This window comes from Mustela nivalis (genome assembly GCF_964662115.1).
Source record: "Mustela nivalis genome assembly, chromosome: 9".
NCBI lineage: Eukaryota > Metazoa > Chordata > Mammalia > Carnivora > Mustelidae > Mustela > Mustela nivalis.
In genome coordinates this window covers 110,326,436-110,394,076 of record NC_139028.1, presented here as the reverse complement: position 1 = coordinate 110,394,076, position 67,641 = coordinate 110,326,436, and the positions used below count along the sequence as shown (strand labels likewise).

The window sequence follows — 67,641 nt, the reverse complement described above, 5'->3', positions numbered from 1 at the left end:
AAGGTCAGCCAGCAAGTGTAGCTGGGAGTGGAACTTAAGGCTCAGAGCTCCCAGTGTGGGGGCCAGCTGGTAGGGTAGGGTAGTTGCTCTGGAGGTGGGGGGGCTCGGGACTGAGGGAGGGTGGGCGGCGCTGACCAATGAGGGTCTGACTTGTGTATGTCCTCCCCAGGGGCACCCACCCGCGATGTCCTGCTGGTCTCTGCCATCATCACCGTCAGCCTTAGCGTCACTGTCGTCCTCTGCGGCCTCTGCCACTGGTGTCAGCGCAAACTGGTGAGGCTCCTGAGGGCCCTGGGGGGCGGGGCGGGGCCCTACATCCCGCCCCCCACAGTCCCTGGCTCCTGAACTCTCTCATGGGCTCTTGACCTACCTGCTCACGTAGTCGGGCCCATTTCCGCAGGAATTGACACACATGCACGCAGTGCATTTGCCTGGGTTCTGGGCCCATGTGTCGTGTGTACACCAAGAACCACACACCTAGGGACACAGCTGAGGACAGACGTCTCTCAGGCATTCGCACACTCTCCATAGGCACACACGCTCCGCCCCCTCCCCCAAAAAAGAACAGTAAGCGCGGCCTGAGAACCGCCTGAGAACCGGGGCCCCCTCCCACCCCAGTGCCTGGCTCCCCCCTGCCCGCCCCGCGCTGTTCTCCCCAGCCCAGGGCTGGGCGTGGCCGAGCGGGGTCTCCTGACCAATGAGGAGGCGCCGCCCGCCCCGCCCCACCCCCAGCGCCGGTACATCCATCCTGGTTCTTGGGGTTTGTACAAGCACAAACGGCTTCTTTTCATTTTTAACGAGGGCTGGGGAATTAACGAGCAGGATTAGGCCATCAATAAGTAACGAGACCATCAGGAGGGATATTCATCACCGGAAGGCCCGGGAGGAGAAGCCTGGCTGAGCCTCTACCCCACCCGCATGCAGCCCACAGCTCCCCAAAGGGGCCCTGGGCGGGCTACAAGGCTAGACCACCACCCTGCTTCCTCCCCAACCCCCCACCCTCAGTCCTGCTGCCCCAGCCCAGAAGTGCAGTGGGGGACTTTGGGGACTGCAGTGGGGCACCCCCAAAGGTGGTATATGTGCTGCCAAAGCAAGCACGGGGCACCCCCCAAAGGTGGACCCAGAGGTGTCCCAGATGTCGGGCCTTCCCTGGGATTAGGTGCAAAAGCGTTTCTGACAGACACCTCTAGCCCCTAGATTGAGAACTGAGGGAGTGGGGGCCAGGCGCCCCGTCTGAGACCTGCATTCTCTACCTGCCTGAGACAGACGGGCCTTAAGGATGAGCAGGGAGGGTCATGGCCCTGGGGACCATGTAGCCAGGGGCTTCAAGCCCCAATCCTACAGAAGATAAGGGTCAGAGAGCTCTGAGAAGGACCCTAGAGGCCCAGAGCCCAGCATGTCTCCTTCAGGAAAGGCAGACTCAGGAATGGGGAACACGGCTTCCATCCTGGGACGCTCGGTTTCCAGGGCTTCTTCCCCTGGGGAGAAACCATGAAGAAGGCCAGCTCGGTCCCCTGTGTCCCGAGTGTGAGTGTACTGGTAGCCAGGCCCTAGCCCACTCTGGGCATGCTGTGCAGGTGCCCCAGGCTGGCCATCCCGCATTGTTCCTGGATCCCTGGTGTCTGCATCGTCTCGGGAATTTCAGGGACGGTGGAGGAGGGGACTTGGCCATGTGCTCCAAGGCCAGGGGAGGGGCTGAGCGCGCAGGCGCAGGTGTCCGCCCCCCCCCTCCCCCACGCTGGCGCGCGCTTCCACTCCGTGTAGGGTCTGTTCCGCTGTCTGTGTGCAAGTCCGCATTTGAAGGGTGAGGAAGGTGTGTGAGCAGGCAGTGCCGGTGACCTTGAGTGGGGGTCTGTGTGCTGAGTGGGCCACTCTGAGGGGCCTGGTGCAGTGCGTGTGTGAGTTCATCCCTGCCTGGTGGGGCGTGCTGCATCCCATCAGATCTCCACCTGAGTGAGCTGATAGCGACCGTCCTGATCTCTCCTGGTGAGCGCTGCAGTGTGTGTGTGCAGCGTGTGTGTGTGTGCACGTGCGTGTTTGTGTGTTGTGGTGAAGGCCTCTCCCCTACTCCACTCACTTGGGGACCAGTGTTCAAAGATGACAGCTTTCATAGCTGGTGGGGGACCTGCCAGTATGGGAGGCACCTCCCCTGACCCAGCCTGTTCTCCCAGCCTCCAGCCAGGGAAGTCCCCTGGGGGTCCCAGCCACAGATGGTCTATGTGACTTTCTCCCCACCCCACCCCCCAGCTGCCCAGTGCCCCAACCCTGCCTCAATTCCTCCCCCACCGCCCCCCATGGGGGGAGCTGGGAGCTTTCTGTCTGGGCTGCCTCTGTGCTTTCCAGGAGGGGATTTCATATGCCCCTTGCACAGTTCCTGGGCCTTCCTTGCCCGCCTGTCCCCTCAGCAGCAGTGATAGTGATGTGACACCCCGACAGCCCAGATCCCATTTCCAAACATTAATAACTTCCTTAATCTCCAGCTGGCTTTTTCCAGATCAGCCTGGCCAACCCCCTCCCTGAGAAGCAGGCTGATGGGATTGGCTTCCCTTAGAGCCGCCCAGGGTCTCCTGGACCCTGCCTGGGTTTCCTGTCACTGCCCGCCCCCCCATCCTGACCCAAGTCCTGCCCTGGCTCCTGTCCCCCACAGTCCCTCAGCTCCCTGGACCTGCAGACTGATCATGGCAGCCGGAAGGGAAGTTTCTCTGTGCTGTGGAAGGAACAGAGGCAGGCCCTGCTTGAACTGGGGACAGCCCACCCAGCCAGGCCCCCAGCCATGCCCCGCCTCCAGGAAGGGGCAGCTGACTCCGCCTTAGAAGAAAGTGCTCCCCGGGCACTTGGGTGGCTCAGTAGGTTAAGTCTGTGCCTTCTGCTCAGGTCATGATCTCAGCGTCCTGGGATCTCTCTCTGCTCAGCTTCCCCCCTTCTCTCTGACTGCCTCTCTGCCTACTTGTGATCTCTCTCTCTCTGTCAAATAAATAAAATTTTTAAAAAATAATAAAAAAGAAGAAGAAAGTGCTGCCTAGGATGAGTTCTCCTGCCAAGAGAGAAAGAGGAGAGGGAGTAAGTGGAGGGGTTGGGGGGCCTCAACCCGGTCGTCCCTGCCAGACACCGCCTGAAGTGAGAGAGATTTGGTGGGGGTGGGGTTCTGTCTGGAGAAGGGCCCTTGGCCAGCATGGGCAGCTCCAGGCCCGGATCGTCCCAGTCTGGACTAGACATTCCTGGGGATTTGAACTTCTGGGTAATGATGGGAAAGAACGAAGACAGGTTTTGAGGACTCAGAGGAACCAACAGCTCTGTTTTTTTCACTCTCAAAATTTTGTCTCAGAGGCAACAGCCTGGGGCTGAGACCCCAGGGGACCGGGGCACTCCCAGGGGACCCATTCTGAGCACTGCTGGATACTATCTTCCACACTGAGTCCTAGAGACCAGACAGTCCCTAATGTTTCGGGCTGTGTTCCCCGGGGGGGGGGGGGTGGCTGCTGAAGTGAGTCAGGAGAGACCTGTCCTATCTATGAGGAGGATCAGGGACCTGGGGCTCATCCAGTGACAACACCCCTTTTCAGAAGGGAGGGAAAGTAGGTCAGAGAGGACAAGGGACTTGACCAGGGTGACCCGGGGAGGGTACAGCATTGCTGGGACCAGGACCCTGGCACCCCTGAGACCTGGGGGCGCTGGGGGTAGAGTGAGGAGTCTGCCCCTCTGCCCACAGCATTCTGGGGAACCCCGCCAGCTCTGCCAGGCTCGCTCCGTGGGCCTGGAAGGGGCTGCAGCCAGCAGGAGTGTTGGGGACACGGCTGTGCGGCTCTTCGTTTGTTTCAGGGAGGGTAGACTGTCGTGGCCGCGGTGTTGAGCACAGGACAGGATGGTGGGGAGATGTGTGTGCACACGTCGGGTGTGTGTGTGGGTGTGTGTGGGTGTCTGGGCTGTCACCACCCCACTGCACGCATCGGCCCGGGGCCCAGGCCCGTGGCCCGTGGGTGCGCGTGAGGACGCTCGGTGGCAGCCAGGAATGTTAATGGTGCCCGGCTCTGCAGGAGCTAAATTTAGAAACCCAAACCGAGAAGGTGAATGGGGCTCACCTTCCCAGCAGCAGGCCTGGTCCCCACTGCAGCCACGGCCCTTCTTCTCACCAGGAGACCTAGAGACACCTGCCCCCCAACCCCCTGCCTGGCCTGCCCAGCCTTCCCCCGACCCCAAGCTGGTGGGAGGAACTCTGGGGTGCGGGCCAAGTTGCCCCGGCCTCAGAGCCAGTGGGCAGCCTCTCTTCCTGAGGCTGCCTTCCTATAAAGGAGAGTGTTTGGGCCCTGTCCTGCCTCACTGCCCAAGGCAGGAGGACCCCAGGGAGCCCCCAGACAGTGCTGGACCCGGTCCTGGGCCGGACTGGGCACGGGGCCCTCTCCCTGCCCCCACCATTCACGTCACTGGCCACTGCCAACCTTGCCCCTGCAGGATGCCACCCCCACCATCTGGGGGTGGTGACGTGGCCCATATGACGTGGCCAGGCGCCTGAGAGCCGTCTGTCCGTGGCAGAGGGAGGTGTGTTTCTGGGAGTCAGCCCAGAGCCCCAGGAGATAGGCAGAAAGGAGGGGCCCCATCCTTGGGGGTCGGGGTTGGGGTGCCCTTCGAGGGGCAGAGTCGGTCCTCAGGCCTCATGGGGCCAAGGGGCTACCAGAGGGGAAACAGACAGCAGTGGAACTGGCCCCCCACGGTGGTGACAGCTTCACACAGGGCCCCCGGATGCTCGTGGCCAAGGCTGGGCCCCAGCCTACTCCCCCTGCCCCCCACCCAGGCCCGTGCTGGGGAGGCAGGGAGGGCGCAGTGCTGTCTCCCCGGAGTGACCCTCGTGCTGTCTCCACAGGGCAAACGCTACAAGAACTCCTTGGAGACCGCGGGCACGCCAGACTCAGGGCGTGGGCGCAGTGAGAAGAAGGCCATCAAGTAGGTGCCAGGCTTCGAGTTTGGGGAGGGAACACGCAGGCAGCCCCACGTGGGAGGAGCCTCCCGTTGGCCACACACCCATTCAGTTTCCCCCTCGCACTGGGAGGGCGCCATTCTCTCTCCCTGCCCCCTGCCCCTGCCCGCACACTCCTACTGCCTCAGGGTGGCTCCGTGCTCTAGCTTTTCTGCCTGTGCCCCCACCCCCCACCCCAGACCCTCCCAATGTTCCAAGGACCCCGGCTCCATTTTCTTGCCGCTGTCACTTCCGCTCTGTCTGCCTCCTCCCTCAACCGTCACATTGCAGCCATTCCAACACGCTCCTAGCTCCCCCGCGAATCTGAGCCCCCCGCCCCCCGCCGGGATCCCCTCTCCTGGGGGGCTCAGGCTCTTCTCTAAGGCCTCACCGGGGTCCTGAGGGTGACCTGGAAGGTGGGCAGACCTCAGTGCTGGGCCACTTGGGAAGCGGAGAGTGAGGACTCTTTCCTTCCCTGGCACTCCCGGTCCCCACGGCCTGTCTTGTTGCCTCAGACTCCCCCAGGCTCCCTGCTTTTGCTCTGAGATCCCTCTTCAAGGAGGTGGGTTTGCCTTCTGCAGACCACCTCAGCCAGCCCATGGCAGAGGGTCACTGGGACACAAGCAGGGCGGCCCCCACCACCAACCACCCCTCCTGGCTGGAGGCTCTGGACAGGAGGGTTCTCTCTGGAAGGTTCCTCTCTGATGAACCCAGGCCTTCCCCTCCACCTTAGCCTAGCAAGGGCCGAGCCTGCCAGCAAGGGGCTTTACCTGAAGGGGAGCCACCCCAACCTTCCCTGACCCCCACTTCCTTCCTATAACTCAAGGCCCGCACCGTCCCCGCCCCACACCCTGCCTTCCACCCCCTTCCCACAGCCTTGTCCCTCCTTCTTGTCCGTGTTCTCCCTTCCCCTTCTCCCCTGCCCCTGAGGGCTTCCTTGCTGTTCCTCCTCTGTTTTCATCTCTTGCTCTGACCCTGTTTGGGGCCTTCACAGAATCTTCCTGGCGCGTGCCTTGCGGTGCAGGGGGGGGGGGGTGCGGGCAAGTGGGGGGGGTGGGCCTGCTGAGGTCGGGGGCGGAAGGAGGCTCGGGAGGAGGCCTCGGGAAGCCTTTGAAGTGGTTTGGTTGCACACTCTCCAGTCTTCAAAGCAGAGAGCGGGCGGGTCTCAGGGGCTGATGCCCAGTGCAGCCCCCCCCCCCAGCTTTCTGAAGGCGGGGAAGGACCACGTGGAGCCTGGCCCAGCCCCTGTGCCGCTTCCTTATGGGGCCCCTAACCCAGTTTGCAGCTGGGCCAGGGCGCCTGTCTGCCGAGTGACCATAACCTTGGGATGGATATGTTCTAGAGATGTTCTAGAGAGTCGTGGAAAGGGCCCGCGAGAGGAGATGGGATGACCAGCAAGGGGGAAGACCGACAGCACAGCACAGCCGGCAGCGGGCTCTGCAGGCTGGGGCAGGGCGCACCCTCGAATGTTCTTGAAAACAGAGGGAGGGCCACGGTGGCTGCTTCTATAGCTGCCGCCTCTGCCCACCTGCTGAGCTACAGAGCCTTTGCCTCAGGGGAGGGAAGCCACCATTCAGCATGCCCCTAGGTTCCTCAGCCTTTACCTCTTGCCAGAGCCCAAAGCCAATCAAGTGGCAGGAAGCAGGGCTTACCCGTTGCACTTAGGACCTCCTCTGAAGGGATCTTTTGTCAAGGATTCTGGGAAGTTGCATTCTTTAGCAGTGGTTCCCAAACTGTGTTCCTCAAAGCACTCCATAAATGATTACTGGTTGTTCCATGAATTACTGAGGTTTCATGGGTTCCGTGACCAACTAAGTTTGGGAAGCACTGCACACTCTATCCCCCTCTTGGAGATTAGGGTATTCGTTGATACATTAAAGCCTCTGAGAAGTCCTGCAGTCAAGGAACCTGTGCGTCCCAGACTTTTAAAATTAAAGATGGTCTTCTCCAGTACCGCAGCGGACTACATGAGGCACCCTGGAGCTCCTTGGAACAGAGGGTGGGAAACCAGCCTGGCAGTGATGACCCCGGTGGCTCTTTCTCTGCAGGACCTAGGATTGGAGGACACTTGATTTTGGAGATCTGGGGGGGACATGGGGAGGGAGGCCTTCCAACTTGTTCCATCTCTCTGTAACACTGGGGGAGGTGGACCAAAGGATGTCTCTGGCAGGAATAGGGTCTTCTGTCGAGGGAGCCTCTCCAGGAAGGGGCCTCCCAGTGCTGAGGGCCTGTCCTGCCTCTCCCCCGTCAGCCTCCACTGTGCCTCTCACAGACTGACTCAGGACTTTGGCTTCGAACCCTGTGTACAGAGTCCCTGTGAGACGTTTCTAAGGTGCGCTCTGGACAGACAGATGCTGCCCACACCTCCCTTGGGCCAGGACCACCATCTCTTCTGGGCCTGTGGTGGCCACTCAGCTTCTCTCCTTTGTTCCCAGGTCTGAGACAGAGAACCAAGGTCAAGGTCAAGCTCTGGTGTGGGGTGTGGGGGAGAGAAGCAGGTCCCCCAAGAACACATGTGCCCCATCTTCAGAGGGTGTGCCTCCCCCACAACATGGCCCTTGCCTTGGCCTTGAGCAGCGGCAGGGCCTCACCCCAACACTTCCTAGGGCCCTTTTCCCTAGATGTGTTTCTGAGGGCTCTGGCATGACTCCCTTCTAGAATGTTCCTTTGGCCTGTTTCTTCTGCCTTTCCTCTCCCTGTGCTCCCAGGCCTGCTCCTCAGGGCCCCAGGAGCCTGACAAGCTGATGGAGCCTCTTGTCTTTGGCTCCTAGGATTTCCAGGCTGTGCCTCCTGCTGGCCGAGGCTTCTGCGGCCAGCCCCCAGCGGAAGTCCCCACATTCTCTCTTTTTCCAGCCTATCTGCCTCATTGGTGTGACTTGTCTCAGAGCAGGAGGGGGTGGGAAGAGTGGGTCAGAGGGTCCCTTCCAGACCTGACAGCTCCACCTTGAAAAGGATCAGGGGCACAGAAAGAGGCTACCCCGGCTGGCAGGTCAGGTAGTGTCAAGGGCCTGGGGCTGAGTCTGCCCATCAACCCCCAGAGAGAAAGGCAGTCTCCCTCCACACAGGCCCCAAAACATTGGACCTGAAGGGCTCCAGATGACTCTGGTCACACCCTCAGCAAGGTCAGAGGCCTGGAGACCCTTCTCTTCTCTGGGAGGCCACCCAACCACCATATCTGCAACGAGGAGCCTATCCTCAGCTCGGCTGAGATCCACCATGCTCCCGCAGAAGCTGTGTCCTGGGAAGGGGAGAGAGCAGAGGAGGCTGGGGGACCTTGGGCCGATGGGAAGAGGAGAAAGATGGGCCAGGAGCACGGCCTGCCCCAGGAGTGGCTCAGTGGAAGTGGATAGGAGAGTAGAGAACTTCGGGTCTCCACTGCGGGGAAAACCGACAGCCCAGCGGCTATGGCCAACCTTCTGGTTTGGCAGGTGGGGAGACTGAGGCCAGGAGCAATGGGCCCCCCACACCCCCGCCCCCGAGACGTCGGCAGCAGGGTCTGATCTACCTTTCAGCTCTTTCCAGCCAGAAACCAGCACCCTCTCCTCCTCCCACTGCCCACGCCATCCTCCCCCAGGCCCGCCCCCAGCCCCCTCCCTCTCCTCCCCTCCCCTCTCACCATCTTTCTCTCTCCCACCAGCTTCCCGGGGCGCGAGGCTCCAGCCCGCCCACCAGCCGCTGGCCTCCTTTCTGCGTGGCTTCTCCCGGCCCTCGGCCCTCGAGCGTGTGAGCGTGTGCGGGCGCGTGTGTGCACATCCACATGGGGCGCAGCTGCCCCCTCTCTTCCTCCCGCAGGAGCAGACCCTGGCCCTCTCCGCTCTGTGTGTGCGCGGCCCCGGGGCCCCTGTCCCCTCTGCCCCCGCAGGACTTGCGGTTCTTGTTTCTTCTTGTATCTCCCTGTTTTCTCCCCTCTCTCTCTGCCCCTCCAGCGATCTAGACAGAGACTTTTGGAATAACAATGAGAGCACAGTGCAGCAGAAATGGAGCTCCTATCCTCCCAAGGAGTTTATTCTAAACATTTCACCCTACGCCCCTTATGGCGACCCACGACTGTCCCTCAAGTGAGTGACTTTACCTGGTTTGATCCTATGTACCGAGTATCTGCGCACGCCCTCACTTCCCCTCCCGCTCCTGTCCCCGACTTCCCCCAACCGGTGCACCCATGGGCAGGCCGACCATGGAGACGAGCAACCCCTCCTGCCTCCCCTCTCCCTCCCGTTCCCACCCTCCCCCCTCTCCCCTGCCCCCTCCCCCGTCTCCCAGGGCCAGCCGAGCAGGAGAGCCTCCCTAACCCCCACAGTGGGTCCCCCCTCCGCGGCCCCCACGCCCCCTCTCTGTGCAGTCAGGATGGGGTTGCCCGTTTGGTCCCTCCCTCTCGGTGTGGCTCGCTTTCTCCTCCCTGCTGTGTGCCGCTGCCCAGGCTGCTCGGTGGTGGTGGTCGGTGGTCGCGGTGTGGTCGGTGGTCGCGGTGGCGGTGGTCGGTGATGGCGGTGACGGTGGTGGGGGTGATGAATTCTGACTAACACGGCTTTCTCTTTCTCCCTGCCTTGGGGCCTCCTGGCCTGGACAGCCCGCTCTTCCTCCGTCGTTAACCCTTCGTTGTCCTGTGGGATAGAGTTGGAGGTGGCTGCCCTCCCCCCCACCCCCGCCGCCCCTGCCCCAGGCGGTGGGGAGGGGCCGCCCCTCCATTGTCGTGGTGCGTTGTTCTCCGACCCCAGCCCGCCCGGCCCCCTCTCTCCTCTCTGCAGGCTCTGCTGTTCACCTACTTCGCAGTGCTGATGTGTCTCTCTCTCTCTCTGTCTGTCTCTTGTCCGTCTGTCTCTCTCCTCCTCTCTCACTGTCTCTTTCTTCCTTTTATCTGTCATTGTTTTCCTCCCTCTCCCACCCCCACCCCCGCGTGTGGCCCGCCCTCTCCCCCCCACCGCCACCCCCGGCGCCCCTCTGGCCCGCGCGCCTCCAGTGGCACCCTCCTGTCGGGCGCCAAGGTGGCCGCCGCGGCGGGGCTGGCGGTGGAGCGGGAAGGCCGGCCGGGGGAGAAGCCAGCACCGGTGCCGCCACCCGGAGAGGACGCCTTGAGAAGCGGCGGGGCTGCCCCCAGCGAGCCGGGCAGCGGTGGCAAGGCGGGGAGAGGCCGCTGGCGGACGGTGCAGAGCCACCTGGCCGCAGGGAAGCTCAACTTGTCCAAGTGAGTCATGGCCCTGTGGCCACCGGAGCCGGAGCCGTGAGCTCGGGCCGGCCCTCCCGCCAGCGGGGACAGCGGGACCCCCCCGGCACGCCCGCTGCTGCCCCCAGAGGTGCCGTCCTCGGCCTCTGGCTCATTCCATTCCTTCACAAGACACACATCATCCTTGCCATCGGGCGCAATAGCCATACTGTGTCGCATCCCAGCCTCCGGCTGCTGCCCCGCATCAGTCTCTTTGCTTGCCAGTGACCAAGCCATTCCATTTTCTGCCCCTGAGGTGGCTTCATTTCAATCCTCAGGTCATCCCATCCTCTTTGACTGGCCGCCCCATCCCAGCCGTCAGGTCATCCCTCTGTGGGCCACCCGTGGTCGTTCAGCCATCGGACCATCCCATCCCTGGGGAGCTGGCCCGCTCTCAACCTGTGTTCGATGCCACTCACCAGCCTTTCCCCTTACAGCCAGCAGGTGGCTCTAGACCCAGAGACTGAGCCATTCCATTTCTGACCATCAGGCGCCTCCATCGGCTTGTCCCACTCTTGCTCGCACCATTCCCCCATCTGTCCTGCGGGCCCACCCTGAGCGGCTGGGCTGTCCCCATGGGGCCATCCTCATCTCAGCCATCCCCACTGGCTGTCCCGGTCTTGGGCAGTGAGCTGTCCCACTGTCAGCTGGTGGGTGGTGTGTTCTTGGCGGTTGGGTTGTTGAGCGCCCCAGCTAGCTTCTCTTTTCTGACGAGGGTGGTCTGGATGTCAGACAGAAGAGCCGTTTCCTTTTTAAAAGCTCGCTGAGCTTTCCAGACAAGACCGTCCCTCTCTTGGGCCGTGGACATAGGGCTGGCCCCTGTTCACAGCAGAAAGTATGTTCTCTCCTCCCCCACCATGGGGCTGCCTTATTCTCATCTTGGCTTCTAGAAACTTCCATTTCCCCACAGCTGAGCCTTTCCAGGCTCTAAATCCTTTGAACTATGACCATTCTCACCCATTGGGACGTATGTTCCATTTTCAGCTGTTAGAACTGCCTCACTCCCAGCTAAGGGAGCAGACAGCCTCTCACTTAGAAGACTGGCAGCCCTGACCCTTCTTAGCTGGAGGCTGTCCTCTTGCCTCCATTCAGCACCGCACACACACCCTGCCCCGATTCAGCACCGCACACACACCCCGCCCCGGTTCTCTTCAGAAGGCCTATGATTCCCGCTTTGGGACCACAGAGGGCCACTGTGCCGAGACCTTATTGCTTGTTGGCCTGAAGGCACACAGGCCGATTTCTCCCTTGAGCCTCAGGAAGGTCTCGGAGGGAAGCCCCACACTCCCCGGAGAGCCAGGCCCAGCACCCCACCCTCCCCAGCCTACTCTGGCCACAGACTCCAGGCTGGCTGAAGCCTCCATGCCATCCCCTGGCTCCAGGCCTGGAGGCACCAATTTTAGTTTCCTGTGACTGAGAGGTTGTAAATTGGACTAATTTTGGATGTGATAGGAAACCAAAATGAGGTCAGCAAGGAGGAGGAGGAGGCCGTCCAAGTGTCGTCCTCCCCTGCCTAACCTCCCCCCCCACCCCCCCGACAGAGGGCTGTGGGCCTACCTGGCCTGACCCTGGTGGTAACCCGGGCTGCAGGCCCGAGCTGAGCAAGACTGCTGCCCCCTCCAGGACCCCAGCTCCCAGCCAAAGCCATGTTTTGCCTCTCTCTCTCTCTCTCTCTCTTTCTCTCTCTCTCTCGTTCTCTCTCATTCTCTCTTTTCTATTCTCTGACTTTCTCTCCCTCTTTTGCTCTCCCTCTTTCTCTCTCTTTCTCTCTCTCTAGCCCATAGGGGCAGCCTAACTGTTGTCCTTTGCTTCCCAGGGTAGGCTCGTGGGGAGCAAAGCTGGGGTCTGGTTGCAGTGGTGAAAGCGGTTCCAAGGGCCCTGGAGCCCCTCCCGCAGACAGCCTGGGCGGGGAGGCGGGGAGGGGGGACATGGCTGTCCAGTGGCCCTAGACCAACAGTTGGCAAGCTTTCTTTGTAAAGGGCCAGAAAGAAAATCTTTAGGCTCCACAAGTCACATAGTATCTTTCATGCCGTCTCAAGCCTGTCACAGCCATAGACAGGATGTAAGTTAGTGTGTTCCAGTAAAACTTTATTTACAAAGACAAGTGGTGGACCACATTTGGCCCACAGGCCACAGTTGGTCAACCCCTGCCCTTGACCACTAGATTGGGAGACAGAGGGAGGGGACAGAGGAGGAGGCTAGGACCTCTGAGGTTCTGGCTCTGCCTGTGGGACGTGCTCATGTCTCTGGCCGGGGGAATGAAGCAGGCAGGTTGCCTGGGGAAGCCCGGGGTCTCTGACTCTTCCTACCTCCGTCTCCTGAGACATTTGTAGGTACCCCTGACATGGGGAACGGTTAACTAATACATGTCCCCGGGCCTGCCCTCACTGGGTCCCCATGGCAACCTTGGGACAGAGGCAGCTCAGGGATGATTTTCGCCCGGGCTTTATGAAGACACTCAGATGAAGAAACTGAGGGCTGGGCTCACTCTTCCAAAGTCCCATGGTTCGGAAGCAGCAGAGCTGGAGCTGGAGCCCAGGTTCCTCTGACCTCATCCTGCCTCTGATCAGCCGTGTCCTGCTTCCCGTCTGTCCCTGCCCCCTTACCAGCACTTACCAGCATTTTCCAGGGATGCCGGTGGGCCTGCTAGGAGGGCGCCCTCTTGCGAATGCATAGTCACCCTGTCCTCTATCAGAATTGGGGCAAAGTGACCAGACAGGTGGTTCCTGGGGCTCCTGCCTCATCTGATCCTTTCCCAGGCTCCCTCCTCTGACTGGGAGTCACTCCCAAGAAATCAGGAAGGGACCCTGCACCTCAGAAACAAGGAACCCTGGAAGGAAAGCAAAGGTCTGCAGCCCTGAGGCAGCCAGGGCAACCAGGCAGAGGCCCAAGGACAGAGGGTGTCCGGGGACAGTCCCCAGCCTCTGTGGCCCAAGCATAAGAAAGGCCGGCTTTCCCTGTCTCGTCACACGTTACTAGGCCAGCTCTGCATTGGCCTGGATTTCCTCTTGTCTCCAAAGGCCATCCGTACTTAGATCACAGAGGCAGACTTTCCTGGGGTCCCCCAGCGAGACGGCGGGAGGGAGCGGCGGCTGCTCCCTGCCGTTCCAGCACGCCAGGTCCGGGGCCCTGGGGCCGCCTTCACCACGCAGCCTGCACAGCTCCCACGGTCTGAGAGGCGTTTTTCCGCCAGCCAAGCTAAGGCCAGAGGGTGGGGTGGGCTGGGCAGGGCCAGCCCAGGGGTGGTGGTGGGGGCGGGCTCTGGGCGGGCGCGGGGCTCGGTGGCCTCCCGGGTGAGGTGGTGGCAGCTACGGCGCGGCGGCGACAACCGGGATGGAGGCCCCGCGAGGTCCGGCAGAGCGCGCCCTGCACTGGGGCCTCCTAGGCCTGACCCTCGGCTTCTTTCTCCTCCACTGTGATCCCTTCACCTGCTTCTCCTTTCTCTCCTCTCCTCCACCGGCCCCAAGTTTCGAGGACTCCACCCTGTCCACGGCCACTACCCTTGAGTCTATCCCCAGCTCCACGGGAGAGCCGAAATGCCAGCGACCCCGCACCCTGATGCGGCAGCAGAGCCTGCAGCAGCCGCTGAGCCAGCACCAGCGGGGCCGGCAGCCCAGCCAGCCCACCACCAGCCAGAGCCTGGGCCAGCTGCAGGCCCACGCGGCCTCGGCGCCGGGCTCCAACCCCCGGGCCTATGGCCGGGGCCAGGCTCGGCAGGGCACCTCCGCCGGCTCCAAGTACCGGGCGGCCGGCGGCCGCAGCCGCTCCAACCCGGGCAGCTGGGACCACGTGGTGGGGCAGATTCGAAACCGAGGCTTGGACATGAAATCCTTCCTGTAAGTCCCCCCCTTGAGCGGGCCGGCCCCCACCTCCCAACCCAGCCTCTCTCCCCTCATCTCCTTGGGGAGCGGCTGGCCCTCCGGGGCCCCTCTGCCTCTGAGGCAAGCAGACTCTGCCCACCCCTCCCCAGCCTCCTGCGGCTCGAGGCTTGTGCCTGAAGCCCCCCATGGAAGGATTCTTATCTGAGCCGCCCCTGTGAGGACCCCAACTCCCCCACTTTCATTCCTCCCGGGGCTCGGAGAAGGTCCCCCCCACCCCCCCGCTAAAAGTCATCAGGGACACTGGACAATGCCGGAGAGGCCGCCAGGTCTGCCTCCCCTTCCGGCTAGTCCCAGGCTGCTCCCGGCCTCCCTGCCAGCCTCCTCCCCTCCTCCCAAACCTGGGCCCTGCCTCCAAGCCTCCAGATCACCCCTTCCCTGTAACCCGACTCTGCTCACCTTCCTGCGCCCGCACTTCCTCCCTCCCTCTCGCTTCCCCTGTTCCTGCCATCAGCCCTGTCCTCTGCCTCTCTGACCTTCTGCAGCCACCTGTCCTCCGGCTCCCAGAATGACCCATCCCCTGAGGACAAACCTCAGATGTTCCCCCCAAAGCTTTAGGAAACGTTCTTTCTAAATCAGAAGCTTCTTTCAAGTGCACAGGCCTGAGAAGTAACCACCACCTTGGGTATCTAACTGCAGCCATTCCTCATTCCGCCCAACTCAGTCCCATGCTGCCCCCCCACCCCCGCCCTGACACAGGTAGGAGCCCTGCCCACCGCACTCCCTCTCTCTGGCATCGCTCTAGGCATCTGCACTCACTCTCGGAGCCCAGGCAGACCTGGGCTTTGGTCCCTGATATCACTCGCCTCCTCCGGCCTAACATGACCTTCCTTCCAGGCTCTGGGGATTATTTCCATCGCCCAGGTCTTCCCCGGGAGCACTTTTCATGGAGCAAGAGACCAGCACTAAGCCTGGGAGAGGAGAAAGGGAGGAGGAAGGGGAAGGCCAAGATCAAGGTCCAGCTCATTGGCAAGATGGTGGGGATTCTGAAGGCAAGCAGGTCCCTCCAAGCTTCCTACCTCTCCAGCTGAGTGAGACCCCAGTCCAAGCTTTCAGCGCAGACAGGAGTGCTGCCCCTGGCAGAGGCACCCCAACAGAAGAGGCCTTGTCATGCCAGCTTCCCACACCCGTGCAAATGGCCCGTTGCCCTGGCCTGGCCATCCATGCTGCCCATGCCCTACTTGGCCCATCCAGGCAGCACATCTGCCGGGGCTTTCCCCCACCCAAGGACCCTTGGGAATCCAGCTGGTGCCTGCATGAGACAAGATGCCCAGCAGAGCCTCCTGGCTTCCAGGCCGCGGTTTGTTTGCGGACGGATACGATGGCACTGGTGCAGATTAGGAGAGTCAAGGGAATAGGTTCTTCTGTGGCTTGAACAGAACTGAGAACCGGCAAGCCCCTGCACCCCTCCGCTCCTCCTGCCCTCCGGCTGCTCTTTACCCAGCTGTCACCCTGCTCTCTGTTCTAGCAGCCATCAGAACTGGGGTAGGAGCCATCCCCAGGCCCTGGGAAGAAGGGAGCCGGCTGCAGGAAAGACTCCACGTACCGACTCTTCCCTGCCCGTTGCGCCCTTGCTCAGCTGGGATTTGATGAGTGGCACTGCTGGACCAGCATCCACGGGCCACACTGCCTTGCCCACCGTTGCTTCATGGGCCCCTCGCCTGCTGGTCACCACTAGAGATCACCCAGCTCCCCCCTCCTCCACTTGTCATTCTTCCCAGCAGGGGTCGGCAAATTTTTTTTCTGTAAAGGACCAGATTATAAATATTTTAGGCTTTGTGGGGCACGTGGTCTCAATCACATTTTTTAAAGCAATGCTTTAAACACGCATAAGCCATTCTTAGCTTGCAGGCTGTAGAAAGCCAGGCCACCAGCTGTACTTTGCCCACCTCTGACCCCCGCCTTACAGTTTAGCTGGTGTGCTTCTGAGGCCCTTCTCTTGCCCCAGATGCTGCTGGTTTACGGAGATAGCCAGGGCGGGAGGGCTAGCCAGACCTCCCAGCACCCCACCCCCTCTTGCAGGAAGGATGGTGTTCCTCCTGCTTAATGGCTGTGACCCCCCCCAATACCACCAGCTTCTCCCCAGACTCTCCTCCTGCCCCTCGTTCTCACCCTTGCAACCTGTGTTGCCGGAGAGAATGACAAATTGGGAATTTATGCAGAAGAACCGTTTTGTTTTCAAGACGAGCAAAAGGAGTATCTGGAAAATGCATTAACCAGGGAAAAACATGTTGTTTTCGTTGGGTTCTCCTTCCCCCGGCTCCACCAGCTCCCAAGCAGCCAAATGGAATTTTACCAACTCTGAAACAGTACCGGTGGGCAGAGAACAAAGAAAACGAGGATTTGTCCTGAGGGAAGGGGGAGTTGTTACCCAAAAGTTAGATGCCAGCGGGAGTGTCAACCTGGAGTAATGTGCCCAGGACAAAGATACATGACCTCGTAGGCAGTGCAACCACTTGGCTTCCTCCCCTCCCCGGGGCCCCCACTGCCATCTCCCATTTTCCCCGAGCCCAGCCCCCCCAGGTGCCGCGTGTTACCTGCTTGAGTTCCCTTCTGACAACCTCTCTAGGAAATAACCAAAGCCACCTCTCCCTGAACGGGATAACGGTGGTTGAAGGGCAGATCTCCCAACCCAAGATCCCCCTCTCCAGAATATTTCATCAGGCTTACCATCCTTCCCTTGGCCCTTCCTGAGACACGCTTTCCTCCTCTTCCTTTGGATGAGAGACCCAGAGCTGGATAAGCTCCACAAAATACCCAGAAAATGCCCATGAACTCTGATGATTTTATGGGGCAGCAGGTCACTTTCCGTCCCTGGAAAATGCAGGGTGACTCCGAAGTGGCCACGGAGCTCTCTGAGAATGCCGCCTATGAAAAACGTCACACCTTGACCTCTGGCCCCACGCTGCTACCCACATGCCAGCTCCTGGTCTGCCTGGACTGAGCCTCCCTCAAAGCAGAATGACTCCAGCCTCTTCCAGATCTTCCTCATTGCAGAAACAGGCTCCCTCCAGACCTGGCCAGGTCCCTGCTCTTTCTCTCTCTCCACCTTTGCTTTTTGGTGACTTCTGGACTGTTTCTCCAAGGAAAGGCCCCTGAACTGGACTCAAAAGCCTTGGTGGTTTTTCCCTGGATTTCCAGGAAGGGGGACTCAAAAGAAGGCCCAGGATGGCCAGCACACCACAAACCGAAGGGACTTCCATTCTCCTCTGACGGGCTGTGTGTTCAGGGACCCCTCCTGATGTCAAGGACATCTGGCTGACCATGACCTAGAGATGTCTTTATGAGGGTGCAGCGCCCACTGGATTTCCAGACTTCCTAAGAACCTTCCACCTGGGAGCCCAAACCTGCCCACCCTTCCCAAACCAAGATGGCAATGGAGGCCCTCCCTCTTCTCCCAGGGGCGCAGTGTGTAGCCTCTGGCCTTTGTTCAACTGGAGATGAGTTCTTGAAAGTCCGAGTGCCCCAGGGCATATGCTCCCCGATCCCCTGGCCTCCCCCACTCCACCCCTGCCAGCCTTCCTTAACAGTTTCCTCAGCAGTGTCCTGGGCACATGCCCCTTCATCGGGCTTTTCTGCCCAGCCCCTTCCCCAAGTCTTTCCAGAGCACCTTGCTCCCTGGCCCCGAGGCAGGCAGGGTCTCAGGCCGTGGACACCCCCCCTCATTCCCTTCCTCCCCACGTCCACCCGACTCTGCTCTACAACTGTTGACAGTGCTAAAGTGTGTGGTTTCTCTCCTGCAGGGCCAGTTTCTTACGCTTTTTTCTTCTCTCTCTTTGTCTCTGTCTCTGTCTCTGTCTCTCTCTTTCCCCTCCCTGCCCCAACCCGTGGGGCCTCCTCGTTTCCTCCCGGCCGGTGGGCTGCCCACCTCGGGCAGGGAAGGCAGGATGGTGGTGCTATCCTTGGTCTTAGGGCTTTCGGAACAGGATGACTTTGCCAATATCCCTGACCTGCAAAACCCAGGAACCCAGCAGAACCAGAACGCTCAGGGGGACAAGAGGTACGAGCACAGGCAAGGGCCTGCAGCGGCAGCGGCAGAGATGGAGGCGTGGAGAGGCTGCCGGCCTCCACCAGCCCTGGCCCGGCTGCTGGATGAGGCGGCGGTGCCCTCAGCGATCCTGGAGCGGGAGAACAGCCCCCTCCCCAGCTGGTGCCCTCACACACGCCACACCCGGGTGTCCCTTGGGTCCGAGGCCAGTGTGGCCATCCTGGGACCATTCTGGATCAAGCCTGCTCCCCGGGCATGCTTGCCCTCGCCCGGAGCAAGCCCACCTTTCTGCCCCATCTCCCTGCTTGGCTCCCTCCTCCCTTGCTGCCCCTCATCTTCCATCTCTGCCCCACCCCCGACCTCGAAATCCCAGTTTCTCTGGTGGTTGGTGGGCAGGGGGGATGTAGGGAAGGGGCACCAGCCTCTTCTCCCTCATCCCCACCACCTCAACCTCCCTCTTGCCTGGAGGCCCCGCTGGGGTGAAGGTAGCACCCCATCACCGCAGGGGTACTGCACAGGTGTGGCTGAGCTGCTTGGCTGATTGAAGAAGAACCCCTGGTGGGAGGGTGTGGGGCGTGGGAGAGGCCTGGCGACCAGAAAGAACTGAGAGGCAGCCCTGAACCTGAGGTACCAGAAGGAGGGACTAGGGGGAGGGTCCGAGAGCAGGCCGCGGGTGCCGGCTAGGCTCCCTGTTTACACAGGCCAAGAAGAGGGCTGGGCTGAGCCATAGTCTTGACTATCAGGAACTCAGGGAAGCACCTACTGGTGCCTCCTGTCTCAGGGAGGGCGTGGAGCCCTCGTGGGAAAGGAGACCGGGAAAGGTTGGAGGCTCGGCAGCGCCACGAAGGTGGAGGGAGCCTGCCCTTGGTGTGGCTGCCGCCGGTCTCCTGGCCTTGGGCTGGGCCAGATGCACAGCTGTAGTCGCAGAGGGAGGGCTCCTCACCTCAGTCGGGTCTGCTTCTCGACATGACCAAAAGCCTCCCGCAGAGCATGTGGGCTGATGGCCAGGATGCCGGCCTTCTAGTTCTGGTTGTGGCAGAGACACGCTCTACAGACGTGGGCCGGTCACTGCCCCTCTCTGAGCCTCTGCTTCCTTGTCTGTCGAATGGAGGACTGGAAAGGGTGACCCCTCCCAGCTTGGGCATGCGAAGCTTCTCATAGACCCTCAGGCGGGGGCGCCTGTCAGAGCCTGTGAACTGGGCAGGGATCCTGACACTCCCTGGGCCCCTTAAGGCAGGAGGGGACTGTCCCAGGCCACCACCAGGGGCCTGTGGGTTGTGGAAGGGTAGGTCAAGAGTTAGCGACCTGCCTGCCCCTCCAGCAGCTTCTCGCATTTTCTTCCTATTCCAAGTTCACTGTTGAATGTCTATGGTGGACACAGTCAGAAGTTCCCAGAGAGTGGGAGGGAAAAGCGGGACAGGTTCTTTCACTCAGTGGCACAGATGGTATCACACCCGAGCCCATGTCCTGGGGGGGTGGGAGAAACAGAGCCTACCACCTCCAGCCCACCTGGCACCCCAGGAGTCCTGGACTGGGTCCTGGGGGGGCTAGAGTGCTGCGGGGAAGGGGTCAGGGGCCATGGGGGAGAGGCGGCAGGAGGGGGCTGGAGACCTCTGGAAGCCTGCTGAGAACCCGAGCTCCTTGTCGGGGTGGGGGAAGGTGTGAAGTGTGCAGGAGGCGACGCAGGCTGGAAACGAGATTTCACATCACCCCTGTGTTCATTAGCTGGCTCCATTTCCACGCACAGCCTCTTTTTACCTCTGCCATGTAGGTCTCCCGCCCGTGTTCTAACACGCCCATCCCTTCTGACCATTCCATCAGCTGTCCCTGCCTTCCTGGGAAGGGTGGGTGCGGAGGTGGAGGCCGTGGGCCCTCACCCCCGACCCTGCCTAACTCTCCGGGTGGACACATGCCATTCCCACCCTGTCACACCCACCCCGTCCATCTCAGGGCCTCTGGGGTGTTTCCCAGGCGACTGGGGGCTGAGAAGGTGTCTGGCACTGAGGGCTTCCTTCCCAGAACTCTCCCCGGCCCCAGGCTTGGCAGCACCCCACCAGGCTCCCGGCACCTTAGGGCTCCACCCCTCTAGACTCCTGGCTCTTTGGAACTTGGCCTGGTGGGCTTGGGTCATCTGTCCCTTTCTCTTCAGCTTCTGCCTCCAGACCCAGAGTCTGCCTTTCTGCCCCGAACCCCCCCCCCCACTTTCCCATCCAGCTGACCCCTTGGCTGTCCTTGGGGAGGACTTTCAGCGCCCCAGGTCTGTCAGCAGCAGGTCCCTGGGCGACAGGAGGGCCCCGGGAAGAGGAGCAGCCATTCCAATTCCCAATCAAGGTAGGGGTGCGTCTAGCGAGCAACATGGAGATGGGAAGGTTGGTCACTACCTCCCTCCCAGGATCCTTGGTGGCCCGGAAGTCCTCCATCCAGGATCTCCCAGTCCCTTAGCCTCAGTCCTGCGGGCCCCAGGAACAGGATGCTGTTGGACCCGGGAGGGAGGAAGGAAGGAGGCCAGGACTAGCCCTGGCCCCCGTTCCCCGCTGCCTTCACCCATCCCGCCCTGCGTCCATGCCCATGTCATGCTCCCTGCCATCCCTTCCATCGCTCCTTGGGATCCGAATGGTGTCCACCGTGGCCCCACCCCCACCTGAGTGGGGCGCGGGGCAGGGCGAGGACCTGGCCACCCCCATCGCGCTCCTCGCCCCAAAACCACCATGTCTCCTCTGTCCCGGTGTGTGTCCCCCGCCTCCTCTCTGCCTCTCCTCTCGGCCGCCTCGCTCGTCCCCTTGTGCACCCTGCAGCCTTCTTCACCAGTCTTCAACTAACCTTTCTCGGCCTCTCTCTCTCTCCCCCTCTCCTTCCTCCCATCTGCTCCTCACAGGGATGTCCCTGGGCCAGTGACGGGGCCCCTCCGCCTCTCCCTCTGCCTCTCTGTGCACTTGTCTCTCTGTCTCTCTCTGTCCCGTGACCTCCGGTAGCTTCAGTGGCGCTGACCATCTTCCCAGGCTGCTTTGCAGCTGTGCTGATGCTGTGGTGTGGCCAAAATAACTCCGACTTTCTCATACCTTCAGCAGTCAATCTGGCGCTCTCCTCCTGTCCCACTCTATTTTTAACCTGACTTTACCTCTCCAGCTATTTCAGTGTCCTCTTCCTCCCCGTGCCTGTCTGCGTGCGCACGTGTCCGCGAGTGTGTGTCCCTGTGTGTGCGCGCGTGCGTGCGTGCGTGCATCGCTGTGGCCGCACTTCTGGGAGGGACCCTGGGGTGGCCCCAGGCAGGGCGGGGTGTCTCGTGCTATCTAGGCAGGGCCGGGTTCTCGCAGCAGGTGTGTGTGCGTCTGATTCGCAGGGTGTCTGTCCCTGACACGGCTCCCTGCTCTTGTCCGTTTCAGTCGGTCCCGAGTCGCACGCACACCTCAGCATGCCTGGGTCTCCCTGGATGTTTCCTCTCGGGATCTAAGTGTGCATCGCTGTGTGTGTGTATGTGTGTCATCTCACTGCTGTGGTCGACCTGCCTCGTTGCTGTGCCCTCCTCTCCCTGGTGCCTCCGGGTGTCTGTCGGGCTTGTGTGCACTAGCGTGTGTGTGTGTGCACGTCCGTGTGTGTGCACGCGCATGTGCACACTTTGCTGTTGGGTCCTGGTAACTCCCCTCCAGGGCGTGACAGATTCCGTGCATGTCTGCCTGTCGTGGCTAACTGTGTGCCGGCGGCTGGTCCGTACCAAGGATGTGTGTCTCACCTGCGTGTGTCCCCGAGTCTGAGGCTCTGGGACTCTCAGAGCTGTTCTCTTGCAGCCTGTCCCGAGCCCCACGCTGCCGGACTTCCTGTCTTTTCCTCGCTGCCTGCCCCACCTATCCTCCTCATGAGATGTTCCAGCCTGGTCCCTGGGCAGGCTTATAGTGCCCCCTTCCTGAGCCCCGGCTGGACGGAGCCTGGGCTCACCACCCAGCTGCCGGGCCAGAGAGCCCAGCTTCCCGGGAGCAACATGGAGTCGGGGTGCACACAGGGCCTCGCACGGAATGGTCAGATCCGGGGCTTCTCGGTGGTGCCCCGTCTCTCTCTGACCCTGGGTGAGAGCCATATCCCACGCGCAGTCCTCAGAGCGGGAGACGGGTGGGGACTGGGGAGCAGGGGGCGTAGACTCGTCCCATCCCACAGGTGGCTGTTTCAATCTAAATTAGTTTGAGTCACACTGGCCACTTCAAATGCTTAGTAGCCACATAGGGACAGTGCAGACATAGAACACGGCTGCCATCTTAGAACGTTCTACTGGCCAGAGCTGTGTGGGCAGTAGTCCTGACCTCACCTGGTCATTCTTGGGTCTGAAGGGCATCTGCGTCCTCAAGCAGAACAAACACAGGCGGGGAGTTACCTCTGGGAGATGACTCTCCGGGCGTGTCTGCAGAGGGTAATGATGCAGGGGGTGACCTGGACATGCTGGGGAGCCTCCGCTGCCAGGTTGGAGTGATGAGGGCTGCCAGGGGACGCGCTCAGAGACCACCATGCAGGCAGTGACTGAACGGTGGGGGGCTTCCTGGGGACCAGGCGGAGTGGGAGTACCCACAGGGGCAGTGTACCTGGATCGCGCTTAAGTGAGGGAGATGGGCCCCAGGCACTTCTGAGGGAAGACCAGCCCTCCCTGCGGACCAGAGCATAGCTCCTGCTGGCCTACAGGAGGTGGTGGCTACTTGGGTCTCAGAGGACGTGCCGCTGCCACCCCGGCCAAGGTGCCCAGCCCAGCCCACCCCCGGACCTGCACTCATTTGGAATCCCCCCGCCTCCAGGTTGCCCGCAGGAGGGAAGGCAGTGAACACAGCCCCGGTGCCGGGCCAGACACCCCATGATGAGTCTGACCGCCGGACTGAGCCGCGTTCCTCCGTCTCGGACCTCGTCAACTCCCTCACCAGTGAGATGCTCATGGTGAGAAGGGCAGGGCGCTGGGGCTCCAGGCAGGAGCTGAAGTGGGAGGCTGGGGCCGGGGAGGGGATGCGTGTGACAATTGGTGACAGCGTGGCAGTTGTCCACTCGGGTGCGGGTACTAGCACGGTGACTGAGTGAGCAAGGCTTGGGTTCTTTTTTCAGCTTTTTCCCCAGAACAGGCTCTCTGTGCCTCAGTTTCCTCATTTGTCCAGTGAGAATAAGAATGCCCATGTTCCTCCCGTCTCTTTCTGGGTTGAGTAGGGGTCCAAGAAAACCTACTCATGGGGGGTATTTTTATGATCCGTAGGAGGAAAGGCTTGGGGCAGACTGGGTCCCCTCTTGGAGCAGTGTCCCACTGAAGGGAGGTCTGGGCTGGCGCTCCTGGTGGAGTGGGGCTCATTTTCCCTCTCTCAGGGACCTCCCTTCAGCCCCCGTCGCTGGGGGCCAGCTGGGGCCCAAAGATAAAAGAAGAGTACGACCCCCCAGGTCCTGATTGCTGGGACTGCGCTGAGGGTCTTCCGTGCACACCCCGCTCCACGGGGCTCCCAGCCCTATGCATCTGGCACATTTCCACCAAGGCACCTAGGCCTCACCCCCCAGGTGGCAGCAGTGAGTCATGGCCATGTGCCTCACCTGAGCTGGGGGAAGAACCCTGGTGAGGACCCCATGATGAGGCAGCCGGTAGTTTGCAGGCGGCAGTCAATCAGGGCTTTGTCAGCCCACAAGTCCCAAGGAGGCTTAGGGTCTGAGGTTGGGGAAACTGATGCCTGCAGTGTTCCTACTGGATGTCACTGGAGACAGTAATTTCTGCTCCCTGGACCCAGGGTCCCTCCCCAGTCCCTCCTGTAGAGCGAGGGAAGCCAGTTTGTGGGCTCTCAAGCCCTTGTTGGACATCATTCAGTTCGGAGTTCCTTTGCCCAGGCCCTGGCATGGCAGCTCCCATGCTTCCCTGGGGCCCCAGAGCCCCTGGGCCCTGCCCTTCTGCCAGGTAGGGTTCCAGCCAGCTCCACCCATCCACCCCCCACTGCCCCTTTTTTTGCCCAGAGATTTTCAAATTATAATATGCACATGAATCATTGGGCTAGCTCGTAAAAACGCAGATTCCCATGGGGCACGTGGCTGGTTTCCATTAGAAGAGCCTGCAGCTCCTGATCTCGGGGTCATGAGTTCGAGCCCCATGTTGAGTACAGAGGTGACTTGGACACATGTAACTATTTTCAAAAATGCAGATTCCCAGTCAGCAGGCCTGGAGTGGTCCCTCAGATCTGCATTTCTCTTGGATGCAGACTCAGGCGTCAGATTTTCCCTGTTCCAGAGCTGATTTCCCCTGGGCCTCTACCTGCCACCCCCCGCCATGGGCCCCTGCGTGCCTGGCCCTCCACCGCCCTCTTGTCTCTCTCTCCCACCCACATAGGTGGGCCCAGCCATGCTGTCCTCTGGATGGGCCAGGCCACAGCCCACCCTGCCTCCCTACCCAGCCTCTTAATTGGTTACAGCTTCCTGACAGTTAGGTTCCAAGAAGGAACAGTTCATTCCCAGCCAGCTTGCCTGCCGCTTGCTGCCCCCAGGGAGGAACTGACAGCCTCAGGCAGAGGAAGGAAGTGTAGACCCCAGGGCCCACTCACGGGCTTCAGGGTTCAACCAATGCTCAAAGGGGAGCAAGTAAGATCTAATGGCCCAGCCCCAGGCCAAAGCTGGCACATTGTCATTAATGGTGATGAGGAAGACAAGTAGGCCCCAGAAGTTGGGGGTCAGGAGTCAGTGCCCACAGCTGGCCAGAGGAAGGGACTGAGGGAAAGGGGTCAGACAGGAGGCCAGGCCACACCCCGATCTGAGTCACCCCAGCCCTGACATGCTTTTTGATGCTTGCTTCTACTGGGGGGGGGGGGTGCTCCCGCCGCACCTCCCCTGGGGCCCTGCTAGGGGTGGCCAGTCTGGTTGCCATGGAAACAGCTCTTCAAAGCTGCCCCGGCTGGTTAATTAGGGCTTGGGACTGTGGTTTGGGAAAGCTGGGAACAGGCATAGAGCCAGGCCCAGCTTGGGCCTGTCACCCCCAGACCACCTGGTTTGGGAACCTAAACCACTCAGTTTGGGAACTAAGACCTCAGACAGGGCTGGGGTCCCCCGGGCTCCAGTCACCAGGGACTCCACCCAAACTACAGAAGGAACAGGTGGGGCAAGTGCTCTTTGCTGGCTCTGTCGACTCACGCATGTCCCAGGCTCCCAGTCCCATGGCCAGCTGTGGCAGGGGCTGGGCTAGAGAGGGACCACAGTCCATTAGCACCATCCCAGCAACCACGCAAGATGGATCTTACAGTCCCGCCCTGCAGGTGCGCCATCTAAGATGCACTGGGAATGAGGCTGGTACCAGTAGTGGGCAGGAGCACAGGGGAAACCTTCCCTGCATGGGGAAGCCACATTCTCAGTGGGTCTAGAGGGGAGCCTGATGCTGGAGCTCAGTGTCACAGTGAGGGGAGCCCGAAGGACACACGTGATGGCTGGGCACTGACCTGGCCTCGGGTTTTAACTCCCTGTTCTCTCCCGGGAGACTTGGGGCAAGCTAATCACCTCTCTTCGCTCCCACCCCGACTGGTACATGGTAGTGCCTCCCTCATCCAGATGTGGGAGGGAGTCAGTGAGCGCCAAGCACAGCACACAGGGCGAGGTCAGGCCTGGTCCTTACTGCTCTTAGAGTGATTTTGAATCTTCTCCTCTGGGGCAGGTGAGTTCTCACTGGCTTGGTGGGAGGGGGATGTCTCAAAATTGCCCTGAGACGTGAGACTGCTTTGGTGGAAAGAGTGGGCTTTCAAGTCAGAGAGGGTCCATGATGCTGTGCAATCTTGGCTGTGTGACTTAACCTCTCTGAGCCAGTCTCCTCATCGAGGGAGTGGTGCAAACCGTCTCACCCAGCTGTTGTCAGGATTCAGTAAGAAGGTGATGTAAGTCTTCTGCCATGGTAGGTGTGCACTCTATATATTCTTATTTTCTGTATTACCTACTAGTTCAGAGCCTGGGGCCGCTTCCTAGGAGGAAGGAGGGGGCACAGGGAAGACTCCTGTAGGGGAAGTGGGAGAGAAACTGGGCTAACAGTTTTGTCCCAACTCGGGCTCTCATCCAGTCACCTGGGGAGCTTTCAGAGAGGGATGCCTGGGCCACTAGGACCCCTGGGTCTGGGGTGGGACCCAGGCAGCCCAGAAACTTCCCCAGGTATTCCCATGAGCAGCCACAGCTGAGATTGGGCTGGGAGACACTCCCTCCAATTAACTCCCCCTACTTTTTCGATGTCAGCTTGGGAAGGGGACACCCACACCAGCCTCCCTGTGCGTGTCCCATGCTGGGTGGGCCCAAGAGCCCTGCCCCTGGGAGATGGGGGCTGAACACAGGCGGAGCCCTTCCTCTTGGTGGCCCTGGTGGCCCTCAGCCTCAGTAGAGCAAGCTGAGGGGCTTTCTAAACAACTCCACGGCCCAGGCCTTCTCCAGCCCCATGCAATCAGGCTCTCTGGGGACTGGGCCTGGGAACCTGCATTTTTAGCATTCCCCACGTGAATTTATGCCTTACGCAAATTAGACGTTGCTGCTGAAAAGTCATTTTGTAAATCACATCATCCTCAGAACCGCAGAGAGTCACTTTCCAAAGAAATATCCTGGTAAACTCTTGAGATGCGAACAATCTCCCTCATCTGTTCAGCAGCCCTGGCTTTTGTGCTGGTGCATTTCACAGTGGGCCCCGCTGGGCTGTGGAAGGCGGGAGAGTGGGAGGGGGAGCTCGGGGACCTGGCTGGGTGGCGGGGACATCAGTGCAGCTCTGACCGGGGAGGCAAAAGCAGCATGGCGGAGGGGAGTTTGGGGCAGGGGCCGTGGGCAGACCCAGGGCTTCCAGGGCAGACTGGGGAGTAGGGTGCACACTGCTCTGGGGTTTGGGGGCCAGGGGCTGTCCCAACTCTGCCCCTCCCAGGTGATGGGGCCATCCTCGCCCAGATGTGAATGTGAATGAGACCGACCACCACCTGTCCCACATGGTGACCAGAGGGAGAGCAAGCGCTTCCCCTCGGAGGCTTGGCTTCAGGCCCAGGGAGGCTTCCTAACTGTGCTGGGCTGTGGTGGGGAGCCCCGGGGAAGGGCGGGGAGCAGAACCCTCGCCAACCCTGCCGGCCTCTCCCCCGCCCCCAGCTCTCCCCAGGCTCCGAAGAGGACGAGGCCCACGAGGGCTGCAGCCGGGAGAACCTGGGCCGGATCCAGTTCAGTGTCGGCTACAACTTCCAGGAGTCCACGCTCACCGTGAAGATCATGAAGGCCCAGGAGCTGCCAGCCAAGGACTTCAGCGGCACCAGCGACCCCTTCGTCAAGATCTACCTGCTGCCAGACAAGAAGCACAAGCTGGAGACCAAGGTGAAGCGGAAGAACCTGAACCCCCACTGGAATGAGACTTTCCTCTTCGAAGGTGAGCCTGGGGCTGCCTCCGCCCCCAGCCAGAGCCCCGCCTTCCCCTCCCGCCCCCACCCTGGGGCGCCTGTACTTAGCTGTACTTAGCGGTGCGCAGGCGCGTGCACGCATACAGGTAGACACGCGCGTGCCCTGGCTCTCACGGGCACAGGCATCCGTCTCCGCCCAGGTAAACCCCAGGCGCTTCGCGGTACCCCCGGTACCTGGGGTCGCAGCGCAGACGCGCGGGACTCCTCCTGAGGAGGGCGGGCAGGCGGGGAGGCGCGCCCAGGACCCAGAGGGGGAGCCCCGGGAGTCCAGGCTACGGCCCAGGCTGTGTGTTCGAAACCCAGCTCCTCCCCTCTTTGGCTGTGTGACCAAGACAAGTTCCTGTACTTCTCTGGGCGGTGGTTTCTTCATCTGTAAAAGGACAGTAATAGCACGGAGGAACAAATCAGTGACTTGTGAAAGCCCTTATGCTACCCAGAAGACCCTTCACACCAGTTTGTTGGCTCCGTCCGTTCCCCCTTCTCTGAGCCTTTTCTCCCACCCCTCCCCCACATCCAGATGCGCGGTGACAGCAGCTCTGAACCATGCCCCTGGTTCCTAGAAGCCGCTGAGGCAGATGCCCTTCCTCTCCCCTGCACACCCCCTCAAGGCCATCTTTATCTCTCACCTCTGAGGCGCCCAGGTAACCAGGAAGCTGGGCTGGGTTCAGGCAGCCATTTCTGTCCCCGGCCTTTTTGATGCGTGGAGAAGCCATTATGCTTTCCCGACATGTTCAGCCAGTGAAAATAAATCCCTGTGACTCCAACCACCATCTGCCTCAGGGTTCCAGAATTTTCAGTGTGCACCCCAGGGAATCTTCCCCACCTGGTGTCCCAGCCTTTTGACACCCCACCCCTTCTGCAAAGGGACAGCCGGCTCACCTCAGATGAATCGTCCAGGGCGAGCTAGTGGGTGCTTGTGGGGTGGAAGGACCCTTCTTCCTGGCTCAGCGGGGAGACCTGTTTAGAGATGGACAATCAGGGAGAGGTTCAGCTGTCTGGAGGGGTGTGAGGCCAGCTGGTGGGGCGACATTTATGGGCAGAGCTTCAATCCCCTGATCTCTTCTGCAGACATTTATCCGGCACCAGCGATGGGCTGGGCACTGAGTACTGGGGGTACAGAATAGACCAAGGCACCATTTGTCCCTCAAGGCATTTCTGAGCTAATGGAGGACATGGGTGTGTAGACAATCAAGCCATACTCTGCATGGCAGATGTTGTGGGAACCCACTGTCCTCTCCACTTGATGGTGCTGGAAGACATTTCCCACGATAAGGGCCATTCAGGATGGGTTCTCACGGATGAATAGGTGTTTGCCAAATAAGAGACTGACTCCCTCCTTCTGCTGTTGAAAAGAATGGACTCCAGTGTGGCGACCTCTTGGAGCCTCCAATATTTCCAGAACCGTTCACCTGGACCAATGCCAGAGGTCACTGGACAGGTCCCTGGGGGACTCCAAGATGAGCGAAACAAGACCTAGACCCCTTCGGTGGGAGGAAGGCCTGAAGGAATTCAGGGGGTGCAGGTTTGGGGAACACAGGATTTCCTCTTCTAGCACACCTGCTCCTGTGAGAGGCAGTTCTGCTTCTAGCATCTGGCTGAAAGTGCTAGAACGCTCCAGAGCTCTTCCTCTCCCCCCATCTTCTCTGCCAGCCAGGCTAAAGCATTGGGGGTCCTGTTTCCTTCCCGCTCACACCGTGGTTCAGGATCTCACCACCTCAGGCCTCCAGGCTGACCTGCACCTTCTTTGTGCTTCGTGCCTCCCAGGCCAGCCCCTCCTCTGACCAAGCCTCCCCAGGTCCAGTGACTCTGGCTTCAGCCCTTCCTCAGACTCCCTCCCCTGGCACTCCCTGCAGCTTCCTCACCTACTCCCCGAAGCACATTCCTGCTGCTCCATCAGGCCATTTGCTGCCATTTATTCATCCTTACAAGTATTGATTCGCTTAAACAAATATTTATCGAATGCCTACTATGTGCCTGAAACCGTGTTGGATGCTGGGATCTGGTGGTTGAGGACAGAGATGCCTTCCTGGAAGTCCTACCCTGGTGGGAGTCAGGCCCAAGGAAACAGAGGAGTCTCTGTGAACAGCCCGTGGTGGCAGGATGTGAACAGAAAGTGCTAGAATCTAGAACAGGGGACCTGACGCCATCTGGGATGTCAGGGAGGAATGCTGAGACCATTTTGGCCAGGCCAGGTGGTAGAAGTGCCTCCAGACAGGGGACACCGGGTGCTGGAACTCGGGGAAGGAAGCTGGTGTGGCCGAGCCCATCACTGAGTGGAGAGCGCTCGCAGGAGGAGCCGGGAAAGGACAGCGGGCCAGGTTGTGCAGAAGGACTGGAAGCCAAGGCAGGACGTGCAGCTTTTACTCTAAATGCACTGGGAGCCCCTGAAAAGCTTTAAGCAGGAGGGTGTCACGATGGGATTTCTATTTTTAAGGGATCACTCTGCTGTGTTGACAATAGGTAGGAGAAAGCACACAGGCAGGGAGGGTGGTTTGGAAACTGGTGACTGTCTAGAACGTGCCAGCAGCTTGGATGAGGGAGGTGGCCGTGGAGAAGGGGATAGCTTCGGGATCTGTTGAGGAACAGCGAAGGACTGGCTGATCTCTGGAGGGGGAAGCATGGCTTCTGAGGATATGCATCGCTCTTGTTTCTGTGTCTTTGCCCCTCCCATCTGCCTGAGGCCTCCTGGGGCTGGCTTTCTGGCCCAGGCTCTTTCAGAGATGATCGGCAGGGGCAGGGCTGCCCAGGGAGAGAGGGGCCCCTGCCCAGCCTCCGAGACAGACACATGACCCAGGAGTGCCTAAATGGTCCCACCTGCTCTTTAGCTGGGAGACTGCCGGCAGGTGATACAAGCCCTCTGAGCCTCCGTCTCCGCATCTGTAAAACATATCAGATGCCATCCACCTTGGAGAGCTGTCGTGAGGGACAAGTGTGGCCATGACAGTTCTTGCTAATGCTTCAGGAAGTTCGGAATTCGTCTGTTGCCTCCCATACCTCAGTGGGGTGGCAGGGGGCGGGCTTCCTCACAGGGACTTGGTGCCCTGGGGGGTCGCCATGCCCAGGCCCCATGTGGCCCCTCCGTCCTGCGCTTCACCCAAGCCGCCGTCTGTTCACCAGGTTTCCCGTACGAGAAGGTGGTGCAGAGGATCCTCTACCTCCAGGTCCTGGACTATGACCGGTTCAGCCGCAATGACCCCATTGGGGAGGTGTCCATCCCTCTCAACAAGGTGGACCTGACCCAGATGCAGACCTTCTGGAAGGATCTGAAGCCATGCAGCGATGGGAGTGTAAGGCCGCACTTATGGCTCCCTGGCTCAGGGGGTGGGCAGGTCAGGGCCAGCAGAACTGGTCCTAGTCCCCCTGCAGCCTTGGGAATGTCAGGAGGGTGGTGGGGAACGGGCACCCAGGGGAGCAGAGTTCCCACGCCTGGTCTCAGCACCCGTGTTTGGCCCTGGGGCGGGGTGGGCGGGAGCTGCTGAGCTGTGGTAAAGGACCTGGTGCCTGTGTAGGGAGGAGGGGCCCCATGGGGGACGGTGTACGGAACTGCCAGGTGAGGGGACACCAGGTGTGACAGAGGTGAAAGGTGGGGATGGGTGAGCACCTGGGCAGGGAGGGCCCTGGGGCAGTGGGGCCAGCTGGAGAGTTCTCTAACCCTCCCCTCCCCCCAGTCCCCACACTGCTCCTGTTCTCCCTCCCAGGGGAGCGGAGGCACGTGGAGGGGGACACCCCTCCCCACAGCCCAGGCTCACCCCCAACCTTTCCCTCCCAGGGGAGCCGAGGGGAGCTGCTCTTGTCTCTCTGCTACAACCCCTCTGCCAACTCTATCATCGTGAACATCATCAAAGCCCGGAACCTCAAAGCCATGGACATCGGGGGCACCTCAGGTGCTGGGGCTTCTCGGCAAGAGTGCGGGAGGGACCGGGGAGGTTCTGGGAACATGACGGTCATGCCGGATGTGGAGAGCAGGGGCTGAGCTGTGCACTACCCCTGACCCTCTCCCCCAACCTTTCGTCTCAACTCCGCTACCTTAGAGCCCTGGGTGGCCCCCTTTGGAGCACCCTCAGGGTCTGTATCGCTTGGACTCCATCCTGACCAGAATCAGCCTCTGTGAGGCTCAGTTTCCTCGTTTGTTTTCACAATAGGGCACTGAGTGATGGCCAAGGTCCCTTCCAATTCATCCATCCACTGGTCCCCCAGTTCCCTCTCATTGTTGCTTGGGGCTCTCCTCACCCTCTGGGGAAAGCACAGCCCCTCCTGCCCCAGCTGCCATTCCTGGAAAGGGCAGGGAGTCCTGGGGAGCTCCAACACTGACCCTTCTGCCCATTCCCCAGACCCCTATGTGAAGGTGTGGCTGATGTACAAAGACAAGCGGGTGGAGAAGAAGAAGACAGTGACTATGAAGAGGAACCTGAACCCCATCTTCAACGAGTCTTTTGCCTTTGATATCCCCACGGAGAAGCTGAGGGAGACGACCATCATCATCACTGTCATGGACAAGGACAAGCTTAGCCGCAACGATGTTATTGGCAAGGTAGGGGCCTGGTGGGTGGGGCGGACACACCTGACTTCCAAGAAGCAGCAGGGGCAGTGGGTGAGCTCGGAGCTGGGCCAGTCCCTTCCCCTCTTTGTGCTTCCATCTCATCTATAAATGAGAGGATGGGACAAAATCTTCCCTGGGTGTCCTACTGTGAGTTGGTCCAGACCACTAGAAGGGCAGAGAAAGGAGGAAGTGGGAGAAAGACATGGCTCGGGTCCCCAAAAGGGAGTTTACTAGACAGGCCCCTCCGGCTGGGTGAGGACCTCAGAGCAGTGTCACCCAGGTCCCATCTGCAGAGGGTGAGCTTGGTGGAACAGTGTAAGAAGCCGCAGTCAGACCCCAAAGACCTGGCTTTTGTTCCCACCCGATGTGTTGCTAAATAGCTGTGTGACCTTGGGCAAGCCACTTGTCTCTCTGACCTCCAGTGTCCTCATTTATAAAACGGAGCCAATAGTACCGACCCTATAGCGCTTCACAGAGTAGCATGAGGATTACCCGAGATCTGTGGATGTTCTCCTTGTAGAAAGGGACTTCTCCTCATGATAGACTTACCAAAAAAAATCCATACCTGGCCTTGAGTTTTTCCAGGATGATTCTGTGACATAATCCCTTCAGTTTTTCTACCTTGAAATGTCTATCCCTGTGTTCGTTTATGGTTTAGTGTGGAGAGTTTGGGCTTGGGAATCAGATCGCTGGGCCCCAGCCCCACTCTTGACAGCCATGACCTATCTGAGCCCCATTTCATTTCCACAATGAATGTAAGACAGTCCTAACCTCCCAGCATGCGGAAATGAGATAAGACAACATGGGCGAAATGCTTAGCACGCTGCTTCGAGTGTGTGTGTTAGCTGCCATTGTAAGAAAAGTCATTCGTGAAGCATTCCTGCTAAGGGCATGTCTGTCCATCCAGAGCTTTGACCAGGAGCAGTACAGGAAGCCAGGGAGGAGGGCAGGTGGAGGGGAAGGGCCGATGCCGGGAGCACGGGAGGAAAAAATGTGTGTTCCCTGAGGCGCAGCCCCGTATGGGGTAAATGACAAGTGACCTGGGCCCCCATGGGGAAGAGAGCCACGATGGAGGCAACTCTCAGATGGGGATGGAGAACTTAGCTACCTAAGGGAAGCCCCTGACCTTCAAGTAAGGTCCCAGGGACCTGAGTGCCCAACCTGTAGTCACAAGTGGCACCATTCCTCAGGGCGGCAACCCCCGTAGCCTAGCAGGACCCTGTGTTCCCATCAGCCTGCGGCCTACTAAGGCCCCTCCTTGACCAGCTCGGGCCAAGTAACCATTATCTACTTCAGAGCTCTTTGGAAGCTTAGCCTTTTGCATTTGGGTGTTCTCGTGATACCGATCAGAGCCCCTTCTGAAACCGCCCCACCTTCTGCTGCCTGAGCCAAGGTGGAGGATGGGTTCTCACTCCGGCCGCGGGGTCACTTGGCGAGCCCGGGCTTCTAACCAGCCTCCAGGGACAAGGCTGGGGTCGGCTGGGGGAACCATGCCCACGGCTCCACAAGGCTGCAGAACCCCCAAAACAAAAGCCAGCAGGATCGGGCGGGTAGGACAGAGGCTGAACGGGCTAGATGCAAATTCCACTGTACCACTTACACGACTTCCGGGTGAGTCTCTTTGCTCTCCGCACCTTCGTTTCTCCATCTGTACAATGGAGATAATATACCTGCCTCGTGGGTAAGGATGCAGGGACCTGTGTTTATAAACTCCTGACCTCAGTGCCTGGAGGGCAGGAAGTGGCGAGAAGGGGAGCGATCAAAAGTGAGAAGAGCTGGGGCGCCTGGATGGTTCAGTGGGTTAAGCCGCTGCCTTCGGCTCGGGTCATGATCTCAGGGTCCTGGGATCGAGTCCCACATCGGGCTCTCTGCTCAGCAGGGAGCCTGCTTCCTCCTCTCTCTCTCTCTCTCTCTCTCTCTCTCTCTGCCTGCCTCTCTGCCTGCTTGTGATCTCTCTCTATCAAGTAAATAAATAAAATCTTTAAAAAAAAAAAAATGAGAAGAGCTAGACAGTGGCCAACAGGGCAGGGAGGGCTGGGCCTAGCTGCCTCCACCCCCACTGCAAAACAGGTCAGGAGTCTAACTGGGAAGGGCCAGGCAGGCCCAAGCTCCCAGAGGGAGGCACAGCAAGGAAAATGGGTCAGGCTGGCGGGGAGGAGGGAGAAGGAGGGAGCCTCTGAGGGTAGGCCATCGCTGTAGGCAGAGCCCCCTAGGTCCCCGTGATCATGACCTCAGGGTACCATTGAGGAGATGGAGATCACCCACTGCAGGAGCAGAGGGCAGTGCTTCTCAGTGTCACTGATACTGTGCTCTTCCCTTTCTCCCCAGATCTACTTGTCCTGGAAGAGCGGGCCCGGGGAGGTGAAGCACTGGAAGGACATGATCGCCCGTCCACGGCAGCCGGTGGCCCAGTGGCACCAGCTGAAGGCCTAAGTGTGGCCACAGGAGGCCCAGGGGGCCAAGGGCCCGGGTCCCCATCATGCCCTCACCACTTTATGCACAATGCCCGGCCTGGCCCCCGCCCTAGGTGAGGGGAGGACCCTGAGGGCTTGGCCAGGGAGGGGTCCCAGGAGTCCGTTGGGCCCCGTTTCTAGGAAGTACCAGCCTCATCCTCCACCGGTCCAGCTCTGGGGGAGGGGCTTTGGGAGCCATTTTCCTGCTTTGCCCCTTTCCTTCCTGACTTGCTGATACTAAAGAAGTGGGGGAGAGCGTGAAGGCCAGACAGGCAGATGGGCAGACCCCTCCAGAGACCCGCCAGGTGGGCACAGTCCCCCGTTTTCTTTAAGGCAGTACCTGGAGTGGAGAAGAGGTGCCCTCTCCGCAGCTCCCGATATGGGCCCCGGGGAAGGAAGGCCGAGGCGTTTGGCCTGGCCTGGCCAGGAGAGGCCCATCCCAGGGCAGTTTCAGGTGCCGGCTGGGCCCTGAATGCCGAGGATAGTATATAGCCCGCTCCGGGGTCCTGGAGCCGAAGCCTGTGTACTTGGCGTTGCGTCCACTTTGTGTGTGTGCGTGTCGGGGGGTGGCACTCTTACCCTGTCCCCCTGGGGGCCACCCGTGCAGAGAGGGCAGGCTTTCATAAAGTGGGGGCAGGAGGCCAAGAGAGGTCAATGCACAGAGCCAGGGGTGGGTAAGGAGAGGCAGGTGAGGGGTGAGGGGTGAGAGGTGGGGTGGTGGCAAAGGAGCAGACTCTGGAGCGGGACTGAGAACTTGGCTGCCTCCATCTCCTGCCCGTCCCGGCTCAGAGCTCTCCCGGAGCTCCTTGCTGAGCGATTTCATCACTTGAACATCATTTCACACCTTTTAGGCCCCTACTGCGAGTACCACATTCCACCAGGACTCCCCTCCCTTCCTTCTCAAGGGTCCCACGGCCCCACCAGCCCTCTTCCCCGACACCCTCCCCCAGACACCCTCAGCCGCCCCAAATCTCAGATCCCAGCCAAGCTGGCCGTGTTGTCCATGCTTCACCAGGTTCCTTCCCTGTCTGGGCAGACCTCTGCAGCCCTCCATCTCCCGAACTCGCAGACCTTCCCTTCCATTCCGGTCGGAGTCTGTGGTCCAGCCTTCTTTCCCCATCGCTCCCAGTCCCTCCGAGCCGCTCCTTCCGCCCTCTCAGTTCAGGCAGAAGAAGTAGGGAAAATCCAGACTCCGCAAGTTCTGAGGTTGCCTCACCCAAAGAAGCAGGGATTTCTCTGCCTCAGCCGTTGCAGAGACTAGAACTGGCCTCCCCTTGGAGACAGCAGATGCCGGGATGATCTCTGCTTAACCCTGCTCAGCCGCAGGAGGGTCCTGGTATTGATAAAAGACAGCTGGGGACAGTCAAATCCGGGAGGGTCTGCCTGCCTGGGCCCGACGTTGCCGGCACAGGCCGCCAGGTGGCGCCCGGACACCACGTCTGAGGTGGCAGCCCGGGACCACAGTTCTACCCCGAGATGGGCCTGACCCCAAGGGGAGACTCTGGATAAGGTCCCCACTTACAGAGCACGGCAAAAGCATGGGAATTTGAGAGCCATTTTCCTTCAGTAGGCTGCCCCTTGAGCTGCCCGTATCAAAATGTATTACACTGAATCTCACACCCGTGTCCTCATCCCCTCCTCCTAGGGTCTGGAGGAGCGTCATACAGTGTCAGTGAATCATTTTGTAGATTGAGGAGTGCTCTTGTAAAGCAAATAGTCACCCATATTTCTTGTAAATCCCAATTTTTCTGTATTGTAGCTTTGCTTAAAATGGGGCCCTGCCCCAACTGCAGGGTCTTTATCGGGCGGCCTGGGGACCAGCCCCCCGCGGGACAGGAGGGCAGCAACTCCGAAGGCTGTGTGGACGTGATCGGAGGGTTTTGTGGGAAGCCTTGCAAGGCGAGGGATCTGTCCTCCATGGCTCCCTGAGATCCTGTGCCCCAACACTACGGGGTGCCAGCCCCGCCCCTGTTTCCCCTGGCCCGCTGCAGAGCCTGGGGGCGGGGGGGGGGGGGTGGGGGGGGGATTGAACCAACCTGCAGTGAGTGGGCGGAGCAACCGCATCTTTTTTTTTCCTCGAGCCCCGCCCACAGAGCTCTTGGCGAATCCCATGCAGAGAGCATCTTCGGGCAGAGTCTGTTCCCAGTCTGACCCACCCAGGCATACTGGTGAACCCTGCCTGGGTTTCGGGGAGGGGCGGCAAGTGGTGGGCCAAGGTCCTGTGGGGCTGGCAAAGAAGGAGGCGGGTGGTATGCGGTGAGGGCGCGGTTGGGCTAGGGCTAGAAGAGAACAGGGTATGGGGAACTTGAGGATGGGGGAAGGGCACGGAAGCCCTGCCACCGCCCCAGGACCTTGGGCAGATCACCCACACTCCCGGGGCCTCAGTTTCCCCATCTGTAAAATGATGGTAATAATACTTCACCTACCTCATAGGGGAGGTTGTGAGGCCGCCGTCACCTGACCTGGGGGTTGAGGCAGGAGGACTCTGAAGGTGCTACCCGGGAGCAAAGTATTATTACTGTAGCCTGAAAGCAAGGCCCACCTGCCCCTCCCCCTGCAGAGTGTCCAGGGATAGCCGAGGCTGACCTGGGCCCATCTATCTCTTCTCCACTGTGTCCCAGGTCCCTTCACGAGCATCACCTGCCGTCTTTGTGGGCGCCCTAGACTTAGTTGTTATCTCGTTCAGGTATCCTTTCTTGTGACCATCTCCCTTCGTAACTGCTGTACAAATTCCACCTGCCACAGGACCCCGCACCTGCCCACTGGCGCCAGACGCCAGGGAAGGGACAAGGAAAACAGCCACAAAAAAAGCCAAGGGGGCCCTTAGAGTCCCCAGCCCGGCTTGGGCCCCAGGGGTGGGGTTGGTGGCCACTGTTTGTATTGTGTTGGAGTCCTTGAGTGCAAGTGTTTTATTTTAAAAAAAGACAGACAGACAGACAGACAGACAGAAACTATCACAAGAAAAAAAAATGCAGCAAAGAGAAATGAAGAAAAACTGAAGAAGGAAAAAAAAAAGGAAAAAAGAACCATACAAAATTTTTCCACCACGCCCACCCTCTAAGCCAGCAAGATTTCCTCTTTGCAAAATCATATTTTTGTGGGAATGGGCCCTGCTTTTTGTGGCAGGGCCCGTTCTGATCAATAAAGGATCGTGACGAAGTAGGGCCTCGGCTGTTTCCTCCGTGGGTCCCAGCCCTACCTCACCTCCCAGAGAAGAGGTATTGGGTGAGGGGGTTGGGAAGCTTGGGACCGAGTCTCCCTGTGTCCCCTTTGGGATTTGGCTTCACTGGTGATGAGGCCCTCCCTGACCTTCCAGCCCTTCCTCAGATCTAGAATATGAACCCACCAGCTACCCAGAAAGTAGGAGAGCAGCCATACTTCCCGATCAGACCTGAAGCCAGGCTTGTCGGGAGTGGAGTCTCTTTGAGACTTGAGACCCTCTCACTCACCCAGCCCAGCATCACCTCCTTCCGCTCCCAGGGGACTGTCACCACCCTCCAAGGCAGGTCAGACAATCCAAACTGGGACCCTCCACCTTGCCTACCTCTCCCCCCAAATGCTGACTGGCCTATCGTGGTTTCGGGGACCAGGAAGGAGTTCCAGGTCTGTTGGCTGGATCTTTGGCTTCTTTCTACCCTTTTCTGATTTAATCCTTTAGGATTAGAAGAGTCCAAATTGAAAGAGCCCATGGCCAGTTCCAGTCCGAGGAAACTGGGCCCCAGTGTCTTCCTTTTCCAGCCACTGTGGTTCCCGGGCAAGTTACTTCCTTCCCCAGGACCAGTGTCCTTAGTTCACAAGAAAGCAATAACCATCCCAGCCCATTTCTTTCCCTCCCCGCACCTAGCCTGGGGGAAGCCGAGGCCTGGCAGCTCTCAGGATACTTTAGAAGGAAGGTGCTACATCTGTCGCAGACCCAGAAGGAGCAAGTGCAGGTCTATCCCCATGAGCCAACGGCTGGCCCTGTCCCCTCCAGAGTGAAGGGTGCCACCACATCCCTGCTCCCCAGCACCTGGGGTGGGCGACCGCTTCCCTGCAACGCACCAAGAACCCCCACCTAAAGCCACTTGTCCTGTCCCCTTCCACCCCATCAATTTCTTCCAACCTGGCTTCGGTGTCCCGTTAAAAGGTGGTTTTCTTCTTTTGGCTTCTGATCTCTATCCCAGAGATTAGAGGGAGCCCTCAGGTCAGGTAAGTAGCCTGAAGAGCACGCCTTGTCAGAACTTCTGTTCAGGATCTCTCTGGAAAGCTGGGCCAGAGGGAAGACCCCCTCAGGGGCTCAGGGGCTCCCCCTGGACCTTTTGCCTGGTTCGCCCGCCTTCACCTTAGCTCTCCCAGCATCCATGCCTTCACCAAGAGATTTGCCCATCTCTCCCTGTGCCCGGGACCCCCGTCCTCTGGTGTGCTCTTCCCCACGCAAACCCCTCCCGGATGCTGCTGTTTTCCTGAAGGCCATCCTGGGCCACGTCCTGCTCTCCTCTCCCTCCCCCACAAAGACAGCAGAAGGACACACTTGATCATGCTGTACGCCCCAGCCCGTGGCTCCCCTGACCATCTGTGTCCCTTGAAGATGCCCCACTCCCTGTGTCTGCGTCCTGCGCGTGTGCGTGTGTGTGCCTTGTGTCTTTAGATTGTGAGCCCCCCTGGGCAGCGACCCCTGTCTGATACATGTTCTGTGTGGCACGCCTAGGTGTGCTAATAAATGTCCATCCTTAGAAGAAGAGTGTCCAGGTGTCTTCAGGAAGCTCTGGGACAGGTGGCTGGCAAGACGGCATGGTGGCATTGGGAGGCAGGAGGGGGTTCTGGGCAGGGCCTCCGGGTCCCGAGCAGCACCTTCTGCTCTCCCAGGGCCTAGAGGGTGGGTGGGAAGCGGGGGATGACTGTCACAAGTTAAGAAAGGACATGCGCGCACAGACATGCCCTAGTCTCGGTCTCTGCCACTCTGCTGGCCGGGTCTGGCTGCTGGGAGGCTTTGGGAGGGCACGATCCCACCCATCACGCACCGAGACCCAACCATCAGCTTAGGACAGAGGGGATCTCCTGTGGTGTGGATTCAGCTGAAGGTTAGGAGACCTGAAGCCCATGGATGAGCAAGTCCCTTCCCTCTCGGAGCCTGTCCCTCACCCTGCTACTGCCTCTGCTCATTTGTCATCATGATCGCCTCTGCCTGCCCTCTGGCTCTGATCCCTGAACCCTGGGCACACACACAGCTCTTGGAGAGCTTCCAAGGTGCTCCCCCAAGGCCCACCCCCCCACTGACTGCCCCACACCGACAGGAGTGTTGTAGACAGGTCCACTGTTACAAATTCCCCTCCAAAAATCTTTTCCCTTCCCCAACCCCCCGCCCTCTCCCCCCAACGCCAAGTGAGAAGTCACAGGCAGTTGGGGCAGGGGTGAGCTAGGACTCCCAATACCGTGCTCTTTCCAGCTGTCCTTGGCAACGGCCCCCTCCCTATCCTGGTCTCTCCATTTCCAGATGGAGACCCAGACCCCTCGATAGTGCTCTCAAGCCAGGAGTCTACCACCACTTTAGCCAAACGGTCTCATTTCCCAAGAGGAGCTGGTTCCTGGTGGTGGTGCAAGCAAGTAGCAAAGCCGGGAACTGGGCCCCAACAGGTTCTTCCTCTCCCTGGAGAGAAACTTAGCCTTGGCAGCCCCTGCTTAGCTGGTAAGCAGCCATGGATGAGGGTGCCATGTTCGGTAGGGGCCCTCTGTGCCTGCACATGGCCCCGGGGTGCACATGGGGCCTTGGACCCTCCTAGAGTTCTCAGGCAGGTGCAGCAGGGGAAGGGGTACAGGGTAACACACCAACGAGAGGGAGAAAATCTGGGCTATGGGGGCCAGTAGGTACTCCAGGGTGACTGTGGTTCCCCCCGCCCCTCGCACCTCGACTTCCCCTACATCTCAGATTCGCACAGAGGGAGGTAGAGAAATGCCGGGTTGCATGGCGTTCTGAGCTGTATCATCCCCTCTACATAAACCCAACACCGTGTGTGCACATGGGGAAACTGAGGCCCAGGGGACCACGACGGGCTCCAAGTCACTTGGCCAATCGCAGAACTAGGACTGGAACCCTCGCCTTCTGAATCTGGCCTCAGGGCTATTTCCTATATGCTGTGGTCTGAGTCACGGAGCAAGAGGACAGTCTCTGGTCAGCTGCGGTTCCTACCTCGAGCAATTCTGAGACCTAAAATTCCATCCTCCAAGTTCCCAAGCCCCAGAAAGGACCACTGACCCTGACGGAGCTCCAGCCAGGGGAGCAGGGGCACCTGAGGAGCCCCAGGAGGGAAAAGCTCTGCAGCCAAGCCCCAGACCCCTCATTGTCCTGGAGCAGGAGGTAGCCTCCAGTCTTCCCCACCCACCCACTCCTTCCGTCCGTTCAAGGCCTTTTCTCTCACTTGCAAGTCAGTTGCTCCCAGATCTATCCCAAGCCTCCCTGTAACCCAGGCCCAGCCCAGTGACCGACAGAGCTGCTGGGCCGGACCTGACCTTTGGGCCTTGAATGACATCAGCCCTGTTGCCATGGTGACCGTGGCCGGGCAGCATCTTCTCATGGGAGATGAGCCTCTAGGCTTGAGGCTTTATGATGTTTTCTTTAAATCTTTTTTTCTTGAATAATGAGGAAAGAAAGTAATACCATGACTGAGTAAAAAAGAGATAAGGAGGCAGAGAAGAAGAAAAAGGAAAGCAGAGTGAGGGATGTGGAAAGAGGGAAGAATAGACACATGACGAGGGAGTAGGGGTGGGGCGAGTGCCCAGGAAAGGAGAGAGAAAGGTCAGCTCAGCTTGAGGGAGATTCACATTATATTAAGGGCCGGGAACCTATGAAGCAAGCTAGAAAGGACAAAAAAGGAGGTGAGAGTGGTTTCTGGCAGGCAGAGTGAGTGAGAGCGAGACAGGAGACCAGCCTCAAGCAGCCAAAGCCATTCGTAACAGAGGGCAGGCGGTCGGTCCCCAGACGGGACACAACTGTTTGGCCACGGCCCGCCTGACGCAGAGCTGGCGCACATGGACAGGACCGCCGGGCCAGAGGGAGCCCAGGTTCCCCACAGCCCTGGGACCCAGTGCTCCCAGGACTTATAAATAAACAGGCATGTGGGAAACACACATTCTTTCTCCGAGAAATATAATTTATGTTTACAGCCAGTTTTTTTTTTTTCTTCCTAAAGAAAACACTACCATGTGGGGCCCCTGCCCCTGACGGTGTCCCTGAGTGTCCCCCGCCCTGGCCCCCTCCTTCCGTTATTGCTTGGATGGGAAAGATCTGGCCCTGGGAATTGTAGAGCGGCACCCCACTCCTCACCCCCTAAGGCTGTCCCTGGTGACGGAGTGGAGGCACACAGTGCTTGTCCCGTGCCCCACGCTGTGCCAGCCACCCTGACTGTGCCCATTTAAGGGAATGGAGAGTGCAGGCAGTGGGAGAGGCCCCGGAGCAGCCTCCCAGAGCAGAGATCCTCTCTCCTCCGCGCAGGAGGCCCTAGAGGCACAGTGGATTCTTCTCAAACTTGACAGCTGGAAGGCTCAGGCTGTGGGGAAGGGAGAGAGAGCTCTCTGCTCCCAGCAAGATTCCAGGCACAAGCTGAGAGAACAGAACAGAATCAGAGGCAGGAGTAAAGACCCTGCCTTCTAAGCGCCCCCTACCCCATGCAAGTTTTAGGGGGCCTGGGAAGGGAGGTATGTGCGATGGGCCCCAGTGGAGGGCCAAGAGCAGCTTGGGTGTTAGGGCCCCAATCCCGCTCTCACTTCTGTCCTGGGCACTGGCGCGGGGCCCGGGCCCTCCTCCAAGGGCAGTTCGGGCTCACACAGGCCTGTGGTCCACCCCAGAGGTAGCGGCTCCTGCACCAGGAAGGGTGGCTTTAGGAGATCGAAACTCCAGGAGAGGGAGGGCTGGTGTGGCACGCTGGGCACCCAGACTCAGCCAGAGGTGGTGATGCGGTGGACAGCGCTGACCAGCATCTCCGCTGTGCTGTCAGCGACGCTATCCGACTAGACAGAGCCCGAGTCGACTAGACCGAACCAGGCTTCCCAGTCTGAGGACTGCCCAGAGATCAGCCAGGTGGCAGGCTGCTTACCAACCAGGAGTGTGCAAAGATGGCCCCCAGGCCTGCCTGTCCCTATAGCTCGCCCAAAGTGGCCCCTTCACTGCCCCAAGGTAGGGATCCGCCGTTCCCACAGACCTTCCCAGAGCCCCTCCTCCCAGAATGGCCAAAGTCCATCATCCAGAGCATAGGCTCAGGTGCCCAGTCCCGGAGCGGCTTCCAGGGCAGGGAGGCTGCCCCGGGGGGGCCCCAGAGCCCGGGAGCCACCGCCCCCGATGAGTAGGTCCTCTTCCTCCTCATCCTCAAAGGCCCGAGCTGGGCGCCGGGGCGGCGGCCGAGGCATGGGCTCGTCGCGTTCTGCCATGCGCTCGACGGCGCCCTCGCCCACGAGGAAGACGGTGTCGGCGACGCGCGGGGGCCCCGTGACCGGGTTGTGGTCGTAGGAGAAGACGCGCAGGGCGCGCAGCGGGTGCAGGTCAGGGAAGCCGCCCAGGCGGTTGCGGTCCAGGTCGAGGATGTGCAGGCGGCCCATGCGCAGCAGCGCGGGCGGGAACTCCTCGAAGCGGTTACCGTAGAGCCACAGGCCGCGCAGGCCCGTCATGCGCGGCAGCTCGGCGGGCAGCGCGCGCAGCCGGTTGTCGCCCATCTGCAGCGACTGCAGCGCCACCAGGCGCAGCAGCGGCCGCGGGAAGCGCCGCAGGAAGTTGCCCTCGATCCAGAGGCAGCGCAGGCTCTGCAGCTGCGCGAAGTCCGCGGGCAGAGCCAGCAGCCGGTTGCCGCCCAGGTAGAGGCGCGTGAGGCGCGGCAGGCGACACAGGCCGTCGGGCAGGCGCTCGAGCTTGTTGAAGTCGAGCGCCAGGATGCGCAGCTCGCGCAGCTCCTCGATCTCCTCGGGCAGCTCGCGCAGCCCCGTGCCGCTCACGTAGAGCTTCTGCAGGCGGCTCAGCGCGCACACGGCGCTGGGCAGCCGCCGCAGCCGCCTCCCGCTCAGCTCCAGCTGCTGCTCGCCGCTGCGCAGCTGCTCCTCCGCGTCCGACGGCAGCTCGTCCGGCGTGGACTCGGCGATGCCCATGGTCACGGGCCGCGGCCCGGGCCGTCGCCGCCGCCGCCACCGCCGCCTCTGCCTCCCGGCATCGCCCCGCCCTGGCCGCCCCCGGGGCCTCCCCGACGGGGCCGAGGCCGCGCCGGCTCCGGGGCCCCCCGCCCCGGCCTGTCCCTGCGCCGGGAGGGGGGCCGGGCCGAGCCAGGAGGAGGCGCCCGCTCGGGACCCCGCAGCCGCTCTCCGCCGCCCGCCCTCCGGCCTCCCGCGCTCCCTCCGCCGGAGGCCGACTGCCTCGGCTTAGCGCTGACTTGCGGCTCCGCGACCCGTCGCCCTGGCAACCCCCGACGCGTGTGCGGCTGCCAATGAGGCGGAGGGGGGGCGGGGCGGGGCGGGGCCGAGGTGCCACTGGAGCGGGGTCCGGGTTCTCGGGCCCACCCTCCCGCCGGCCCCGGCGACCCGCCGGGTGAGCCGGTGCAAGCCGAGGGAACCCAAGCTCCGCGTCCCGAAAGCCGGGCGCTGTGCCAACACCGATCCGACGTCCGACGCTGCCTACACCCCCAGCACGACGAGCCGTTTGGTGAGCGGTCGTGTGGCCCCGGAGCTGCAAGTCAGAAGGCACCGAGGAAACCTGGCGCGCGACCCCGGACTCCGCCCGAGTGGCTCTAGGGGAGGGACGGAGGGGCGCGGTCAACGCCGGCTACTAATCGCCAGCGGCTTGCGCCCATCCTCACTTTAGGATAGTAATTCGGAGCAGTGTTACTTTCTGGCCGTTTTCAGGGTGGGTCACATCGGAGGCTTTGTGGCGACGGGGACGGGGACTTGGCTCCGCCCCATCCCCCCGCTCCCACTGCCCAACAGGTTCCTTGTTAGTGCGCTCACGCTCCAGTCTCCTGCCTTGTCCCGCCAGCTACGCTCGAGGTCTGTGTGTGGCTGCGGTGGGCAGAGGACTGGGACACGTGAGCCGCGCTGAGCACCACCGAGGATGACCACTGTCATTCTGCAACTCTCTTGCGCATGCTCACACCAACAGCTGTATGCCCCTGCTTTCTTCCCTCCAGTTCAGAGCCCTCCTGCCGGAGCTCTTGGCAGAAACACTCGCTCCCATTTACTCAGAGTCTGCCATGTGCCCAGCGCTATACTCAGAGCATTGCACTGAGTCCTTGCAACACGTATGAGGTTGGTACCCTCATTACCCCAAAGTGAAAGGCGGAGAAACCGAGGCTCTGAGGGGTTTGACTTGAGCCCGGTGACTTGCCCAAGGTCACCGGGCTGGTGAGCAGCTGGGGTTTGTGCTGCTAATCACATACCGCACCAACATAAAGAAACGGTGAATTTTCTCACCAGGGAACCTCTAACTCTTTTGCCAAAACTACAAGGAAAGCATCATTAGTCCCATGTAGAAGAGGAGGAAAGTGGCCTGAGAGAGATTAGGGAACCTGCTTAAAAGCAGCCTCCACAGGTTCAACCACTGCTCCATCCTGCCTCCCCTTGAACCTGGCTGGTGTGCACATGTAACTGATCTGACTCTCCCTCTAGCCTCCCTCCAGCCGCACCCGACCTTTGACTCACCCCCATCCCCACCCCCACTGCAGACAGGAAGGGAGGCCAGCCCAGGGGCAGAGAGCAGTGACCAGTACCAGGAGAGCATGAGAACCGCTCGGAAGCTGGAATGTCAGCTCCTGGGGCAGACAAGTTTATCTCCTGCCCTGCTGCTCGGGGTCTGGCACATAGCAGATATTCGGTGAGAAATTTTAACATTTTTTAAATGGAAACAAACTTTTCATACCATGAAATGCTCCGATGGTTAGTGTACATTTTGATGAGTTTTGACAAATGGAAACACCCATGTAATATTTCCATCACTCAGCGTTCCCCTGAGCCTCTCTCAGTCAATCTCTGCCTCCCAGAGGCAGCCGTGAGTGTGACCTTTTTCGTCACAGATCCGTTTTGCCTGTCCTTGAATTTCATATAAATGAAATTATTCAGTTCCCACATTTTTCTTTTCTTTTCTTTTTTCTTTCTTTTTTAGTTTTTGTTTGGTTCCTGGCTTCTTTTGCTCAGATGCACAATATATATTTGTCGGATAAAGGGATGAAAAGGCATGGGGTTGACAGGTGATGTGACACGGAGGAAGGTATCACTGTGACCCAGGGACCCAGCCACCCACCCCTGTCCTGTGGGGGAGCACTCACAAAATGAAAGGAGGACCCCCAGCCGAGGCAGGGGACTCAGGCAGAGATTAAGCGGAGCCCAGACCCAGACTGGGTGTAAGAGGGTTCTGAGCTCCTTCTGGACTTGATCTAAGCCCCCATGCAACTCTTTCTTCTGCTCCTTCGGGATAACCTTTTGGAAGAGACCAAAAAGCTGAAGAAAACCCAGCCAGACTGCTGGGGGAGAGGAGGAGCACCTCCCCCTCACCCCCCCTCACCCCCCCCACTGCCCCCCAGCAGGTTCCCCAAGGGAACATTCGTTGTGGAGGAGGAAGCCCAACCCGCGCGCCCCCCCGCCACAACCACCACATGCTCCCAGCTGGCACGCCAGCACCAGGCAGCCCTCCTAGGCTCTGCGGGCATGGCAGGAACCCCAGGAGCCCCTGAAACTCTAGTCCCAGCCTGGTAGAGCTTCCTGGGTTCAAGGGCACAGGGGACCAGCCCTCTTTTTCCTCCGAGTCTTTTTCTTGCTCTGGGTAGATCATGTACCTTCACCTCCCACCAGGCCCTTCTCAGTGGGTAAAGGTAAAATGTGCTGGCGTTCCGGGCCCACGCAGGCTGGCAGCGGGGCAATCACGGTGATGAATCACGCCGGCACGGCAGGCGCATGGTCCTTGTGGAGCGTCACTAATGAATTAGCTTCACCCCCAGCACGCGGCTTCTCAGCCTTTCCCTACTCCCCAGGAAGGCAGGAAACTGAGACCGGGGAAGGGGGAGCACGGGGGATGGAAGAAAGGGCTCCGACAACTCCGGGGATGGGCTCCGACCCCGGCCGTCCCCTCTGCCCACGCACACACACCAGAAAAACGCCCAAAGTGTGGGTCCTTCAGAACCCCCCCCCAAAACGGCTTCTCTATGCCTCCTCACGAGCGCTGGCTGCCCTGCCCACCTCCACATCTGTGGGGTTTTGTTTTTTTTTAATAAAATTTTTGAAAAGTACAAAGCTCTCTGTGATAAACACCCCCCGTGCCCAGTATCCAGCATGGACAATTGTTCACATTTTTGTCATACTTCCTTACATCTGCGTTCTTTTACATAAAAAGAAGGCAGCACATGTCGTAATACGAAAGTCTCCTTTGTGCCCTCCAGCGTCTTCCGCACCGCGCGGACCCTGCCAAGGCTGCCCTCTGGCTCCCATCCCCCTCTCGGGGGCCAGGACCACTGGGGCTGCTGAGACTAGAATAAGATCATGGAATGTCAGCATCGGAGGTTCTTAGCAAGGATTTGAGCCTGTTAGATCGAACCAGGAAACATGCGAACAGGGACAATGCTGAGCTCTGTTAAAGATCTGCGAGAAGTAAGGGACCTTCATCCCAGAACAAGATATGGAGACAGGAAACTCACCAGGGGGTTCCCACGGGTTCATAATCTCCTGGGGTCTAGTCCAACTCCTTCATTTGGAGAAAAAGGACATTGACCTTGTGTCCTTTATGCCACAACTCACTCTCCTGACCTGCACCACCAACCCACCCCCAACTTGAGTCCTCTGGTATTCATTCAACAAACACGAAACCCCTACTTGTATGCCTAGGCACTGGGGATTGCTGTGAATGTGAACATTATAGGCAAAACCCCCTGACTTTGTAGGACTTCTATCCTTGGGGGTGGAGATAATCTATAAAACGCATTCACGGTCTGTCAGGGACTAGGCAGGCTTTGCAGGAAATGACAAGGGAGAGTGTGCTGGAGGATGGAGGACCCCGCTTAGAACAGAGTAGCCAGGGAGACCTCCCCGACAGGGTGGCCTTGGAGAAAAAATGGGAAGGACGAGAGACGGCAAACCATGCAGGCTGATGTCAAGGGGAAATGCGTTCCAGGCAGAGGGCATAGTGGTGCCAAGACCCTGGGGCAGGAGTGGGGATGGGGAGAGGGTTCTGGAGCAACAAGGAACCTGGGGAGCCGGGGGGAGTGTGGTTAGAGATGAGTCCAGAGCCAGCTAGTGAGGAGGGGGCAGACCTCAGTTAGGCCGTGACCTTTGTGGAGGCTTTGGCTTTGGCTCTGGGTGAGAGGTCACTGTGGGACTTTGAGCAGATGAGTGGCAAACAATCTGACACGCATCTGAACAGGCTGTGGCTGCAAGAAAGGGGTGTGTGGGGGGGTTGTGCAACTCATACCCCTGTCTTGATTCTCTTCCACAGGAAAATGCCGGTTCTCACTTACGGAGCCCCTGTAGATTATCTCGTCCACCTTCCAGCACAGTTTTTCCAGGCAGATACTAAATCCCCTTTCTCTGACTGATGAGAAGACAGATCCAGTGGAGTAGCTTGATCGAGGTTACCCAGCTGGGAAGGGGCAAAGCTAGACCACCCTATTGCAAAGTCTGAGCTTTTCCTCCTATGGCTTGTTGTCTCTCCCGGCTGGGGGAAATTAGAGAAACCACCCAGGTTGTCTAAATGCTCGCTCCCATTCTGCAAAGAGTTAAGAGTTTTCTAGAACTGTCCTACTTGGAGATTTTGATCCCAGGGCCCAGGGCTCGGTGTGTTTGATTAAATGGGGGTGGCATTCTAGGGCCCACAGAACAGCGTCGGAACCTCGAACAGGTTCAAGAAGGCAGAACAAGGAGAGTCCCAAGTTCAGGGGCAGCCCAGGTCTGTGATCTGAGCTCAAGGTTTGCCTATTAGCAAATCCCAGGCCGTCTCTCTAATCAGAGGCAGACCCACGAGGAGCCCAGGCTCCTTCACTAGGTACCCAAACTCATGAGCCTCACTCAGCCGCCGCCAGCCTGCTCCCCAGACTCCCTCGAAACTAGAGCCTCACCATGTCCTGAAGATCACATTCCCCTGGAACTTGAGCCCTGAGAGTGACCTGCCAGGTCTGTTGAAAGGTGAGTCTTCTCCCTTGTCCCTTCCAGGGACACTAGAGCTACAGCAAAAGAGGCCAAGAGAGTGAAGGCCACTCCATGCCATGGGCGGGAACCCGACCACTCAAATGGGTTCTGGGCATGACCCCTCCTTCTCCCAGGAAGAACCACAGTGCTCTCAGCTAGCAGCTGCCCTTAGGGTAATATGTTCCTCGATCTGTGGTCAAGTGCAGGCTGAACACTGTAGACCCAGGTCTCAACCATGACGGCCAAATTCTTGCCTGGCCTGGACCCTGCCCTAGGGAAGGTGCTGAGGGTCCCAACTTCTTCTTTCTGAGCGCCCAGCCCAGCTCCTTCTCCCGGGCCAATGGGGTGGGGCCTGGACTGAGCCCCGGGCCAGTGGGGGTGGGCAGAAGTGATACAGCCCACTCCCATTCACCATCCTCCACTCTTTGATTTTCTACAATATTAAAGGTAGAAAAAAACTGGATCTCCGAGTCACCACTTCCAGATGAGTGACCCGACCCACACTAAACTGTGAGGCAAATGAGAAATACAACTTTTTTTTTTTTTAATTTTATTTATTTATTTGACAGAGAGAAATCACAAGTAGATGGAGAGGCAGGCAGAGAGAGAGAGAGAGAGAGGGAAGCAGGCTCCCCGCTGAGCAGAGAGCCCGATGGGGAACTCGATCCCAGGACCCTGAGATCATGACCCGAGCCGAAGGCAGCGGCCCAACCCACCGAGCCACCCAGACGCCCCAAGAAATACAACTTTTAAAAGATATTTTATTTATTTATTTGTGAGCGAGACAAAGAGCCGGGGTTGGGGAGAGGTGTTGCCAGAGGGAGAGGGCAAGCAGGCTCCCCACTGAGCAGGGAGCCCAACTCGGAGCTCAGTCCCAGGACCCTGAGATCATGACCTGAGCTGAAGGCAGACGTTTAACCGACTGAGCCACCCAGGTGTCCTGAGAAATACATTTTTAGCGTGTTTATCTGTTTAGACGTAAGGGCTGTTTGTTTCAGAATCGTCCTGGACTCACCAGCACTCTTGCTCCCAGTTTCTCAAATGTGCCGGCTTCTCGCTGCTCCAGGACCTCCAGACACGTGCTGGGTTCTCCTCTTGCTTCTCTACTTGCTCATATTCCTCATCTTTAAGGTTTTCAGCTCAAACTTTCCTCTCTCAGAGAATCCTTCCAAAATCTTCCAGGGCCCATCAAGCCAACCTGTTACAGATCCTCGAGCTCCCACATTTCTCTTTGAACTACTTATAGAAGTACTTATTCCAATTCCAATTAAAGAAATGATTACCTGTGAATTCTTTGATTGGAAAATGCTTCCCCTGTTATAAAATGTAAGCTCTATGAGGATAGGGACCTTGTCTGCCTACTGACCTTACTCCACACACTGAGGCCCGTGCCTGCTGCATTGTGCCGGCTCAAGGCATGTGTGTTGAATGAATGAATGGGTTGGAGACCCTCCCTCCGTCATGTGCCTTGGGGCCTTCTGCTCCACCTGAGCTACTCACCATCTCTGAACCTTAATTTTCACATCCAGAGAAGCAGCCCAGGGCCAGGGGGAGGTGAGCACAAGATTCAGGGAGGGCACCAAAAAGCCCTCAGTAATCAAGATAAGTAACAGTTTAATGTAATATTTTTAAACCCAAAATTAATGCAAGAAGTCTATGATGAGCAAAATATTAAAATTTTAAATGAAGATAGGATCAGTTATCAGTGCTGTGGTGAACCATATTGAGGCCTTTGGCAAAAGGAAAAATCAGCAGTACTCAGCCTGTCTTTACTTAAAAATGTTGGTGTTCTGTTCATTGTGAATTTTTTGCCTTCGCCTTCAGTTTTTTCAGTAATTGCATTCAACTGTTGTTTCTCTTGATTGCTGAATTTTCAGGCACTGCTCTGAATTTTGTGCCTGCGAAAAGGCTTCCCTCTCCTCACCCTATCCTGGCCCTGGAATGGGCCCAATCCCCCTCTCTTGAAGAAGGATCATGAAGCCTCAGGGAGTAATGTAGGACCTGGGGATTGTCATTCCGAGATATTAACTGATGTTCCACTGGAGACAATTTTCAACATATCCATTCCCATAGGAGCTGGCTTCCTATGTTCCCGGCTCTCGGCTCTCGCAGGGAAACTCAGAACAAAGGGTCCAATCCCTGGCTTTGAGTTGCAAAAGAGGCTTTGAAACCCAGAGTTCAGACTACAGCCGTGCAAGAGCTGGGTTGAGAGAGAGAAATATTTTTTTGAAGGTCCAAAACCTTGGCTTTGAAATTGGGGAGAAAGGAGCTGATGATGTAAGCCCCAGAGCGGGAAAGCATGTGTCATCACAGAAGCCAAGATCCCACCCAACAGGAGATAAAGCGTCAGCCATCAGGTGGGGGAGAAGGGGCGGAGCAGAGCACCCCGCGGACAGACGGCCTGCGGTGAAGGAGCTCAGGGGCCACCTGGGCCGAGGCAGAGGGCGGCATGAAAAACATCCCAGGTACACATAGGGGACACCAGGGCAGAGGGACTCTGTCCTTTCCTTACCACATGAGGCCTAAGAATACAAGAGGCTTCCCACAAGCGCCCCCTGGATGTAGGGAGAAGCTTCAATAGCGTAGAAATTGGGGGGTGCTAGCTCCTCCCCTGAATCCCTCTAAACACCCTTGTATCACGAGGGAGAACATCCAGAAGTTTCTGCACCTCTGAGATGGCCTTGGTGGGCTGACAGCAGCTGATGGACCTGGAGGGGCTCCGTGGACGGTCCAGCTGGAGGGTCGTTTGCGTCACCCTGGCAACCACAGGTCAGAAGGTCGCAGATGCTTCTGGGAGGGCACAGGTGGATTGACCCAAACCTAGGGTGATCATACATCTCAGGGGGAGTCCGCATAGATAGACGGCTTTTCTTCCCCTAAGAATGAGCTCCTGGGGAGCAGGACACGAGAGGGAGGCGTGGCAGAACTCTTGACTTGATTGGATCTGAGTCTTGAATGAACAACTTAAATTCAAAGGGGATGAGGAAGTTGGACTGGAAAGCCACGGGTGGATGTCTTTGCTAAGTTCAGGTACAGACAGACCAGTGTGCATTTCTGAGCTCCTGACCATGTGGCTGGTGGGGAATCCACACCCGCTGTGCACCCAGCCAAGCCAGGGGCCCAGGCTCATGAGACGAGTGTGGCCCCCATTTCTGGCTGGGTAGCCTCTAAGCTTTGCTCTCAAGTCTAACTGAGGATTCTGTGAGCTCCGAATTCCTTTTAACAAATTTCTCCTCTGCTACATTAGCTAATGTCGGCTTCTGTTGCTCGTAAAGCGCTATGAGCAGCCCCCACAAGCTCGGACTTCAGCCTGTGAGCACTAAGGGATCCCCATGATCACCGTGGAGAGTCCACTGTCCGGTGCTCCAGGGTCTTCACTGTGGTACCCAGGAGGTCCCACGCTGTCCGGTGCCTTGTGTATGCTCGGAATCAGCTTGCCCCACGTTCTTCAAAGCTGGGGCCAGAGCCCTCCAGGAGAACATGCAGCAAGTCTCTTACCGTAGGAGCCACACCTTGTCACTGGGGCCATAGCAAGGATGCTGGGGTCCAGAGGCCCATAAAGTCTTTCCTGAACACCACTCCTTTGGCGTCTCACCCAGTCTCCCTCTTAGGATGGGCGTTCCCGACCGATGCCCTTCTGACCTGTCTGTCCCTTTACCTGGGGACCTCAGAAGACCTACGTCACACTCACACACACTCACATATCCCTTCTCCAGCAAAAGAAAACAAAGCCCCATGCTGGCCAGCTGCATGTGCCAGGACCTGGCTCCCCTAGGAAGCTTCTAGGCCCCGCTTCTGCCTCCTCGAGAGCCTCATTCTGGTGATGTGACAGGGGAGGCCTTGTGTTCCGAGCAGACACCCGAGCTGCTTCCTCACTGGCCCGGATTAACCGGTTATCGCAAAGGTTTTTCCAGGAGTGAAGCTTTACGATGCCAAGAATGTCCTTGGCCGAGCCCTGTCTGTAGCAGTGTCAGCGGCTCGTGAGCAGCCCAGAGTATCTGAATGCCTGGGAGACCTGGCAGGCTCTCTCCTCTGACCTTGAACCGGAACCCTCCTCTCGGTGGGGGAGGGGGAGTTTTCTAGATCTGTCTCCTCCTCTACCCTTGCATATTTGGCTGTACTGGAAAATTTCCTTGAGAATGGCCCTCCAGATGGTCAGAGAGGAAGGCAGGGATCGGAATCGGATTCTCATTTTCAGGCCCTCCATCTGTCTGGGTGGAGCAAACCCACCGCCCTCCCCAGGCAGGCTGCCCGCCACCCCCACCCCCCGCAGCCAGTCCCCCTCCGCCCCCCCGCGGAGCTCCAGGTCCACAGACAGATGCCTTTTCCCAGCTGGCCAGCTGTCAAGCCCGTGAGCTGGTGGCTTTGCGTGTTGCCACGTGACCTGGGCCAGATGGTACCTGTCACCATCCACTGTCACAGTGCCGTGACGGGCAGCAGCCTGACACGCGTCCACGTGCGTCCGAGGTGGGGCCCCAGAGCGTGGTATCCAGCATTTCTCTCAACCTGCTGTCCCATCAGCCCTCGGGGCTCCACACCCCCACACCGCAGCTGTCAGCACAGCACCCACCTGCGTCCCCAAACGTCCCCCAGAGGGAGGCCCCTCAGTGTTCTCGCTGAAAAGATGAAGGCCCACGGAACGTTCCCGTCACCCGGCAGGCTGTGGGGGCTTAATGACGCTAGTCCTCGTCCCTGTACACCTCATCACACTTTCTAAAGCATCTGTGGGGGAGGGGATGGAAGCTTCCAGGAGCAGCTACAGTTGGCACCCACTGGAGTGACTCGCTTCCACGCCCAAAGCCTGGCTTCTTCCAGGTGAGGGGAGAGGCAGGCCGCCTCCAGGAGAGCCTGCCAGAAGCTGGCCTCGGACACATGACAGGGGCCACCCAGGCCTCCAGACGAGGCTGGGCAGTGGCTTACCTGACCCAAGAGGCGGCTGCTCCTGGGAGGGTCCTGAGGAGGCCTGTCCAGGGCCAAGCAGGAAGAGACAAAGGCCAGAGCCTGTGCCTGCCTCAAGTCCCCACTCCCAGCTGGGCCTCGGTCCCCTCTGCTCCAGCATCAAGGCGGCCGCTAGTGGCCCAGCTCAAGTCCTTCACACCCGCCATCTTGTGGAGCCACAGCCCGGGTCCTGCTACTCGCTACTGCCCAGAATGGTCAGGTGGCCTCCACAGCCTGTGGCAGGGTCTCCGACGGGCAAGGGGACAGAGCCCCTCCAATGAAGCCGCAGTATCCGGGCCCACACTCACCCGACAGCAGAAAAGGGGAGCCACAGGGCAAAGGCCTTCACTTCGGTGGGGGGTGAGGGTTCAGTAACCTCAGTAGCCGCAGGGTGGGAAGTTTCCACCCTTCCTGCCCTGGGGACACAGGGTCCCATCATTGAGGAGGAGGACAGAGAAGGTCTCCTTAGCATGGTCGTCAAGAGCCCTGAAACCTAGGCCACCCGCCTTCCCCCGGGGGTGGCCCACCTCACAGCCTCACTCATCTGTCCCCCGACCCCCCGCCAGGCCTTCAGCTTGTGTCCTTGCCCGCAGCCTCGCCTCCTTCAGCCCCCACCACTGGCCATGCTGTCCATGTCAAGGTCCAGCTCACACCTGCCCTCCCCGCTCGGGGCCTGCCCTGAGTGACGCGGTGCAGTGGGCAGAGGTCGGGAAGGCGGGTGTGACTCGGGGTCCACTCACAGCCCCACTGGGCAGCCGCCGCTCTGGGCTCCCACTCCGCCCTTGCCAACAGGTACCCACCCACAGTCCTGGCTGCTGTGTGACCTGGGTCGAGGGACTCCTCCTCTCTGTGTCTGTCCCCTCATCTAGAGGTTGGGGAAATCCGTGCTCTGTTCCAGGCAGGAGTTCCAGAACTACCTAAGTTAGGTGTTGGCCCCTCCTGGACCCCCTTCCTGCTCCTCACACAGTCCTTAGGGCTGGGGCCCAGGATCCAAACGGAGAGGCGGGGATGGGCTGCGGAGAGAGGCCGAAGGGGTGAAGGCAGGGGCTAAAGGAAAGAGGAGGTTGCTGTGCAGCCCCCTTCCCTCGGGTGGGGTCCAGAGCTCTAGCGCAGGAAACATCGTGGGGTAGCCCCAGCTCACATGGCCTGGAAACGGGGTGCAGGACAATGGGAGGGGGAGGGGACCGAGAAAGGGTGTGATGAGGCTCCAGTGTCCCTGACACCATATCCCCTACTGCGTCAGACAGAGCGGGGCTGAGCCGGAAACTTGAGCTGTCAAAGGACACTGGTGGGAAAGACAGACATGCGGGCGTGAAGTGCGGTGTGTGTGTGTGTGTGTGTGTGTCCATCTTGTCTCTGTACGTCTGTTTGGGTGTGTCTGTGAGTCCGTCTAAGCGTGTGGAATGTCTCTAAGTCTGCCTCTGTATCTATGTGTCTGCACAGACAAGCCTTTCAGAGTTTCTATGAAGATCTGCGCATTTTTGTGCGTTTCTGTCTCTGCTGTCCTGGTCTGTTGGCATTTTTGTGTATGTGTTAGTATGCGCATGTCTCCAGGGGTCCGTGTATTTGTGTGCGTGTGACTGTGGGGAGGGAGGGGCCGGTGGATCCCCTTCCCTCCCCCCCCAAGCTCATCATGGCCAGGCCACAGTTGGGACCCAGCCCAGCTGGCAATTCTCTGATCTGGTAACTCGCCCCTAATGCTAGAGACCATGGACCAGCAGGACCCACCCACAGACTGTGGGGCTGGCCCTGGGTCCGGAGTCTGGCTGGGTTTGGAGCTGAGAGACTCTGTGTCCCCTACTCCCCCCCTCCAGGGCTGGAGCCAGCTGGAGCCGCCCACATCTCACATGGAGCCCCAGCCAGGCCAAGTGAGGACAGCCCCCGGGCCTGCCGTTCCAGGCGGCTGGTACACGGGGCCCCGCCCAGGGCCAGCAGCGGCGGCTCCACGGTTACCCTCCGAGGGTGGGGGGCAGCTGCTAGACCACAGAGCCTGCCCCTCTGCCCGCAGGCTGGCCTGGGAGGCTTTGGAGACATTCGAGCCTGGGCTGCTGCTGCCAGCCACTCATGCACTCTCTCTCGGTCCAGGTCCCCCTTTATGAAATGAAGAGCTGGTGGTCGCAGGAACACAGCACACAGTTGTGCAGTTGTGCACTGTGCAAATGCACCTGGTGGAGGTGGGGGAGGCAGAGGCAGCTCGGGTTCTGCCTTGCAGCCTGAGGGCCCTGGTGATGTTTTCTTCTCACAGGAAGTTTGCTCTTTAGGGACTGTGCTTGGGAGTGGGAACACCTTGTTCTAATTCTCACAATTACAATTAGAAAAGCTGCCCTGAGGCACCAGGGTTTTCCACCAGCCCCTGCCCCTCCCTAGGTCAATGTCCAGGGGTTCATCCAACGCATACCTCTGCCCATCTGTCTCTAGAGAGAGATCTCTGTGACTGCCTGCTCCTCTGCCCTCCCCTCTCCTTTGAACCATCCTATGCGGGACCCAGAAGGGCCCTGGAGGTCCTGCTCTGATCTACCCCCTGCATGCTTGCCCGGCCCTCCCCCGTCTCTTTCCCAGCTTTCCTACCAGTGACTGGACACACAGCCACTTCACTGTTCTTTATTTCATTAGGAAAGTAGCCAGGGGAGTCCCGGCAGGGACAGGGTGGGGGGTAGGGTATGTAACCAGCTCCTGTCCTGCCCTGCTGCGTTGGCAAACCTGTGGGGAATGGAGATGAGGCCCGAGGGGCTCGCGGGGTGGGGGTGGGGCTTCTGGCCAACCTCCACCCCCTTTTCCCACCCCTCACTCTGAGGCTGGGTCCCCAGCAGGGCTTGCTTGACACAGGGCTGGGGATGTGGGGCTGGCCCACATGGGGTGCCCCTTACCCAGACTCGGGCTCAGCTGGGAGTCATGAAGCGGCCGCTGGGAGGCGGGACTCGGTAGAAGGGGTCCGTGGAGATCAGGGTTCTGCAGGGCGGGGAGGGGTGCAGATAAGGGGGATGTGGGGCGCGGTGGGACCTTCTCTTCTGCCTGCCCCTCCCCTACAGCAGCGCTCAGCTAGGTCAGCCAAGCCACAGATGTTTGCCTGCCAACTCTGGGCCATTGTCTTGGAAATGTAATTTTTGAGGAATTGAATGGAGCTGAAGGAGTCAGAGTGAGGTGGAACCACAGTCCCTGCAGCGTGGCTGGGAGCTGGTGTGGAGGGGGCCTCTGGGATGGGAATGAGGCTGGTGGGTTGGGGGCAGCCATGCAGGGGGAGGAGGGGTCACTGAGGATAGCAGGGGTGGTGGCGGGGGGGCAGCTGGGGGGGGACCAGGAAAAGCAGTGAACAAGTCAGAGAGAGGAAATGGGTCTCTCAGATGGACCGACAGACAGACAGACGGAGGGAGGAAGCTGGGGAAAGGCCCGGATGCTTCAACAGACAGAGGGAGGGCTGGCTACCTTCCCACGTGGGGGTGCAGGTGACGTAGGCTTTCGGTGGGGTTGGGGGTAGTCTCCATGCGGGTGACCGGCTGGTTGAGGGCATAGCCCCCCGGCTTCTGTGGCTGAATACCCCCTCGAGTCCAGCCTTCTCGGTCCAGACCTTTGGGGATATTCTCGAAGTACCTGCAGCATGGCGGGGGGCTGTTGCTGGTGATAAGGGGGCCTCTGCCCACCTCTGTAGCTTCCCTGCCCTTCTTGGACAAGAATCTTGGCTCCAGCAGAGCACAAATGGCCTCAGATCCCTCCAGCCTCCTTCCTTTTGTTCACGCTGTGCCCTCTGCCAGGCACTCCCTGAGCCCCTGTCTGCCTGGGAACGCTGCTCTGGCTCTGTCCCTGAACTGGACGACCCTCCTTTGCACGGCCCCCGCTGATGCTATGCCAGCACTTGGGAGCATCAAGGACTGTGTGCCTGCCGGCTTCCTCTCTGGCCCATGAACTTCCCAGGGGTGGGCAGTGGAAACCGGCTCATTCATTTCTCTCTAGGCATTCCACTTTGCATCCGTTTTGCTGATGCTCACTAAGCACTGGGCCAGGTTCTGAAATGGCCAACGCTTCGGATGTGGTCCCTGCCCTTGAACTTATGAAGTGAGGATGCAGAGAGATAAATGAGAAAATCAGTGATTACAACCCCTGGGGAAGGAGCCATGTGCCTGACACCTGGCAGGAGCGCGGGTAAGCCGAGGGGTGGGTGGGAGAAGGACCACATAGACAGGGCTGCAGCTGAGAGTCTGCTGGAGCTCCAGGAGGAGCACGTTTGCCCAGAGAGGAGCAGGGGCACTGTTAGCCCCTGATACCCAGAGGGAGTCTCTGTCCCTCCCCTTCTCCCTCCCCCTTCGTGGGAAGTGAAGGAGCCACCTGTGTCACAGATATGCGATATACATTGTGGCTTGGGTGCCACTTCTCCCATCTAAACGTCAAGGTCCCCATCCCAAAGGGGGGGCCAGCCCCAGGGATGGGAGGCAACTTGGGAGAATAAGGAGTTGGGGGTCAGTGTGGACACAGGTGACACACGCTCACACAGATGACAGATGTCGTGCGAGGAGGCCTTTGTCCAGAAAATTACCCCTCCTTTATCCTACTCCTGTAATGCTATTCCCATCCAGTCCTGGCCCTGGGAGTCCTCCCCATGGCTCTCTACCCACTTCTTCCTGGAAGCCTTCCCTGATGCTTAGCAAAGAGCTTACTTTCAGCCCAGAGCCCAACCCACCATGGACTGGACATAGTATCTTAGCAGATGCCATGTTGCTCTACCCAGACCCGCTTCAGCCCTCATGTTCTTCCCCTGCCCCTCCGCCCGGGCACCAGTGGCCTGCGTGGCATCAGAGAGAAGTACAGAGGAAGGCTGCCCTTGGGCTGCGGGGGCTTGCTTTGCCTGTAGCAAGGAGGTGCCTGGGATCTTTAGTATGGTCCCTGGGGACAGCCCTTAATTACCGATTGATGGATGTGGGGGTATCAGTACCCCAGCTCTCTCTCTCCTCCCTTGGCCCTCATCATTCCAAGTTGTGTGTTTGCATTGTTTTCTAGAGTCTCCCCACCGGATATCTGGTTAATAACACGCTGACTTTGGGCTGCCTTCCTTTCCCCACACGACTTCCCAGCTTCCCCACTGTCCCCAGTAAGGGGTTCGTGCTCCAATCCTTGGCTCAGGGGCTGCTTCTGGGAGAACCCTCATTAATTCAGCGTTGTTCTACTTCGCAGGCTGTGAGCTCATCACGTGTCCCAGTGTCTGTCTGTGAAATGCATGCTGGCTTCACAGCCCTGGATTTGGATGGGGGTGGGGGGTGCTCACCCTTGGTTGTAAGTGGTCAGGTACCGATTATCCAGGTCAGGGTCATAGGGGTTCCGGAAGTAGCCGGGGTTGTTCAGGCTGAACCCCGTGGGCTCCTGCACCAGAGGTACGGAGGGGACTTGTCAGGTCAGGAGGGGGTGGAGATTTGGGGATGGGGCTGGGCACCCTGGCCTCACCTTGTTCCCCACGGTCTCCCGGCCCAGCAAAGCAACATTCGTCTGCTGCACCCGCTGTGGGGGCTGGAACTGCCGGTGGCTCATGCTGCTAGGCTCCGGGCCAGGAGGGGGCACCTGCAGGGGACGGAGCCACGAGAAAGGTAGAGGGTGGTCAGGGGGAGGCGGCAAGCACAGAGAGCAGACAGGCAGAGGCACATGGACCCCCAACTTGCACCCAGTCCCAGGACCTCGTTCTTCCCCCCCCAGGCACACCGCATGCCCTGGTTCAAAGATACCCTCACTTTCGCTCCCAGGACTTCACCCCTCCCCTGGAGGGTCCAAATATTCTGATTCTTCCCATCCTTAGTGCCCAAATGCCTCTGAGCCCAAGGAATCTCCCTGTCCCCTCTCGTGGGAATGCTCCCGCTCTGGGGGAGCCCCCACCCCACCGAGGGCCACTCACTCTAGGGTTCAGTGTCCTCTCGGTCACCCGGTTGTAGCCAGTTTCCCGCTCGGATCCTCTGGCCAGCACAGGCAGGAACTCATCCCCCTAAGGCAACAGAGGGGCCCCTGGCACCAGAGCTGGGCTGTTCCTCCCGCAGTCCTCTGGGTACTTTCCTAACTGCCACACAGTACAACCCCGGGCTGTGGGCTCAGACAGCCTCTCACCCCCACCGGCTCAGCTTACGTGAGGGTGGGTCATGGGGAGGAAGTCCGACCTGGTGACGCTCCGGCCAGGGAGGAGGACCTGGGAGAGAGGCCCGCAGGGGCGCATTAGCCAGGCCGAAGCAGCGGCCCCGGGTCCCGAGCGCCAAGGAGAACTCACAACACGTTCATATGATTGGGGTCACCAAGGAAAGGGAAGAGTTTGGGGAGTAACAATGCTGAGTGAGAACCAGCAGGCCAGGGCTCTTATCCGGACTCCAAGTAACATTGGCTCTGCCCCTTCCTTCTCTTTGAACCTCAGTCTTCTCACCCATCAGCTGGGAGAGTTGGACCAAAGTGGTAGTTTTTACCCACATGCATTCATCTCGTGTAGCTCACATTTTCTTAAGAAGCTAGAAGTAGCCCTGAAATTCTAGCAGGCACGGGCCTGACTTACGGGGTCCCCCGGGAGGGCCTGGGAAGGTGACTGGAAGACAATGGGGTTCTTGGCAGACTCTTCGGTGAAGCCAGTCTGTTCCTTGGCGCCAATTGTTTTCTTCTGCAAGAGATCTGCAAAAGACATGGCCCCCCCGATACTGACCCCCAACCTGGGCCGCCTGGCCCCACCCACACGGCCTCCAGAGTCCCAGCCAGCGGGGAGGGAGCTGGCTCCAAGGGTCTGGACGCTGGAGCTCTAGCATCAGGGGCACCAGGCAGCCTCCAGAGTCCCGGACAGAGAGGACAGAGAACAAGATGGGAGAGGAGGAGAGAGGCGCAGGAAGGACAGGCTCCGGCAGGCCTGGAGACAGCTGGGGTCAGGATCCACAGCCCTCCTGAGCCACGGAGTTGCCCTTCCGGGGTTCGGCGCTAGGGCCCAGGTCCCCCAGGCTGCCTCTGCAGCCTTCTTTCTTTTGCTGGGGACGTCTATGTCCCTGGCCAGCTCCCTCTGGATCGCCCAGTGTCTCTCCTTGTGGCTGGGTGGGGCAAAGTGCCCTGGGAGAGAGGCAGGAGTGCAGACAGGTGCCTACCTGGCTGGTTTGAAGGCTCCTTGAGATACTTGGAATTGTACTCAGAGGTCATGAAGCGCGGGCCCTGGAACACAGAGGGCAGAGCACTGGGGCCCACAAGGTGGACCAGGGCCTGGAGGCAGCTGGTGGCTGTGGTGGCCCTTCAGTGCTCCGAGTAGACCGGTGCAGTACAGTCTGTGAAGGGAGGGCGGGTACAGCAGGCCCCGTGCAAACCCCTCCCCTACAAGGCAGCAGAGCGCCATACAGCCCACCATAAGTTCCCCGTGACCGTGAAGTCCGTCCCATCTCACACAGGACTTCCAGGAATAAATATGGGCCTCAGGGACCCAGACCCAACGTGAGGAGAGAGGCTAAGGGAGTAAAGTGGGTGCTCCCATCACACTTCATGGCCCTGAGCTCAGGGAGTCTGGATGGGGTTAAGTCCTAAGTCCCAAGACACGAGTAAGGAAGCGTAGGATGGCGTTGATACTGTCTTGGAAATACCAAATATCCTTGGCTTTCCCCAGTTTTTCTAGGTACCCTGAGACCCCAGGTAGTTGGCTTTTTGGGTGAGTCACAGCAGTGACTGTTTCTTGGAGGGGAAGGAGGTAGGTTTGGTCGCCCTGTCCCGCTCACAGCCCTGACTGGGGGCTGCCCACTCACATGCCGGGCGTTCTCCCACTCAATCGAGCCCTTGCCCTGCAGCTGGTGGAGCAGGGGCCCGTCCCTGGGCTCCAGCCCTGTGATGGACTGTGGCCCATAGTCCTGGGTGTCGAAATGGACCTTCCTGACCTGGGAAGAGGAAGTGGCTGGTCATGTTCCAGGCCAAGGGAGGGCAGTCACGTCTTGACTCTGCTTCTGCCCTTAACCCCTACAGGGTATCCATAGCCTGAGGGGTCCCTTGACAATGAAGTCCAATCATGTCCCCCCTCTGCTCAGAACCTCACCACCATCCCATTGCACTGGCAGTAGAACCCCATGGCCTGACAGAGACCCACGAGGACCGCGGCCCCTCGCTGGCGTCCAGCCACCTGCCTCCTTGCTGGTCTTTGTCACAGCAGATACTCGCACCACAGGGCCTTTGCACTTTCTGTCTCCACTACCTGGAACTCATACATCGCTGCAGTCAGAGGGCACTAACTTCCCTTGTGTCTTTGACTCATGTCTCCACAGCAAGCTCTTCTCCCACCCTCTTGGTTTGCACTTGAAACCCCTTCACTACTGCTTCCGCCACCACACCTCTTCCCTGTTGCATTCCCCCCCAGCACTTAGCACCTTCCTGAGCATCATAAAAGAGATGCTCAGAACATATCAGTTGAATGAATGAATGAATGACTTAGTATCCATTCTACTGCTGGTGATAAGAACCATCATTGTAATGATGTTAGAATGAAGAGGATGGGGACCACACAGACGAGCATATGTGACATTGGTGGTGAGGACAGTCATGTGGTACTGGAGATGTCAGTGGGATGGTGGAGACCATGGGATGGGGATGGCGTTGGGGTTGGGATTGGAGATGCGGGAGGCAGAGGTGATGGCAGTGACGGGACGGGGATGGAGGTGGAGGGGAGGTGATGGTGCAGGTGGGGAGGGGACTAAGGTGACAGAGGTGGGCAGACTCCCAGCCCGCGTATGGCTCCTCTGTGCCCAGGCATCTCAGCCTGGACCAACTCTGTCCGCTGCCCCCTGACCCTTCCTCCAGCCCAGCCTCGGGGTCTCACTGACCTCCTTAGTGGGGGTCGCTGCACTGGGCTTCTCACGAGAGTAGCCAGAGCTGGTCTGATGCATGTTCCAAGGCAGTGGGTATTTGCCATCCGGCACCTCCAGGGGGCGGTAGCTCTGATTGGTCACTGACTGGAAATTGTGGCGGACTTGTTCTCTGAGAGGGGGGTAGGAGCCGTGTATGACCAGGGCCACCTGGAAGCTGCTTATCTCTAGAAGCCGCCCACTTCCCCCAAACCTCCCCCAGGTGCTTCAGGAGTCTGCCTGCCTTGGGGCCCCAACTAGGTGCCATGCCCTGAGGGCCCCAGGACCCCAGACCCAGGCCAGGCAAGGTTCTAGGTCTCCGTGTGTGGAGTCCGCAGCTGGTCCAATGAGCTCCAGTGCCCCTGAGCTCTAAGGCCCAGGGGTGCAGAGAGGGAGAAAGGCTTGCACAGACCATACCCCATGGCTGGGTTGTCCAGGGCATCAAGGTTGGCGTGGTAGGAGACCACGGGCCGGTAATTTGATCTGTAGCCTGTGCCTTCGTGGCTGCCCATGCGGGGCCTGAAATCCTCCCGACCTGCCAGAGAGGAAGCCAGGAGACGGGACCGGCCCATGGGGAGGGGAGTGGACAAGCAGTGAGCAGGGTTTCCCAGGCAGGGCCAGAAACACCCCCCCACTCCCACCCCCCATTCAGGGCCCAGGGGTCCTCGGGATAGAGAAGGCATAGAACCAGGGACTGAAGCAAGAGCCGTGAAAGCCTGGCCCTTTGGGACTGTGGCAGCAGGGAATGGAAAGGATGGGGTAGGGACACGCGTGGCAGAATCACAGGACGGCCACGGGGGAGGGGCAGCGGGGCCAAGCCAGCCTGGACATGGTCCCTGGGGGGCTCAGGCGATGGATCGGTTTGGCGTGCTGGGGTCCCTCGGAGCATGTGATGGGCCAGAGGCGCTGCTCGTCTCACAGCGGGAGGGCCTCCCCTTCTCCAGCCCCGAGTCCTGGGGTGTCTCCAGCACAAAGTGGCGCTCACCATAGGCTGTGCAGTAGCTGGTGGCGTAGAATTTCAGGGGGTCCGTGCAGCCCCCCGAACTCATCTTCACATACGGAGAGACAACGCCCAAGGGGAGTTTCCCCATCATGGTGCTGGGGGGCAGGGCCCCGGCGGGGCGCCTGAGGAGGAAGCACAAGGAGCCCCATCAGCTCAGTAGCCCAAGGGCCCAGAGTCTGCCTCAGGCCCGGGCTGCAGAGGCCCCAGGGGTGACGCTCGAGCCCCACCCAGCCAGTGCTGTCCCCCCTCCGGTCCGTCCCCCTCTCCGCCGACACCCACGCCCCATACTGAAGGAAGGACTGGTCACCTTCGGCACCTAATCATATACTCATTCCACCTTCCCCACACCTTGTTCTCTCCCCAGGTCACAGCCAGGAAACAAAGACTCCAAGTGATGAAAGATGAGCTCATAATGGGGGGTGGGGTGGGGGTGGGGAGCCAGGAAGGATTCAGGCCTGGGGTGTCTGACTCCCCGCACTTGACCGTAATCCCTTCATGGCCTCCTCTGGGGACTGAATGGACAGACACCCTCCCAGCCCGGCCCTGGAGCTCACTGCCAGCCCCGGGCTCCTTGTCCCTCCCTCAGCCTTGCAGAGGGACGTGGGCTCGGCCCTCCTGGGTCCCAGCCGCAGCCGGCCCCACCCTCACCTGCCCTCGGCTGTGGCTCTGAGGTCTGGGGAGAGGCTGCAGGAGGCAGGAGCTGCCCCAGAGAAGCCCAGGCCCTCTGGGAGGTGGCCAGGCCAAGAGAAACAGTGTGTCGCCTAGCAACCGCTGCCTAGCAACAGCGTCCCCACGCCTCAGAAGCCCTTCTAGGGCCAGGGCCCATGAGAGGCGGCGCTGGCCCAGATGAAGGCAGCTACGGGGGGGCCCAGGCCCTGCCTCCTCGGCACCCCCCACTCCACCCCCTTCGGCCCAGTCTCCAGCTTCCCCTGACAGGGCTGGGCAGAGCTGCTGTCTTCTGAGTGACAAGAAATAAAAGATAATCTCGAACGATCACTCTCCCACTTATTAAGTATCCACTTCTCAGTAGACACTTCATATCCTTCGTGGCCAGTCCTCTGAGTGGCGCCTCCAGGTTGGCTGTTATTATCCCTCTGTTCACCTGGGAAAAATGAGGCTCAGACAAGCAGTGTCTTGACGAGCCAGAGATCCCGAAAACATCAGGAAAGAGAAGAGTTGAGACTCAAACGGGGGTGGGCCCTGATCTCACTTGTAAGCCTCTTGGGGAATCATCCTATTTCCTGTGTCCTGCTAGAGCCAGATCGGTGCCAAGCTCTTCCACACACACTTTTTAAAAAGATTTTATTTATTTAGGGGCGCCTGGGTGGCTCAGTTGTTGGGTGTCTGCCTTCAGCTCAGGTCATGATCCCAGCATCCTGGGATCGAGCCCCACGTCGGGCCCCCTGCTTGGCTGGGAGCCTGCTTGTGTTCCCGCTCTCGTTGTCCCTCTCGCTGTCAAATAAATAAAATCTTAAAAAAAAAAAAAAGATTTTATTTATTCGTCAGGGAGAGTGAGCGAGAAAGAGAGCATAAGCAGGGGGAGCAGCAGACAGCGGGAGAAGTGGGCTCCCTGCCAGGACCCTGGGATCATGACCTGAGCTGAAGGCAGACGATTGATGGAGTCACCCAGGTGTCCCTTCCACACACATTATTACCTCGGACAATCCCCAAACCACCCTGTGGCTGGGGTACTAGGATTATAGCGCCAATGTGCCCCAGAAGCTAGGAGTGTGACTCAAATCTCAAACCTCTTACCACCCCCCAATTCCTCATCTTCACCGAGGGCCGTGACGGGACCCGCCTCATGGGGCTGTTGGCAGATTTCCTGAGGGCCTGGCTTCAGCTCCTCAGTTTTTCAGGGCTCCTATGCTCAGCCCATTTTGCAGATGGGAAAGGTGAAGCCCAAGGACATTGAACAGGCCTCAGAGTTGGTGAAAAATTACAATGGCAGTGAGCCAAGCCCATAGGCCCTGCTGCCTTTGAGCCAGCCCATTTGCCCCACGGGGCGTTGAAGCCTGTAACTGTTTAACAAGTGGATCTCTGGGGATGGGGTGGGAGTGGGGAGCCCGGATGGGTAGCATTTGCCACATTTCTGTCGTGTAAATCCTCCCTGCATGGCTGCTTTCAAACCACCAAGGCAAGATCACCGAGCAGGGAGTTGGAAAGTCGTGCTCAGCCCCCTATGGGGCTGCCACCCTACAGAGTTTGCGTCATACAGATCCAGTAGACAGAAGTGACCTTGAGACCATGATTGATGGACAAATACAGCAATATAATAAGGAAATGATGACTTTGAAGTATTTATTAACTTCAGGTTTTTTTTTTTAGATTTTATTTATTTTTATTTATTTGACACATTGGGAGAGAGGGAGAGGGAGAGCACAAGCAGGGGGAGCAGCCGGCAAAGGGAGGAGCAGACTCTGCTGAGCAGGGAGCTGGCTGTGGGGCTCGATCCCAGGAACCTGGGATCGTGAGCTGAACTGAAGGCAGATGCTTAACCAACTGAGCCACCCAGGCGGCCCTTAACAAAATCTTTATTTAAAAAGAAAGAAGAAGCAGCTTCTGCAAGGTGACAAGTGAATGCACACAGTCCCGCTCTCCCCGTGTAACGACAGAGGCTCGGGAGAGCCCCTACCCATGAAACACAAAAGAGGGTAAGACCTCCATGGAAGGCTGGGACAGAGGAATGGAGTGGCCTTCCTCCAAGGCTGCAAGAGTTCAGACTCTGAAGCTGGTGGGACAAGCCCTGGCTCTACCACTTACCAAGAAAGAGTCGATGCGTGTTACTTATGCCTCAGTTTCCCTTTCTGGAAAATGCACCTACGTACGGGGTTGTAAAACCCTCGAAATACATAAAGCCCTCAAAATACTCCATGTCCAGTGTCCAGCGGGGGCTAAGCCTGCACCAGGCGGAGATGAGGGAGGGCTTGCCACCTGGAGGGCCCTGCAAGGGCAAAGGTGGGTAGCGCTGGCAGGCCAGGGGTGGTGATGGGTCCCAGGTGGCGGGGGCACTGTGTGGAGAGGCACTCAGTGGGGAGAGGCTGTGTCAGGTTTTCCTTTTAGCAGCTGGCGGAACAGAGGAGGTGATGAAAGCTTTGAAATAGTTGGTAACGCTGTAAGGGAAACTCTGGAGCTGCTAGGGACAGCCTGGCCTGAAGCCCACAGAGGATGGGGCGGGGCGGGGGCGGGGGCTGGATTCTGGGAGGTGTCTGCTCTTAGACTGAACTCCCATTAGGTCTGGGCGCTCAGTGGTTTGTTGGTTTGTTTTTGTTTTTGTTTTTTGCTGTGGGGCGACACCCAGCGGCTGTCACTGGAAACTGCAGGAGATGCAGCCGGTGGAGCCCTCCTAAGGCTGGGGGGCTCCTGAACGGAACTGAGGAGGGGGCAGAGCCACTGTCGCCTCAGCCACGGACCACTCTGCCTCACCTGCCCACAAGGGGCCGACCTGGCAAGGAGTGCTCTGGGAGGGCGAGGGCCAGAGCCTACAAGCAACAGGAGACTAGGGGCCGCTCACCACGTGCCGGTCTGGGCAGTAGTCAAATTGCTGTGTGCCTTTTGGATCTCTTGGCTCGAGGCCTGTTTTCCTATCTATAAAACAAAGCAACAGACTAAATGACCCTTCCAGATTTTAAGCAGGAAATCCAGGGCCCAACTCAGCCCCTCTTTCCATAACTGTTCCCATTTATTAAGCATTTTCCGTGCAGGTGCCGAGCTGTGCCATCTTTTCACTCTTCAGTCCAGCCCTATGAGCAGGGACTATTGTTACTTCCCCCGCTTTATACACGAGGAAACTGCCTAGACCTCAGGAGCAGGAAGGGGTAGAGCCAGCTTTGACTCCAGAATCTACACCAAGTCCTGCTAAAACATGCTGGCAAATTTGGTGTGAAGTGCTGGCACTGTAGCAGTAGACTCTCACACCATTTGGTTGAGCTCAGTGATTTTCCAAAGGGACAGACTGCCCTGGCCACATGGGTGACCTCTTTCTTCTTCCTAGACCTGCCCCGTCCTGAGCAGTAAAATTCAGCCCTGTTTTCCTCCTGTGAGAAGGCACAGCTACAGACACCCTGAGGCTGGCCTCAAACACCAGCAGCTGCCTCGCCTCTGAAGCCTAGAAGACTGAGGCTCAGGAGCCAGCTAGAGCATTTGGGGGCCCTGGTGCCCAGAACTCCATAGCTGGGACCACTAGGGGAGGCCCCTGATGGGCATCCAGGGCTAGTGTGCCCCATCCTTTGCTGAGTCCTGAATGGGGACAGACATCTGCACTCTGGGCTCTGGGCTCTGTGAGCTTTAGGTCCCTAGAGGAATATCAACTCTGGCGAACAAGGCAGCACACCACTGAGCAGGTGTCATTTGACTTTGATTGACGTGTGTCCTTACGACAG

General features: G+C 59.3%; 3 protein-coding genes across 7 annotated transcripts; 1 reads left to right on the top strand and 2 right to left on the bottom strand.

Moving 5' to 3' along the window:
* Positions 1-9,629: 9,629 nt before the first annotated feature.
* Positions 9,630-36,575, top strand: SYT7 (synaptotagmin 7). 2 transcript variants are annotated; one of them, XM_082748056.1, is made up of 10 exons: positions 9,630-9,644; positions 9,909-10,133; positions 13,619-13,987; positions 17,907-18,029; positions 22,793-22,928; positions 27,099-27,369; positions 30,518-30,687; positions 31,170-31,284; positions 31,732-31,931; positions 34,269-36,575. In XM_082748056.1, the coding sequence occupies exons 3-10, from the start codon at positions 13,710-13,712 to the stop codon at positions 34,371-34,373; spliced, it is 1,398 nt and encodes a 465-aa protein (XP_082604182.1). In that variant the 5' UTR covers positions 9,630-9,644; positions 9,909-10,133; positions 13,619-13,709; the 3' UTR covers positions 34,374-36,575. The 2 variants fall into 2 exon arrangements, with proteins under 2 accessions (XP_082604182.1, XP_082604181.1); XM_082748055.1 differs by lacking the exons at positions 9,630-9,644; positions 9,909-10,133; positions 17,907-18,029 and having other exon boundaries at positions 13,405-13,987.
* A 4,924-nt stretch (positions 36,576-41,499) lies between these two features.
* On the bottom strand, positions 41,500-43,629 carry LRRC10B (leucine rich repeat containing 10B). The gene has a single exon (XM_082748054.1). It carries the CDS (start codon positions 43,499-43,501, stop codon positions 42,623-42,625), a length of 879 nt encoding a protein of 292 aa, XP_082604180.1. The 5' UTR covers positions 43,502-43,629; the 3' UTR covers positions 41,500-42,622.
* Positions 43,630-56,031: 12,402 nt separating this feature from the next.
* Positions 56,032-64,012, bottom strand: SAXO4 (stabilizer of axonemal microtubules 4). Of its 4 annotated transcripts, none has more exons than XM_082749123.1 (14): positions 63,908-64,012; positions 63,242-63,381; positions 62,674-62,791; positions 62,236-62,389; positions 61,171-61,299; positions 60,529-60,592; positions 59,958-60,070; positions 59,544-59,603; positions 59,319-59,405; positions 58,877-58,990; positions 58,701-58,795; positions 56,870-57,034; positions 56,314-56,395; positions 56,032-56,146 (listed from the first exon to the last, which is right to left on the bottom strand). In XM_082749123.1, the coding sequence occupies exons 2-13, from the start codon at positions 63,348-63,350 to the stop codon at positions 56,326-56,328; spliced, it is 1,278 nt and encodes a 425-aa protein (XP_082605249.1). In that variant the 5' UTR covers positions 63,351-63,381; positions 63,908-64,012; the 3' UTR covers positions 56,032-56,146; positions 56,314-56,325. The 4 variants fall into 4 exon arrangements, with proteins under 4 accessions (XP_082605249.1, XP_082605250.1, XP_082605247.1 ...); XM_082749124.1 differs by lacking the exon at positions 63,908-64,012 and adding an exon at positions 63,608-63,837; XM_082749121.1 differs by lacking the exon at positions 63,908-64,012 and adding an exon at positions 63,567-63,649.
* Between the last annotated feature and the right edge of the window lie 3,629 nt (positions 64,013-67,641).

Coding starts and splice junctions, on each gene's coding strand:
- SYT7 (XM_082748055.1), top strand. CDS start 13,485: ATGGAGGCCCCGCGAGGTCCGGCAGAGCGCGCCCTGCACTGGGGCCTC. Junction 22,929..27,098: donor TCACCAGTGAGATGCTCATG/GTGAGAAGGGCA, acceptor CCCCGCCCCCAG/CTCTCCCCAGGCTCCGAAGA. Junction 31,285..31,731: donor GGACATCGGGGGCACCTCAG/GTGCTGGGGCTT, acceptor CCCATTCCCCAG/ACCCCTATGTGAAGGTGTGG.
- LRRC10B (XM_082748054.1), bottom strand. CDS start 43,501: ATGGGCATCGCCGAGTCCACGCCGGACGAGCTGCCGTCGGACGCGGAG.
- SAXO4 (XM_082749121.1), bottom strand. Junction 62,390..62,673: donor CTGGACAACCCAGCCATGGG/GTATGGTCTGTG, acceptor CCCCCCTCTCAG/AGAACAAGTCCGCCACAATT. Junction 60,071..60,528: donor GGAGCCTTCAAACCAGCCAG/GTAGGCACCTGT, acceptor TGTCTTTTGCAG/ATCTCTTGCAGAAGAAAACA.